Below are 72,089 nucleotides of genomic sequence, written 5' to 3'. Positions count from 1 at the left end.
ACTAGGGGCAGGAGCCGTGGTGGACTCTGTACTGGGTGTGTGTGATTGCCCACTCAGCATGGGAGTAGGTGCAGGCATTGGGGGTAGTGGGATGGGGTCAGGCCTGATCTGAGGTGCATGAACTAGGACCGACACAGTCTTGGCAGGGTGTATGAGAGGTGGGGTGGATTGAGCCACACCCTGGCTACGGGGGCCAGCAGATGACCTATCTGGCATAGATGCGCGTGCCCTGATGACACCAATGTGCACCGGTGCACGTGCAGTGGACCTGCTGACCTGGATGTCAGCGATGGAATCACCCTCGGACAGGTCTGGTGCCACAATGGCCTGGTCCGACATGGGCTGATCAGGGTTGGTATCAGCCACATGACTCTCAACTGGGGGGGGGGGGGGCATGGGTGTCCCTGACTGTTCCTCCAGACTGGGGGGAACAGGGGCGCCCTGCAAGTCACAACCACGTCCCCTGTTGGATCCTCCACGGCCACCACGTGTGGCTCGGCCACCTTTGCCACCCTTACGGCTTGCACGCCTCCCAACCATGGCACTGATGGTATTGTGCGTATGGGAGTGGGTGTGCACAATTGTCCTGGGCAATTGGGTGTCAAAGGGGTTGGGTACCAGATGGTATTCGTACCCTAGTGCAGTGGCAAGGCTATATGACACCCCTGGGGAAAGATGACGGGTCACGCAACGCACAGGCACCCCAAAAAAGTTAAGGAACGTGCACAATACCCCTCCTAGACCACGTGTGCTGATGGAAAACCCTGCACTACGCTGTGGCATCCAGTAACACAATGAACGTATGCGTGTCACACGCGGCCTAGATTGACCTCTGAAGGGGTAGGCTACACACGGGGCAAGCACAGATGTTAGATACGTGCGTGACTCACCGTCTGCCAGGTAAAAGAGCGTGAAAAAATAGCACTTTTGGTTGGCAACACCCCCGCCAAAAGAAGAGGTGTACGCTGTCTGAGGAGACAGGACAACTGTAGAAGGGGACACTGTTTGAGGGAACAGGCCCAGGAAAACCAGTACAAGAGGAAAAAGAGAAAAGAGCTGTCAGAGGTAACAGGGAGTACGAACTGGAAACGCCGTGAAGTAAATCGCGTGTGAAACGACAAGAAGTACCGAATTCACCCACTCGCTCTCCACGAAAAGCACGTACAAGGAAATTGTGTTCAACACTACCTTTTATACAGGCCCACACGTACATCGTCACTTACGGCGTGTACGTGCTTGGCCCATTTTCACCAATCACACGCTTTGGCACTCCTGCGTGTAGCTCTCTTTTCACCAATCACACGCTTTGTCACTCCTGCATGTGGATCCTTTTTCACCAATCACGCGCTTCGACACTCCTGCGTGTAGCTCACTTTTCACCAATCACACGCTTTGTCACTCCTGCATGTGGATCCTTTTTCACCAATCACGCGCTTCGACACTCCTGCGTGTCGCTCACTTTTCACCAATCACACGCTTTGTCACTCCTGCATGTGGATCCTTTTTCACCAATCATGCGCTTCGACACTCCTGCGTGTCGCTCACTTTTCACCAATCACACGCTTTGACACTGCACGTGCAGGTAACTATTGACGCACATATGCTGGTGACGGGTTTTCGCGCGATGAGTGTGGGGTTTTCAGGTGCAAAATCACTCCCTATCAGGCTGTCCACGCGTTCTAACACGAAAGACCACGCTCCTGGCCAGGAGGCCAAATTTAAGTCCCCAAGAAGCCTGAGCACGCTCCCACCTGCCATCGGCTGCTGCCTGACTGCCTGCTGGCCACGTGCCCCACAGTGCTGGTGGGTGGGGGTGGTGGGAGACATGGGTGGGGGCCTGGTGGAGGGTGCCCCTGGTGGATGGGGGTTGGGGGTGGTGGGAGACATGGATGGGGGCCTGATGGCAGGTGCCCCTGCACTGCTGGGGGGTGGGGGTGGTGGGAGACATGGGTGGGGGCCTGGTGGAGGGTGCCCCTGGTGGATGGGGGTGCAGGGGGACATGATCAGGTGTGCAGGGTAGTCCACTGTTTTGTGGGCTGCCTGCAGGGGCCGGGGAGGGTGTACAGGGTACACCTGTGGGGGCCCACCCAGCCTATTCGCATGTGATAATTCCCACGCACCCCTGTGATACACGTACCCTGGCCAATCGCGTGTTGAACTTCCCGCTACCCCTGTAATACACGCACCCTGCCTGTTCGCGTGTGATGATTCCCGCGTACCCCTGTAATACACGTTCCCTGGCCTATCGCGTGTTCTACTTCACGCGTCCCCCTGTAATACACGTTCCCTGGCCCATCGCGTGTTGAACTTCCCGCTACCCCTGTAATACACGCACCCTGGCTGTTCGCGTGTGATAATTCCCGCGTACCCCTGTGATGCACGTTCCCTGGCCTATCGCGTGTTCTACTTCACGCGTCCCCCTGTAATACACGTTCCCTGGCCCATCGCGTGTTGAACTTCCCGCTACCCCTGTAATACACGCACCCTGGCTGTTCGCGTGTGATGATTCCCGCGTACCCCTGTAATACACGTTCCCTGGCCTATCGCGTGTTCTACTTCACGCGTCCCCCTGTAATTCACGTTCCCTGGCCAATCGCGTGTTGAACTTCCCGCTACCCCTGTAATACACGCACCCTGGCTGTTCGCGTGTGATGATTCCCGCGTACCCCTGTGATTCACGTTCCCTGCCTAGTCGCGTGTAGTACTTCCCGCGTACTCCTGATTTGGAGATTGCCCGCTTTGCTTTCCTTGTTTGCCTGCCCTGTGAAGTGGTCCGGGGTTAGCGCAGCCCTTAGCGATGATTTAGCGCTTTTGATGGCTTTTCCGTGCGCGAGGGCGTTCTTGGGGGCGTTACTGGCGCTGCTGCAGGCTCGCTGCGATTCTCTGCGCCACGGCTGTTTTGGGAGCTTGAAATCCATGAATACGCTGTGCGCGGAAATCTGTTTTAGCGCACGTGCCTGGCGCAGACTATCGCAGGCGCACGCTGTGCGCCAGCCGCGTGCGCTACTTGTGCGCTGGATTCTATGAATTACCCTGTTAATGTATTAAAGCATTTACTCATCTGAACAAAACATTATATTGGAGTGTTGCTGTTAATACAGGAACCTACTTATACATACACATAGGTGATGGTTGCAGCATGCACCATAGATGTACAACATGTTTAATATGGTAATTTTGGATAGTAAAATAATGAATGCTACCTTATCAGAGATTTGAGTAATGTTAAACACAGAATAAATAGCTAATAATTCAAGACTTACTACAGACTTGTGTTAGTACAAACAGTACCTATGAAGACCCACAATGCATACACATCAGAGACACATACAGGTAAACTAAAGTAAGGAAGAAAGAAACAACATTACCAGAACATATCAATAACATTAAAGTTCATCTTCATGTATACAAATTAATTGCATGTTTGAGGACTGCTTATTGCCCCCTGTATATGCACCGTGAGCTGAGACCAAACCCTAACGAAAGTACTTTACTGCCATACGACTAGATTAACATCTAGATATATTGCACCTTTTGAATTTCCATATTCTGACTGCCAGTGAACAAAAACAAGTGGCCTAGATATGTGATGTTATCAGTAATGTCATAAACTACTTTTGTGATGTCATCTTTGATGTCCTGGGTGTGAGTCTTAGCAGTGCAGAGTGGTGGCGCGAGATATGGTTGCCTAACTTACCACAACTGGTACATTTCTGGGGTTTTCGGTTTTACTTGCAACCATAACGTCCCTTTGACAAAGTTTTTTCACTGAATATAAATTTGGGTCTGTGCTTGGTGAACAGTTTGAAACTGCATTTCCATCTGATCTAGGAAGTTTGAAACTGAAAATGTACCCTTTCACAGCTCTGACACCTATTTCTACTGATTATCCATTTGCAATCTAGGACACAGCACATGCTTGGAGGAATGTTAGCAGAACTGCTATTTATCTTCAAAAATGGCATCAGCTATTGCCATCACTCCTCCCCAGAAGCCACCACCACCACTGCCACCAGCTAGAGGGACTGGAAATGGAAGAAGTGCAATAATTCAGAAAACAATCAAGAGGACCAGGAAGATGAGGTAGAGGAAATGACTACCTCTAGCACCCAGAGATAATCATGGATGTGGCAGTTCTTTACCACCATTGGGGGTGTTCCAAAGGCTAAAGCTACCAAGGTAAAATGCACTGAGTGTAATGTTTTACTCAGTCACGGACAACATGGTCAGTACTCCTACAGCACCACCTCCATGCGCCGTCACACCAAATCCAACCACTGTGATGCTCTGAGAAATGATGTTCCTTTCTCAGGAAGTAGTAGGCTGTCTTCCTCTACCTCATCTTCCTCAACCAATACTGCCATCACACAGGCTACTCCTGTGGGGCACAAGATCAGCTTGCAAGCTATAAAAGAGGCTGTTGATCCATATCTTTTGAATATAACTGTACTCTGTATATACTGGAACACACCACTCTGCACGGGGGAGCAGTTTCAAAGTGCTTTGGTGGCTGCAATCAAGGAGCATGAGAAACACAGCCCCTACCTTAGATTTAATGCATGCCCAACATCTACCCCTGTTCACCTGCCCCTCCATAGCTGTGTTTGCTGCCCATTTCCTTACTCCCCCCCCTTTACTGCTGGCCTCTCCTGCAAAACGGAACTTCAAAAAAAAAGGTTCCCAGTTAAAAAATTGAAGTACAAACATATAAGCTTATAAACTCCATCTACTTAACATTGTTCTGTAAAGTAGTTAGACTCAATAAGATTCTCCAACATTCCAATTCACATTTTCTACTATGCTAATGGGAATAATGTTTAATAGTATACTGGTGAAAAAGAACAGAACACAGAAACAATTTTATGTCCAAAATAGTTTTCTCGAGTGTGCAATAAGGACTATATTCCATGGCTCTTCGTCACTATCCACAGTCTCTGCAGTGCTCCCTCTAGGCCATGCTTTATTTAAAAACCTGGAATGCATGTGCACACCATCACACAAGACAGCCTTTCTACCCGTTTTACTGTTATGTTTGTACCACTCCTTCAGTGCCTGCTTTCAAACAGACACCCATATAACCACCAATTAGTTAAAAAAAACTCTACAGATAACCCTAACAGCATATAAAACTTCCACACACCAACTGCCACTTAAAAATGTTGTGCAAATCTTTTTCATATGCATTTGCCTGGCTTGTCCGAGACAATTGTACACACTGCTGCTATAAAGGCACATATGGATTTAGCAGTAAAAGAAGGGCATGAATGGAACAAGGAGTAAGGATTACCAAGTGTTCATAGAACCCAGAAGGAAAGTACAGAGACTTGCCGAAGTGGGAGGCCACTAAATACCTGCTAGGGCAAATGAGTCCCAAGGGTGTGGTATACAGCCGCCAGGCGGTACACCCGCAAGGGCAGTGCTGAAGGGTGCAGGAATGCACTGGTGTCGACTAGATATAGGGCCTGGAACCTATGAGGTTTATGAGGGACAAAGCTGCCAGTGTTCATGGTAGTGGTATGAGTTAGCAAGGAAGGGATTAAGTAAAGCAGGAACACAAAAGCACAATTTTAAGAAGTTTTCGGAATTTAAGGAATTCAGCTCAAGAATAAAAGGAACAGGAAGACTGTTCTAAAGAGAGGCACCGGCCGAAGACAGAGCCATGCCTCACGCTCTCTGTTTCTCATTTAACAAGCAGAGTATTGGAGTTACAGGCAGCGGAGCACTCTAGCACTGCAGTATTTAGGGAAAAAAAGTTGGCATATTATAATCTTTGCGATTAGAAGGACCCAATGTAAACAATCTCGGGCTGCCACGCTACCTTCCCTGGGCTTCAAGCCAAGGAGACTTGCAGCCCCATTTTAGATTAGCCAAAGAGGGTATAGACAACACATGGGTAGGTTAAGGAAGAGGCTGTTGCAGTATTCGAGTCTGCACAGTACCAGGGCTCTACAGATGCTGAGCTTCTGGGATAATGTACGGAATGGTACAATGCCTTTAAGGGAGTCAAGTTCAAACCATAGGCTTTCTTTAGAAGCTCCAAAATGTAAGTAGTTAAAGAGAGAAAACATTTAAACATAACCCCAAAGTTTTTGGATGCACAGAATGATAAGAGTGGGCAGCTCAAAGATAGCAGACACAGGGTAGGAGAAACACAAGGCACAGGTGTCATAATAAGAAATATCTCCATCTTGCTAGTATTGAAACAGAGATTCTTAGCCATCCACAATGCCTCGATGGCGGTGAGACAATCAGGGATGAAAGACAAGGGCAACAAATGAGTTCAGGGAAGTTAAAGGAAAGCTGTGTGCTGTTAACAAAACACTGGTAGTGAGAAAATAAGAAAGGCTTCAGGTGAGACAGAGGGAGGAAATAGATCTACAATTGCCACAGTTATAGGACAACACCCTGGGGTACTCAGCAGGTACACAGTGGCGTGGTGGAGTACAAACAACCCAGTTGCAGCAGGGAAGGGTGTTTAGTGAGAAAAACATATCAGCCAGTACAGTGCCCAGTACACAATGCTAACAGGTGTAACCATTTAATAAGGATACAATGGTTCACTGTGTGAAAAGTGGACGAGACATCAAGGAGAACTATCCTCAATTGTTCTACAATCATAGATATCACATACACTATTGAGACAGAGATTGTTAGCGACACACAATGCCTCAATGGTGGTCAGACAATCAAGGTTAAAACACAAAGATAACAAATTATTTCAGGACAGTTTAAGGAAAACTGTGTGTCATTAACATAACACTGGAAATGAGAATAGAAGAAACAGATCAGGTGAGCCAGATGGAGGAAATAGATATGTAATTGCCCCAAGAATAGGATAAAAACCTGGGGTACTCTGCAAGTACACAGTGAGGCAGTGGAGTTCAATCAGCCCAGTTTCCAGTTAAGAAGGGTTGTTAGTGAGGAAAACAGATGAGCCAGTCGAGACCTGGTACACAATGCTAAAGGTATCATATAACCGTTTAATAAGGATACAATGTTTCACCGTATGAAAGGTGGACGAGACATCAAGGAGAACTATCCTCAATTGTAGTACAATCAAAAATGTATATACACATTAATTTTATCATAACACCATATTAGAAATACTGTATGCTCCCTCTGCATTACACATAATTACTATACACATATGACTATACTATGTGTTGCCAGTGGCCAAATTCTTGGGGGCAAAGCCTGTGGCCCAAGAATCTGGCCACTGGCATAACCACCACAGATTTCAACCATATAACACAAGTACATAGAATACACCTTCAAATCACAAAACTCACCCAGAATCCACTGCCATCCATATAATGCCCACGGAAAGTAAGAGGTGACCGCGGACTCGGCGGCACCTGCACACTTCTTTTTCATGTAGAAAGACAGTGCCATATTATCTCCATTCTGCTCCCCTACACTTTCCACGCCCTCTCTTTCAGAAATCAAATAATCCCAAATGCGTTTTCCAAATTGTTCGTTCTCAGCGCCGTCCGCGGACATGCACCCACTTTTTTCACCTAGGAAAACAGCTCCATATCATCTTTGTTCCACCACTTTCCCTCCAGTCCCTCTTTCGACCACCTAATAATCCCAAATGTGTTTTTACAGCCGTTTTCTCCACCGTGCTATCTGCAGACACCGGCAACGGTTTCCAAAAGATATGACGCACCTCACACTTTTCAACATCCAATTGGCGGGTGTGTCCGATGGCCGCGGACATCACACCACACTCTGATTGGTCCATGGGTGTGTCTGCAGACCGAATATGGAAGTGAGTCCATGTAACAAACCGAGATATGACACATTTTTTGTTACCTATTTGATCCCATTTAAAAAAAAAAAACTTCTGGAAAAATGTACACCAAATTTACAAAAGCACGCTTTTGGGAATAAGCTGCAGGTCCTGGTGAACATTTGGTGAAAATCTGTCCAATGTTTTGGGCTGTAGGCATGAGCAAATAATGTTTTCCATTGCATGCATGAGGATGTCCTCAAATTTTGGGACACCCCATAACTTTGCCCCTCCTTGACAAAACCGCACCAAACTTCGCAGAATCATTCCGAGGTGTACCATATACACTTTTTGCAGTTTGGTGAGGATTCAGAAAAAAGTGTTCTTCCTATAGGTTGAGAAACTTAACCATAACTACAGAGCTGCTACTGCAGGCCCTGTAATTAATACATATATTCATAAAGGTGACAATCAACTGATCACAGTCCAAATCAACTGAACTTAGGCAGTTTCCTGCTAGGACTCGTGGACAAACACCGACACGTCTTTGGGCTCGCAATCCTCAATGCTCTTTCCACCACGCCACACTTCAAAGCCGCCGGGTAACCAGCCTGCTGCATTAATGAAGGCGACCAGAAGGCATGAAATGAGCCTCGTATTGATGACTGCTCATGATAACTAATAATTGATTTACAGTATGTGTCTCGCATCTTTAAATTGCTGCAGCGCTCATCGGTCTGCTGTGAATGTGGTGTCGCTCTCAGTAGCCTGCTGGTTTGGCCCTCACACGCACTTGCGCATGCGACGTTGTAAAAGAAACACACACTCCTGCACTGCAGAGAAAGCAAGAATATTAAAACAAATAATAATAATTTGCATTTATAAAGCACTACGAACCCTCAGGCATCTGAACGCTGCTCATTATTACCCACGGTGTGTGGTGCTCATTTATCAACCTTGATCAAAGGCTGAGGTTGGCGCTGTTGGGGCATCGCCAGGCTGTGCAGGAGGTTAAAGCGAGAGCTCTACTCACTGTGCTATCTGACCTCTATAACTATACAACTTAATTTGTCATAGCGGCCTGTATAAATCATAGTTTTACCAATAACACATACCTATTTGCATTTTTAAAGCGCTCATACAGTCCATTGGCATCGAGGCGCTAGTACAGGAAATGTTTGTTTTTTTAGTTGCATAATTGTTTTTTTTTCTTAGTTGCGTATTTATAACGCATAAATACCCAAATGTTTCTAAACACGGACCTGGGGATCGAACCTGTGTTTCTTGTGTCCTCTTGCTCAGCACGTTGCTGCTGAGCTATCTTCCCGGGACAGTAGCATGGAAAACACTATGTGCTAAGCGCTTGGAAAGCAACAGGCCTTTGCAGTGCTCATGCAGAAACATATGCCCAAATGCATAGAAAGGTATATGGAACCGGGAGCATGACAGACACAATAATGGAAGGAGTTGAAGCACACCTGGTCATGATCAACAAATCATCAGTGCAACAATTCCCAGAGGCAGGGCCATATTGATGTAAAGAGAAGCAGTGCATTCTGGAACTTGATACCAAGGCACTGTAGACGTTGTAAGGATAACTGCTTTAAGCTGGAACTTGTAGGCCAAGTGACTAGAGGTGTTGAGAAATGGACTGTAAAAAGAGCCACTGGATTCTGGAACTTTAAGGTCACGTTCCTCGATCCATTAAGAAATTGTGGGCAAACAGGAGTGATGCATGCTGGAACATGAAGGCAAATGTGTAAAGCCACTGTGTCACAAAATGCACAGACAATTAGAGCATGTTGGAACTTAAAATCAAAGGTTGCAGACAATAATATTATACAGATAAACACGCTGGAAACCTTTAGAAAAATGTCACTGTTACATTGGAAATCTGATTACACTGAGAAACACTCCCATGCTGTAAAAGTTAAGACAAGCTCCTTGATATACATGCACAAACTGATTCCGCCGAGAAACACTTCATGATAGAAACCTTTAAACAAAGTTCCCTGTTACATTGAAAAAAACGATTGCAATGAGAAACACTCCACAGTGGAAACCATTTAGACAAAGTTCCCTCATGGACTGAGAAACTTACAGGCCGATTCATGGAATCAACGGGCGCCGAAAAAACGGCGCACGCGTGCGAAAACGTGCGATTTGCAGAGAAACAGCGAAAATCACAGTGCAAGTGCGATTATCGCACAGAAAACATCGCACATCAATTCATGGAAGTCCGTGCACGCGTGAAATGTGGGATGTGCGCTGAAAAAGTGCGCGGCGCACGCTGTCGCACAGGTCAACGAACGCCGTGCGATAAGGCCACAGCGAATTCACACATAGCGCGGCGCACATAACAAAAGTAGGTGTAACACGGGGCGTCACACGCAGAATGGGGAACAACTCGTGAAAATGTGGGCGTCACGGGGGAAGTACAGGAGGTAAGTGCGCAGAACGCCCACACGCTCGCCTATTCGACACGTATTCATGGAATCGAATAGGGAAAAACAGCGCACAGCCAAAGACGCGCACAGGCCCATACATGTCCGCCACACGAAAGCAGGCGGTAGCGTCCCTGCGCAGGAAAAAAATGTGCGCCAAAGTCCAACACGCGCGAGAAGGCCCACACGCGATTGGCCTGGGCGCGTGTATTTCAGGGGTGCGCCAGAAGCTTTGCACACGCGATTGGCCTGGGCGCGTGTATTTCAGGGGCTCGCGGGTGTTTTCAGACACGATCGGGCCTGGGGGAGCGGGGTACGTGTATTCCAGGGGCTCGCGGGTGTTTTCACAAGCGATCGGGCCTGGGGGAGCGTGCCACGTGTATTCCAGGGGTTCGCGTGAAGTTTTTCACGCGATCCGGCCTGGGGGGGAGCGGGGTACCACTCACCGTCTACCTTGCGTGTAGAAGAACGCGTAGTCAACACCCGCTGTGAAGTAATAGCGTGTGAACCCCAACGGATGGAAAACACACGCACCGCACGAAAAGCACGTACAGAGCAGTGTAAAGGCACGCAGGATCTCAAAGCCCTGCCAGGGCAACGCCCGTGCGCGAAACGCCACCGACGCGCTTATGCTGTAAGGGCCTTTGGTCCAATGAAATCGCGTACGCGTGCTGACGCGCTTAAGTGCTAAGGCCCTTTCCTCGAATTTCACGCTGACGTGCAGGATTTTCACGTGCCAAATCACTCCGTATCAAGCTGGCCACGCGAAAACACACGGAAGACCACGCTCCTGCCCAGAAGGCCGAATCACTGCCCCCCAGTGCCCCGAGCAGCCTCCCACGTGCCATCTGCTGCTGCCTGCCTGCCTGCCTGCTGCCACCGTGCCCTGCCATTTGGTGCCTGCACATCAGCCATCTGCAGGGGTCCAGTTGCTGTGTCCACCCCTGCTGGAACAGAAGACTCCCGACTCGGATAACATCGCTCCACAGCCCAGCCCCAGGACCCAGTTGCCCACCCACTCCTGCCCCTGGGGTTGCCATGTCGGGCACATCAACATCTGGCACCAGTGGCAACCCCCGGCCAGAGGGGCACCAGCTTCACTGCCACCGAAGTTGGTGTCCTGGTGGAGCAAGTCCTCGGGCAGTATGATGCCCTTTTGAGATCGTCCCGCGCCAACAAGGAAGGACGGGAGAGGATCTGGGCCGACTGTGTGGTCGCCATCAACGCGGAGGGGGTGGCAACCCGCACCATCCAGAAGGTCAAGAAGCGCTGGGAGGACTTGAGGTTCAGGACCCTCATAAAGGCCCGCCGCCTCGTCGAGGGGGGCCGGGGCCGCATGAGTTCCATCCAGATGAGGGTCCTGGAACGCGTACACCCAGCGCTCCACGCCCAGGTCCTTGAGAGGGAGACCCGTCTTGAGTTGAGCGGTAAGTGGCCAAGCATTGCTGTGTGAGACAGGGCATGTTGCAGTGTGCTGGTTGTCTGATACTTGCCTGCATGTGTGACATAGCCATGTACGCATGTATGTGTGCAGGGACATCATGGCAATGCATGTGCGACCAGTAATGTGTGAACCGCACGGTTGTTGCATGTGTTTAAATGCGACATGGGGAGCCCTATGCAGATTGCACACATGAGAGCATGGCAGTCTCTGTTCCTGGACATGGGTGGGGGTGAGGGATGGATGCTGATGCCAGGTACATATATGGATCCATGTCTGTGTGCCTGACCTGCGTGTCTGTGACTTGTGAATGCCATGGATGCATGACACATGTCTGTGACAATTTACAGATTCACTGATGCAGCCTAGTCATCCTTGTATGCACTGTGATTGGGGTGTACGGGGCCAGATGGATGTGACTGAGGTGAAGTGTGTGCATGTGATAGGCATGACCCATGATGCATGTGAGTACTATTACATTGTATGTTTCAAGAGTCCATTGGACATGTATGGAAATGTCCATGGCATGCACCATGACTGTCACTGTGTGTGTTTTGCCTGGACTGACACATGTGTTGTGGAGTGACATGATGGAAGTGTACTTTGACAGTGGCACTCATCTGCTATGGCTTCCTGTCTAGGGGACCATTGTACAGTACCCTGATGCTTGTGTTCTATGTCTCCCTCTACGCAGCAGCTAGTGAAGAAGAGGGCGGAGACGGCGCTGTGGAGCAAGGCGGTGGGGATGCCCCCATGGCTGCAGCGGTTGGGGTGGGTGAGCCCCCACAGGGGCCTGCTACGGCGGTAGATGGTGAGGAGCCATCCAGGTTGGTGGTTTCCACAGAGGAGGAGGAGGCCGCCACTGAGGCGCACATGGGGCCTGGTGGGGGCATCCCTGCTAGTGCAAGTGGTGCAGTCCAGGGGCAGGAGGCAGCACAGGTCAGCGAGGAGGGGCCTGTGCATGTCGCTGTCCCTGACCCTGTGGGTGCACCACCATGCACCAGCAGGGATGCCCCGTCCCAGGCCCGTCCGCAGGTAGAGGGGATGTCCATGTCATCTGACTCCCCTCCACCTGCGGACGAGGGGACCCCAGGCCGTATGGCGAAGGTCCTGATTGGGGTCGCGATGCGCACGGCTGTGATTCGTGATGCCGTGCGTGCTTCCCAGCAGGAGCACGAACGTCATCACGAAGAGCACCGTGCCGACGTGGCCCAATTGGGATCGTCCATGTTCGGGGGTTTCCTGCATGTGTCGGCCAATCTGGCGGCCCTCTCCTCCTCTGTGGAGACTATACGCCAGTCGTTCTCCTTGCCGTCTTCCGGCCCAGATGCCACCAGGGCCCCCTGTGGACCTGCCCTGACCAATGCAGCCCGCTCGGTGGGGATCCCATCCCTGCCACAGACGGGAGTCAGAGGTCCAGCAGGGGTGGACACCACAGCAACTGGACCCCAGCAGATGGAGGATGTGACGGCATCATCGGGCAGGGCACGTGCACGACGGCGTCGGTGGTTTCCATCAGCCTGGATGCCGTCGTGCTGGCACAGGCAGTTGCGTCGGAGGCAGCAGCAGGCTCAATGTGGGAGGCATCATGGCTCGGGGCCATCAACATCAGGGGTGCAGGCATCGGCCGGAGGGCAGGAGAACCCTGGAATGGGAGTGGCTTCCGTGTGGGAGCGGTTGTGCCAGCAGATAGGTGCGGAGCGGCAGCGGGCAGAGGAGGAACGGCTCACAATGGTCAGGGCGGAGGACTCCATGCGGAGGGCGCTGAGGCGGGCTGAGTGCCTCGAGGGTCTTCGCAGGGAGTTGAATCTGGACACTGCATTATCCCTGCGGGACCTCGGGGCCAGGGAACATGCCCGCCTCCAAGCCATTGAACAGGAGTTCGATGATGCCCTGGCCCATGACAACAACCAGTGAGCCGTCAGACTAGCCCGCTGCCCTTGTAAATAGTTATGTAGTTAGTGTTAGGTTTCCTTTGCTTTTTTATTTATTTTGGACCTTTTGGACAATGGGCCACATTTTTGTATAGTTGTATTTTATTAGGTAGTATTTTTATGTAGGTTTCATTTCTTCAGTTGGGATCATGGACCCTGGTTTGTTTATCTGTATATAGTTGACTGTTTTTCTTTTTTGATTTACCCATGGAGCAATGGTTTTCGGTTTTGGTTTTACCTTGGATTTTCTTTCTTGAACTGTGACTTTGGACACCTTTCCTTTGCATTATGATTTGTCATTTTTCATTATTTTATGGACATGCTGCTTTTGGTTTTTGATTCCCATTGTCATTTGTTTAATTTTTATTCCATTCATGCTGTTTTTAATACATTTTATTCATCTAAATTCAATGTGTAGTATCATCTCATTGGTATCATGCATATCCTGATATGGGTTTTGAGATTCACTGACAAGCATTGGGTGTATGTGAGGGCCATGTGTTAATTTCCAAACTTGCTATTTGAGTTCCATCATGTCATTGCCATTTCTAAGTGGGTGGATGCAGTACTCGAGTGGGTGTTTTGCATTTGGAGGCTGACCATAAGGGCCAGGGATCTAGATTGTGATGACATGTTGGCTGGGGGACATGTGTGGGGGCCTGCTGGCAGGTGCCCCGCAATGCTGGGGGTGCAGGTGCAGGGGGACATGAGTGGGACATGAGTGGGGGCCTGCTGGCAGGTGCCCCGCAATGCGGGGGGTCGGGGTGCAGGGGGACGTGAGTGGGATATGAGTGGGGGCCTGCTGGCAGGTGCCCCGCAATGCTGGGGCTGGAGGTGCAGAGGGACATGAGTGGGACATGAGTGGGGGCCTGCTGGCAGGTGCCCCGCAATGCTGGGGGTGGGGGTGCAAGGGGACATGAGTTGGTGATCAGTAGTGCAAGGAGACATGTGCCTATGCTGGGGGGCATGCCCATGTTGGGTGGGCTGCCTGCAGGGGCCGTGGACGGTGTACAGGGGACACCTGGGAGGACCCACACTGCCAAATCACATGTAGGACTCCCCGGCACCCCTGAAATACACGTACCCTGCTGGAATCGCGTGTGAAAATTCTCGCGCACCCCTGAAATACACGCGCCCAGGCCAATCGCGTGTGGAACTTCTCGCGCACCTCTGAAATACACGCGCCCAGGCCAATCGCGTGTGGAACTTCTCGCGCACCCCTGAAATACACGCACACGCTCCCCCAGGCCTGATCGCGTGTGAAACCACCCGCAAGCCCCTGAAATACACGCGCCCAGGCCAATCGCGTGTGGAACTTCTTGCGCACCCCTGAATTACACGCGCCCAGGCCAATCGCGTGTGGAACTTCTCGCGCACCCCTGTAATACACGCACACGCTCCCCCAGGCCCGATCGCGTGTGAAACCACTCGCGAGCCCCTGAAATACATGCGCCCAGGCCAATCGCGTGCGGAACTTCTCGCGCACCCCTGAAATACACGCACACGCTCCCCCAGGCCTGATCGCGTGTGAAACCACCCGCAAAACCCTGAAATACACGCGCCCAGGCCAATCGAGTGTGGAACTTCTCGCGCACCTCTGAAATACACGCGCCCAGGCCAATCGCGTGTGGAACTTCTCGCGCACCCCTGAATTACACGCGCCCAGGCCAATCGCGTATGGAACTTCTCGCGCACCCCTGTAATGCACGCACACGCACCCCCAGGCCCGATCGCATGTGAAACCACCCGCGAGCCCCTGAAATACACGCGCCCAGGCCAATCGCGTGTGGAACTTCTCGCGCACCCCTGAAATACACGCACACGCTCCCCCAGGCCCGATCGCGTGTGAAACCACCCACGAGCCCCTGAAATACACGCGCCCAGGCCAATCGCGTGTGGAACTTCTCACGCACCTCTGAAATACACGCGCCCAGGCCAATCGCGTGCAGAACTTCTCGCGCACCCCTGAATTACACGCGCCCAGGCCAATCGCGTGTGGAACTTCTCGCGCACCCCTGTAATGCACGCACACGCACCCCCAGGCCCGATCGCGTGTGAAACCACCTGCGAGCCCCTGAAATACACGCGCCCAGGCCAATCGCGTGTGGAACTTCTCGCGCACCCCTGAAATACACGCACACGCTCCCCCAGGCCCGATCGCGTGTGGAACCACCCACAAGCCCCTGAAATACACGCGCCCAGGCCAATCGCGTGTGGAACTTCTCGCGCACCCCTGAATTACACGCGCCCAGGCCAATCGCGTGTGGAACTTCTCGCGGACCCCTGTAATACACGCACACGCTCCCCCATACCCGATCGCGTGTGAAACCACTCGCGAGCCCCTGAAATACACGCGCCCAGGCCAATCGCGTGTGGAACTTCTCGCGCACCCCTGAATTACACACACACGCTCCCCCAGGCCCGATCGCGTGTGGAACCACCCACGAGCCCCTGAAATACACGCGCCCAGGCCAATCGCGTGTGGAACTTCTCGCGCACCCCTGTAATACACGCACATGCTCCCCCAGGCCCGATCGTGTGTGAAACCACCCGCGAGCCCCTGAAATACACGTGCCCAGGCCAATCGCGTGTGGAACTTCTCGCGCACCCCTGAAATACATGCACCCAGGCCAATCGCGTGTGGAACTTCTCGCGCACCTCTGAAATACATGCGCCCAGGGCAATCGCGTGTGGAACTTCTCGCGGACCCCTGTAATACACGCACACGCTCCCCCATACCCGATCGCGTGTGAAACCACTCGCGAGCCCCTGAAATACACGCGCCCAGGCCAATCGCGTGTGGAACTTCTCGCGCACCCCTGAATTACACACACACGCTCCCCCAGGCCCGATCGCGTGTGGAACCACCCGCGAGCCCCTGAAATACAAGCGCCCAGGCCAATCGCGTGTGGAACTTCTCGCGCACCCCTGTAATACACGCACATGCTCCCCCAGGCCCGATCGTGTGTGAAACCACCCACGAGCCCCTGAAATACACGTGCCCAGGCCAATCGTGTGTGGAACTTCTCGCGCACCCCTGAAATACACGCACCCAGGCCAATCGCGTGTGGAACTTCTCGCGCACCCCTGTAATACACGCACACGCTCCCCCAGGCCCGATCGCTTGTGAAACCACCCGCGAGCCCCTGAATTACACGCGCCCAGGCCAATCGCGTGTGGAACTTCTCGCGCACCCCTGAAATACACGCTCCCAGGCCATTCGCGTGTAATACTTCTCGCGCACCCCTGAAATACACGCACACACTCCCCCAGGCCAGGTCACGTGTGAAACTTCGCACTGGTACAGGGTTGGCGCAGCCCTTTGCGATGGTTTTACGATCTTGATGGCTTACCTTGCACGAGGGCGTTCTTGGGAGCGTAACTGGCGCTGCTGCAGGGTCGCTGCGCCACTCTGCGCCACGTCGGCCTTTGGAGGTGGGAATCCATGAATACGCTGTGCGCGGAAATTGATTTTATCACACACGGCTGGCACAGACATTCGCACGGGCACGCTGTGCGCCAGCCGCGTGCACACTTTTGAGAGGAATTACATGAATCGGCCTGTTAATGTACAGAGAAACAGTGTTTGCGGGAAACCTCGAGACAAAGTTTCCTCTCACATATTCGGAAACTGATTCCACAGAGAAACACTTCATGAGAGAAACCTTTAGACAAATGTACCTGTTATATTGAAAAAAACAATTGCACAAAGAAACACTCAATGCTGGAAAAGTTCAGACAAAGTTCCCAGATATACTGAGAAACGGAATGCACAGAGAAACAGTGCATGCTGGAAAACTTGCAACAATTTTCCCCGACACATTCAGAAACTGATTCGACAGAAAAACATTTCATGCTAGAAACATTTAGACAAAGTTCCCAGTTACATTGAAACACTGATTGAACTGAGAAACAACACTCCATGCTGGAAAAGTTTGGACAAAGTTCCCGCAGACACTGAGAAACTGACGTACAGAGAAACAGTGCATGCTGGAAACTTTGAGACACACTTTCCTGACACATTCAAAAACTGATTCCATAAAGAAACACTTCATGCTAAAAACCTTTAGACAAAGTTCCCAGTTACCTTGAAGAACTGATTGCTCTGAGTAACACTACATGCTGGAAACGTTTAGGCAAAGTTTGCTGGTACACTGTGAAACTGAATGTACAGAGAAACAGTGCATGCTGGAAACCTTGAGATAAACATCGCTGACACATTCAGAAACTGATTCCACACAGAAACACTTCATGCTAGTAACATTTAGGCAAAGTTCCCTGTGACATTGAAAAGCGGATTGCTCTGAGGAAACCCCCCATCCTGTAAACGTTTACACAAAGTTTCCTGATACAATTAGAAACTGAATCCACAGAGAAACAGTGCATGCTGAAATCCTTTAGACAAAGGGCATCATCAAAGATTGGGTGGTATCCCAGTTTTAAATTCTTCGGGATACCCCCCCAATGCAATTAGTATTACTGCAACTCAGTCTAGAGGTATTAGTGACGCATCCCAAGTTGTGGTAAGGCTGTAATTAACCATTTTGTTAATAGTCCCTAGGACTCTATGGGGCATTTTGGACAGTATTACCGCCAGCACTAATAGCCCTGTGGTAATAGTGCCGTAAATGGGTGGTGTAAGGAACTCATGGTGGCAACAGTACAGACAGACGCGAGTGATCAAAGTTCAAGGGAGTTTATTAAATTGTATGCAGATTGGAAAAACAATTAATCTAAACCTAAATCCAAGATGGGAGCATGTGTTGAATATCAAATGAAAATAAGGCAATCCTAGTGGCATTGAGTCAAATAAAAAGGGCCTATACAAAGAAACCTATTGCCAAACCTTACGACTGGGAGTTCGGAAAGTGACAATCAGAGGGACGGGATTGGTACGGTTTGTGGGGCAAACAGGAATATCTGGGATCATGAAATAAACAAGGGAGATTGTGGGAACTGTAGCATTTTATCTGAGCAAGTTGAGAGTGCGGGAAATAATAATCAGAGGAACGGGAAGAAGAAGGATTGGGAGTATTTGGATAGGGAACAGGAAAGCAAAGTTTCTCTGAGATGTGGTTTTCGAGTCTAATGGGGTTCATGCTCCTAGGGTATTTACCAGGCACAGGGGGGATGTCAGATTAGGACAGAAAAGACCTAATGGAAGGAAGGGAGGCAGATGTAATACAGCCTATGAAAGTTTCAGGGATTTCGCAGTCTTCTCCTTCTGCGGTACAATACTGCATCTCCCTTGGGTTATTTCCCCAAGTACAACCCTGTGCTTACCCATCCCGTTAAGCCTTTCTCACTCTTTCACTCCTAGAATTGAGATCTGAGCGCATCAGCCCTTCGTTGGACACCTAAATAAGGGTTTCTCAAGGTTCGCTATGTGAGTTACCCTCAGGTATTTCACATACCCTTCCCCTATGCTGGTTGGACAGTGGTCTTTCATCTGGATTACCCATGATGGAACATCCAGGTTGTTGGTCCAAGCTCTCCAGCATATAATTGGGACTGTAGTCTCTGGGATTCTTAACCCTTTCCTGGTTATTTAGGACCTATGTGGGAGATGATTTTAAAAGGTATCTCACTTTGTTTTCTCTCTCTATTTCCCTGCTCCTATCTTGGGTGTTCCTTAACTCCTCCTCTATCATTTCTGGGCAAAAGTTTGCAATATGTCCCCACTCTCCACAAAATAAGTATTGTTCTGCTTGAGAGATTTTTTATTCATCAAGAGATATGGGGCACGTTGACCCTCTTCTTTTCTTATACCGGGGGCTAAAGAATGTTTTGGTCGCATGACTTTTCTCCAGTTTTTGCTCCTCCTGGTCAATCTAGTTTTCATTTTTTTAAAGAAAAAACATTTTTATTGGTTTCAATATTAATCAACATACCGTGCACCCAACAAGGTGCCCAAATAACAATCCCCAAACTTCCCATTCTGCCCTTAGCACTCCTTAGAGCCCCGCAATCCCGCCATTCCCTGTCAGTGATTCGTGGGAGTGCCTCCCCCAGCAGTTCTCGAGGGGCTATCTCCTTCAGAGTCTTCTTGTGTAAATCCCGACAACGAGAAAACTGGACGCGACCATGCTGTAAGTGTACACGCCTCCTCTTCCCCACCTCTAGTCACCGCCTCCCACCACACTACCGTCTCAGCATCTGCCTATTTTAGGAGATCCCTCCACCAGGCCTCTGCATTTGGTCTGTTGCTTGCTTTTCATCCCATTGCTATCCTTCGTTTGGCCAGAATATATGCCAGATCTTTAGGTTTACTCACATGTTTGAGTGGTCTTGGAAACCCGCCCACCATGCACGCCCATGGAGACTCCATGTCGAAGTTTATTCCCTTGCCAGCCAGGAGGAGTGCTGCCTCGCCCCAGAATTTTGCGATTTCGGGACATGCTCAGAACATGTGTACCATCCCTGCCTCCACCTCCCCACATTTCGGCATGTCTGTATCCCGGCATTTTTGAACATGGCAATTTTCTTAGGGGTCTTGTAAGCTCTATGCGTGACATATAATTGTATCTGTTGCAGTCTCACCTTTCTTGACACTTTCTTATGATACTTTTGCATTCTGGCCCATAATCCATCCCCTTTCGTGACTCCCTCTTCCTCCTCCCAGTCTCGCCTCAACTGAACCACCTCCTTCCCGACTTTGGACATCATCAGTTCATAGTTTCAGGAGACCTCATGGCCACCCTCAGACATAGCGGCATCCGGCTGCCAGGTCAGTTCCGTCTCTGACCATGTCTTCCTTATTAGCATTATCAGCCTGACGTATATAATGTATTGTCCACCATGTAATCCTGTATCTTCTCTTAATGTATCGAATTCTATCTTCCCCTCTTCCTGCCATACATCTCCCACAGTAGATATTCCCACTGTCTCCCAGTGATCTCTGATAATCCTTCTCAATTGCGTGTCTACCCCCTTCAACACCACTAATGGTACCTGTGGGGAGCACAGCCGCGGGCTTCCCATCACTTGGCAGGCAATACGCCAGATCATCCTCCCCAAGTATAGTAGCATCGGCGTCCTGTCTCTCGGAGGTTCCGCAAGCCACATCCATTCATTCAGGAAGAACGGTGCACTTTCCTCCCTCAACAATTTAGATTCTGGTGTGGGGTCCTCGGATGACCATCTCACCACGTATTAGAGTTGGCCAGTCAGTTAATACACCTCAAAATTTGGCAGTCTGATCCCGTCTTGTTCGTAGGGGCTCTGCAATTTCCATAGTGTGATCCTAGACCTAGAATTATGCCAGATGAACCCTCTGCATTTACTCTGTACCTGTCACGACCCTCGCCCAAAACATCCTCTGGCAAACACATTGGCCAGGTGGAGTCAGGACTCGGGCTTCTAGAGCCTGGCATCCTCTTCAAAAGATCTCATGGGGCCAGTCCTGGCACCTGTGGCGCCAGGCTCATACACCATGAAAAACAATGTGATGGGGAACTACTTTATTGTATTGTCAGCCAACATGAAGGCATCCACATAGCTTGGTTCCTAAGAACCAAGCTATGCGGTCTAGTGTTTTGGGTGTGGTAGCCTAGGGACTACTTTACCTGGACTATTTTGTTGGGGCTATTTAAACCACACCCGAGCAAGACAATACGCTTCGTGTTACTTTGCAGCTTGCAACGTGACGCTCACCATGTCCAGCGATTTCCTCGAACCTCAGAGAAGCAGAACCTGCAATTAGACAAAAGGAACATCATTAGCAGCAGCATCTTACCTGCAGTCTTCATCTTTAAACACTCGCAGCTACTGAGAACAGCTTCCTCGAATCTGCACGCCTCCCGGACAGAACGACCTGAAAGAGGAAGACAGAGGCAACATTAAAGAAAGCAGTAAAGGCATTTACAAATTACGAACTGCTCAAAAGGCTTACCTGGCTGGTCGCCTCTCGGCTGGCACCAGTCCGGACATTCCACTCGCGGTGAAGAACACCGCGACCTACAAGGAAGGAAAACATAGGTTAGCAAAGGCAAGACTTCACAGCGCTGCACATAGCGCTTACTTACCGCATCATAGCGCTCTTAATGCGCCATCATTTACCAGCGGGGCTCAACCAAGCCAGTTCGCCGCGCTGAAGCTCTGCATACCTAAGGGAGAAAAAAGAGACATTTTACACAAAGAAAGGCATGCAGGATAGCAACAAAACTAAAGAACAGCAATAAGACCTACCTGAACAATATCAAACGGGCCGGCGTCAGTGAAGTAACTGGACCGCACTCGCCCATGAAAGACAACGCGCCCCTGCAAAGAAGGCAGGACGGAGAGCACACCTAATTCTACCACAAGGCAGAACCTTCTGCAGACCACATCAGGGCAAAGCTGAGAAGCCTACCAGCAAGTAACCCGGCCGGTGGTGTCCCTGTGGATACCAGGTGAGCGTAACAGTACCTTAGTGAAGAACCACTTGGGTATCATGTATGGGACATTCTCAAAATAATGTACTAATCTAGGTAGCACTATCATCTTCAACAATGCCACTCTGCCCATTTTAGTAAGTGGTAGCTTGGCCCAGAACACCATACTACGTTCAATATTTCCAACCACCCTCTCTGTATTATGTCAGTGTTTCTCCTCAGTCTTATGATATATGTCCACCCCCAGGTACCTTAAACTGTCAGATGCCCAGCCCATCTGCAACACTGGTAGTTCCCGACATGATAATCCCACATAACTGCCTAGGGGAAATATAACAGACTTTTGAGGGTTAATTGTTATACCCGAGACTATCGCATATCGGTCCATTACCTCTAGAATGTATTGTACATTTTCTTCGGGGTATTGCAGATACAGCCACATATCATCTGCCTACAATGGTATCAGATGTTGTCCCCCTTTCATGCTGATGCTCACCTCGCCGTAGTGGTGCTTTAAATATGCCGGTAAAGGTTCCAGGGCCAGGATAAAGAGCTTCAAGGACCATGGGCACCCTTGCCTGGTGCCTCTGCTTAGGGTCCATCGCTCCGAGATGATCTGTCCTGTACGGACTCGTGCCACCGGCTCACTGTACAGCAACTGGGCCCATTTCAAGTGTGTAGGTCCTATTCTGCATTCTTTTAGAACCGCCATCAGCCACAGCCATTTGACCAAGTCAAAGGCTTTTACCGCATCTAGTGAGACTATCGCCACTTCTAGGGCACTCCCCTCTGTCTGGTCAACCTCCTGAGATTGTCAGAAAAACACCTGCGCGGGACATACCCTGTCTGGTCAAGGTGTATCAATTTATTTATCAATGGCCTTAGTCTGTTCGCCATCACTGCGGTGAGGATCTTGCAATCCTGATTGAGCATCGACAGTGGTCTATAAGATCCGCAATTTGTGCTTATTTTATCCGGCTTCAGGAGCGGGATAATAATTGCTTCCCTAAGGGTCTCTGGTAGCCTACCCTTATCAAATGCCTCATTTAACATGGCCAACATCGGCAGAAGTACCTCAGTCTTATATGCTTTGTAAAACTCGCTCAGGAGCCCATCCAACCCTGGGGCCTTGTTAGTGGTTAGTGTCTGGACCATGTGCTCCAACTCCTCTAGCGTGAGTGGGGCCGCTAGAGTCTCTCATCCACCTCCCCCAGTCTGGACAGAATGATCTCGGCCATTGTGTCCGATATATCCATATCCCCTCCTCCCACATATTTGCATATAGCCTTTGGTAATATTCATGAAAGCAATCATTCACCCCTTCCTGAGTGTCCGTCATCGACCCGTCCCCCCCTTTGCATTTCCCTGATTGCCTGTCTGGGGGTTTCATTCTTACACAACCAGGCTAAGAACCTCCACGGCTTTTCCCCTTCCGCATGTTGCCTCTCAATATATTTCTTGTAGTTCTGGTTGCATAATCTCTCCCGTTGGCCCCTGGGGTAGGGTCCCTTTTCAGCACCATTTTGATGGGGCCCCTAGGGGAACCTCGCGTATGGAAACAAGGCACAATCACCACACGCAAACTGATACGACAGACACGAGGGTCAATTCCCAAAATCTAGGGTTTATTGCAAAGAAAATAGTGTCAGTCGGCCGACTGGGTTTCACGTCCCACAACGTGTGTCACCCAGACCTCGTGGGGCGCAAGAGAGCGAGCATTCTACATCAGCTACATATATACAAAATGATCATCTTATTATCAGTAGTGACACATTCAAAACCGCCCATAATGTATCTTTCTTTGCCATGGTTTCGATGATTGACAATTATGACGAATATGACACCCTTCAGACATATATTCAGCAACACTTTGCAATTTGCAAAGGTGCAGACACCATTCTTTGTTTTAGTGAACATAATGCTCTTGTTCTTACAAGCAAGCTGCATGCAGGGGTTAGACACATTCCAGGCCTCACTATCTTCAAGTTTCTATTCGTGGGCTAGAGGTCAGTTCGATTTACAGGGTCTCAATGAAGGGGGGCCACAGAAGAGAGTATAATTCAGCCTTTAACTGTTCATTTCTACAGTTTCTGTCGTACCAGCGAGACTAGCTGGCACCTGCGTAGTGATTAAATGCCTTGTTGCTTACTTGCAAGGACTTGTGAGGGAGGAGACCGGGGCATTGCTGTCTGGGTTGTATGGGCTGCATTTCAACAAGTAACTTGTGGCTTTGCTCTATGCATGAGCAAGAATGAAATAGAATTCACTTACAACAAAGCAGTTTGAACAGAAAAGCAAGAAAGCAAAAATTACAAAAATGGCGAATTCTATTCCTACAAAATGGACGCTCTCTGGTTAGGCTCATGAGTCGGTACCAATAATGCTGAACATATGATGCGGTTGGTTGTCGGCCAACAAAATATACTGTCTAAGTTATGGGAGGGTAATTTCTAGACTCACCTATCTATCTATCTATCTATCTATCTATCTATCTATCTATCTATCTATCTATCTATCTATCTATCTATCTATCTATCTATCTGTCTGTCTGTCTGTCTGTCTGTCTGTCTGTCTGTCTGTCTGTCTGTCTATCTATCTATCTATCTATCAATCTATCTATCTGTCTAGGTCTCTGTCTAGTAATCTACGCATCTATCTATCTATCTATCTATCTATCTATCTATCTATCTATCTATCTATCTGTCTGTCTGTCTGTCTGTCTGTCTGTCTGTCTGTCTGTCTGTCTGTCTGTCTGTCTGTCTGTCTATCTATCTATCTATCTGTCTAGGTCTCTTTCTAGTAATCTATGCATCTATCTATCTATCTATCTATCTATCTATCTATCTATCTATCTATCTATCTATCTATCTATCTATCTATCTATCTATCTATTTAAAATAAATGTATATAGCACCACTCACCCAAAGGCCTCAGTGTGCTCACAGATGGACAGAGACAAACACATACAACAGAAAGTGTTGCACAGAGCAACAAAAAGCTGGAACACAAGTAGTCCATCCAGGGTTATGTGTAACTAATAACATCAATGTGTTTTTTAAGACACCTGTAGGGACGTTTAGTAATGCCATTTGCAAGTGTTAGAACAGAATTTCATTTTGGGGGTTCTTTTGCCTAAGTTTGAGCCTCTCCCTGCCCTTTTGAAGGATTTTTTTTTTTTTACTCAATTTTTCATGTGCATCCGTCTTCTATGTTGATGGCAATCAGACAGGGAATGGGTATAAAACCAGACACCGCATGAGGGTGTTTTAATGTACAACTATACTTGGGCTTACATACCACTTACATGTTATCTGGAAAGACAGCAAGCAATCCAGCCCAAAAGAAATATGTTCACATTTTTAAATGTTCAAAAAAAGCCTATCAGCAGCATTTTGAACTTGTTGCAGACGTGGAATCCAATTTAGATGCTGTTACCACGTGGAAAGGGGAGTGCAGGAGAGAATGTACAATGTACTTCACCCCTTTGTGCATTGGAGTTACAGCTCAGGAAATCATTTTCTACAGGACGTTACTGTCGGCAATGAAGTCAGTCAGGCAGTAGTAGTCCAAGGAATGGTCTGGAGAATGCGTGTAGCTCCCATAACATTTAACAAAGCAAGTAAAATTAGGCACACACACACATGGTAGTCAATGTGGTGCCTTTATGTCATGCTCAGGCTATGTATTTGAACAATCAAACCCTTCATCCCCCTGCAGGAATTCCAGACCATAGTGCAGGCCCGTGTGGTCTCGGACATCAATGGGGGAAATGCTCTGCTGACAGGGTTCCCAGCTGCTCAAATGATTCCCCTAAAAGCAGTCCGCCACGCTGCAGCACACCTTATTACGGGAGCATGGATACTAGACCGAATCACCTCCATCCTATGAAAAATACATTGGTTTTCACTCCAAGCCAGTGTAGAGGAGCAGCTGCATGCTTCTGCAGGAAACCCTGTCCCCCTTCCTTCCATATGCTGGAGACCTGAGATCATGCCCTTTTTGACACCAGTGGTTGTGCCAATACCACAGCGTGTGTTCGAAGGAAGATACCCATTGAGACAACCCTACAGAATGTATTCCCGAAGTGAGGACAACATAAGGGAGGAACTCTCTGAGGGAATATGAGAAGGAGCAAAGAAAAGATTTAGTGACATCACAAAAGAGTATGTACAACATCCCGAGATACTGGCTGAAGAAGATGTCTAGGTCCTGAAGAGACTAATGACGAAGTAAAGAATCAAGACAACTTTTAAATATGAAAAAGGAGATTACACATGCACAAAGTGCTGCAGAAACTCAACCATTCCATACAATACAGGTGCTGAAACACAAGATAGTCTAAGTCAGTGAATAGAGCGCAGGCTTAGCCACCATTGTATAAAACCTGGACATCAGTATCATGAATTAGTAATCCAAGACGCATGAAGAGGGAAGGGAAAACTGTGTCACAGCGAGAATAAGCAGAATCGTGGAGCTGCATGGCGAGGTTGTCTGGCATGGAGTCAAGACTGAAGCAGCCAAGTTCTGCTATCTATTCTGAAAAGGAGCAAATGTTGAAAGAATGAATCATGCCTTGTTAAGGTGCAAAGATAGAACACCAAAAGTGCCATGTTTAATTCATTTATAGCATTTACAACCTGCAAAATGGACCAAATCGTGGTGTCCTGTTACGTAAGCCAAGGATAAAAATAGAGTTTGAACTTGGAGTCCCATAACACAATAGTGAGTGCTCTCACTCCCATTCGTTCTAAAGCAAGGATACTTTGCAAGGCACAGTTCAAAGATAATCTTCATGGCAGAAGGTATGGCCGATGAGAGATGCTTCGCTAATTGGGCAGGGAGGAAGTGTCATGCCCCATTCCCTTGCACCTGGGTCTGGGCTTACTTGCTGCTAAGTGAACCGAATGTTCCAGACCTGGCACAAGCGTGCCAACTAATTGTAGTAGTTCATATGGCGAAGGATCTTATAGTTTGAAAATCAACAAGAAACTGTGTATCTAATGTTTCTGAAGACGACATGTTTTAGAGGTAGGCATATGTTGTCCACCTGATAGTGGGCAGCCAATCACACTCCTAGTTTCTATAGAAAGTATACTTAGATGTTCCCCTTAAGGCAATCCCGACCTTTGGTAGATTTTTCATTATTGCCACATAGTATGAGCTAATCTCTGACATATTTTTGATATATAAACTATGTTTTGTGTAAAGATCGCTCAGAGAACCTGAGCGTACGTCCTTTGATGTAAGGTGTAACTCCTTGTTTTAGATAATTTCAAATAAAACAGTGCTTTGCCATCTTCCTAAATTGGTTTGGTTATCCCATCCATTACATATGCACGTTCCTAAAGAGTCCTAAGCACACCACGATACTGTTTAAGACTGCATGTAGCATCTATAAAGCAGTCACGAGTAGCACAGCAGCACACCTGGTGGCTTAGATCCACATATCTGTTGGCACATGCTCTTCACACAGAAAATCAACCAATCGGCTTGAATCACAAATCATTTGCAAAGAAAGGACTGGAAAACAATGATTTTCTTGCCACGTGCACATCCTCTGGAACTGGATCCTGGTGTCGGCTCGGAATGCTTCCCATTTGTCCAATTTTGCAAATCTCACAAAACATGGCTCTTTCAACAAACCTCACCAAAGACTAATTCCAACTGACGCACCTATCGACACACAGACCTCAGAGAACTGCGCTACTGTTAAAAAATGCCAGCCCAAATGTCGACTACCCACACTCAGTAAAGCGCTCTGATGCTCTCGAGCTAGCTCAGCACTTTAATCAATAAAATAAACATTGAAGGACATCCTTTAAGATAGAGACCTTCAATGCAATATATGTAGGAAACTGAGACTAGCAAATATGGTTATCGAGACATTGAATAATCATACCCTTAATATTGTATCATTGTTTGGAGAAATTCTGTTTCACACTATGCTGTTGGAGCAATGTTATCGTAGGACACCATCACGCTCAAAACACGTCATTAGTCTTACAGCTTTTCCGAAAATATATGTATGTGTGTATGGTATTTGTAATGCCCAAATTTAAGTGGGGCGAAATGGAGCAATGCACACGATCAAAATGTGCCTATGGACTAGCCTTAGCATGATGGGTTGTGAGGTGGATGTGAGCATGGTCACCTGTTGGCCCCTATGGATCACCATGCTCAGGGATTCTTTCAATCACTAGTCTCAGCTTTTCAGGAACTTGTAGCAGCATTGAAGCCATACGGATATCTGTTGGGATGCAGTTTCACAACCATTACACATAAAAGGATAAAGTTTGAGTCCTGTTTTTTTTTCTCATTCTGCCACTTGTAATATTTCCATTATCCCGATGTTGCTGCTTCTGGAATTGTGCTGGTGACGTGTTCAGCTCGTTAAGGTAGATCACGGTCTGCCAGTGCCTTTTGTGGTTTTAGGTTCTTTGAAAAATAATCGGCAGCCAATGTTGGTCACTGAGAGTTGGGTAGATATGCTGGAACTGCTTGCAGTGCCGAGACATCAGAGTATGGCATACCATTGAGGAATGCATAACCCAACCCAGGTGTCATAAACATTGAAGAGTCGCCCTGAAGTCAAATAGTGGCAGAAATGTTGTTATTGTGATATGGGTGTCAGTAGATGCCAGACCAAGTGGGCCTTCCATTGGCAATATGATGTGAGACGAAGAGGATGCAATCAATGTGATTTGGCGCATGGAGATGATGTTGCAATGGACCACTCTAGAATTGTGTATGACAGCCATCTTGGATAGCTGTGTGACTAGATGGATTGCTGAGGAGAAAGAGCTTAGTTTTGGGTTAAGTTTTAGGTATGTGCTTGGCATCCAAGAATGCACGAAACGCTGCATATTTGCTGTTGACAACCTTTAAATATCCCTGTGATCATCTTTGTATTAATGTGCAGACATGGGTACATGATTGAAGACAGCCCATAAAGCAGGGTTGTCCAACTGCAAGCCTCCAGGCCTTGAGGGCTGGAAACATGTTGTTTTTTAGGATACCCATCATTAATATTCATGAGATAAATGTGCATACATGGATTCTAAATGTATGCACATTTTTTCTCATGAATATTAATGAGGGATATCCTGAAAACCTGTCAGGATTCTGGCCTCAAAACCTGGAGTTGGACAACTCGGCCATAGAGGCTCCTTGTACAATATACATTAATGATGGCTTATGACGGGATGGAGCATTGAAGGATTCTGCTTGACAGTGTTCTAATCCGACTAGTGCTGGCTCAAAACGTAGGACGGAACTCAGTCAAGCAGTGAGTCTGTGAACCTCATGTGTGTAGTAGGTAGTGTCTGTAGAGTTGAATGATATTCATTGTCGAATGCTGCAGAGAGGTTGTGCTGGTCTTGGACCTAAACCCCCTTTGTCTATGACTAGCAATGTGCCCTTTATAGATTGTATTGCTGCTGTTCGATAGTGCATCTGGTTCTGAATCCTAACCCTATTAGACTACTTGAATGCATAGTTGGAATGCGATAGTGTTTGCAACCAAGAGTAGTTTGGTGATTGGACATTAGGTTGTAGGATAATCGTTTGGATGCAGAGTCACTGTTTGACGAGGTTGTAATATTGCGTCTGTTTTGAGAGATAACGGCAAAGTCCCGCATGAGATGATATCCTTTAAAATAATCTCCTCCTTTAGCTCGTTGTTCGTTAGCACGACATGATCTTTTTCTGAACATATAAACCCTGTTTGTGGGAGCCATCATTCAGGATGCCATTTGATAAGCTTCATATGTTTACAATTTGTTCAATTTGGTATCCTCAAAATATTGAGTATTTTAGAAACCCTGACTTACTCCAGGCTCCAGATAAGAAGTATGTCAGGGTTACTCATAGTAGCTTGTTTTGTAATTCCCAACACCCTGCCCAGTAATGAAACAAACGTGCTGATAGTAACTTCTCTGCAGATTGGGCCCAATGTGTTTAAATAAAGTGTACTGAGGCTGCAGTGCCATTAGACATAGGCTTGTTCAATGATACCCCAAGTCTGGAAAACTAGTGCCATCACGTCACGCGCCAGTAAAGATTTGCAAATTATGAATTTAACACAAGCATGGCATGCCACCAAATTTTTGAAAACTACATTACACATTGATATAAAGCTGAGGGTTGTTTTTCTGAAGAAAAAAATAGTGTTACGTTACGGTTTCAGCTTCACAAAGAGCGACAAGGTTGTAAGTGATCCACACGTGGCCCCTCCCATACTGACCGGCACATATCTGAAAAGTTGATACGCACTTGCTCATCAATTGATCCCATGCCACATTCAGAGAGTTGTAATCTTAACTCATTTCAATTGAATGCATTGAACTAATGTACCTAATCACAATGAATGTTAAAATCCCCCGCCCTTAGTGATGGTGTCGCCGGTGGCATGACATCATAAGGCAGATTTAATAGACATAGAAAGCGGCTCTCAAAACACAGCACAATAGGATATCTTCAGCCAGTGTTGCCGACTTTGCTACTTTCTCGCTATATCTAGCAAGAAAGCAGGCTCCCTGGTGACTTTTTTAGAAAAAGCGTCTAGTGAGAAATCTAGCTAGTTCTTTCTGTTGGTCGGGAGAGTTGCGTCATTTACGCAAGTTTCCAAACCAATCGAAAAAAAGTATATGTTTTTCAGGGGTTTCAGGATTTCATAGATGAAAAGTGCTTTCCACATATCAGGTTCACAGCGGAATAGCAGCAGAAAGGGCAACGTCCCTTCGTGAGAAGGAGACGCAGTCAAGCGCGGAATTGCAGATTGTGGACAAAGCTCTCAGCATATGTTGGTATTTTCTAATCCCGACTACCACGACACACCAATGATTCTATACAAAGTGTCTTCAGGCAATTTTGTTTCTCCCAAATTTCGCTTCAGTCGAGGCAGTGAGCATGAAAAATGCAATCGATCTGTGTGGAGCTGCAAAAAAAAAAAAAAAAAAAAACACAGGCAATTGATTCCATGCCCTTTTATCTACTGCATTTGCATGTCCATGTATGCATATGGATGTAATGAGTTTGCAACTGTGCATTCGCGACTTTTATTACAAAAAAGGGGTAGGCTGAATGAGAGGCTATAACAACCGTGCCCTCGGCAATCACCCATCATGCACCTGGCCAGTTATGCAAATTACGCAATGTCGTCACTTAGCTATATCTAGCTACTTTTATGACAGCCAATAGCTACTTTCCTTACTGAGGAGTTGGCAACACTGTCTTTGGCAGATGTACTAGACATAGAAAGCGACTCTCAAAACACAGCATACTGGGATATCTTTGATGTCTTTAACAATCTACCCCCTAATGGTCCCTTTTTTGACATGATTATAGAAGATATTTATGAAGAAACAGGAGTTTTAATGAAACACACTTGTAAAAACAGCATCTCGTCCTCTTCTTCCTGCAGCAAAAGGATGTGGTCAGCAAGCGGGCGGTTTACTTTCTGGCACGTCGCAAGCTCCTTATTTGTTAAGTCCAGTTACTTTCAGCCTGCAAGCTCTGCATTTTCTTATTCTTGCCCAGCGCTATTAACTTTACAGAGCCTGATATATTTATTTCATCCTGAAACGTGTACTGTTGTACCGATAAATATTTAATGGTGCCGGAGCACCGCGATCGCAGGCCGAGGTGATTCTTTTTAAAAGGTGTTTTATGACTTGGTGAGTGCAGTGCAGAGCACCAGAAAGAAAATAAACCTGTTCTCCACCCTGGGACAGCCAGATCCATTACAGCTTAAAGTGGCAGTACCAGTTGTGATATTTTTTTTGTTGCTTTAAATAATTTTAAATTGGTATTAAAAAGTAGGAATAGCTGCTTCTCTGTGAAAGAGCTTCCTGAGGGAACCAGGTAGAGTGGAGGTTACAGACCCCGGCACAAGTCCCTTGTTGGTGCTATCATATTACCATTTCTCAAAAAAGCTTGTTAATTAGGTTGAGCAGCAACAGACTGCTCCTTTGAGGGAAAAGAGGAACAGGCTGCGGTTCACTGGACGGAATTCAACCGGAATACAAACCTGGCCTTGGGGAGGCTTGTGTGCCGCGGCCTCGCCTGTCACAGTTCAAAATAAATAAATATATATATGATAAGTTATTTATTACGCCCTTAATGCCCAGAGGTTTCTAAGCGCGAACCCGGGGATCGAACATGCGTTGTGTTGTCATGTTTCCCAGGCGAGCACATTGCCCATGAGCTATCCCCCCGAGACTGTCCCTATATGTACTCAGTCCCCATATGTAGACTCAGTCAGCTAGTGTACTCAACTACTCCTGACTTGCCTCCCATGACAACACAGATGATATCATAAATGATGCCCTCCATTGAGTAACATACGCCTTAACACATCAGTGCACACTGTGCAACAAACATGTTACTAATCAGATAATACACATATAGACATCTGGCTTGAAAGTTCTGTTTGGTGACCGAGATATGCATATATGTTTTTTGAGTTTTATTTTTATTTTTATACATATGTTTAGTTTTAACACTGTTACTGTGTAGTATTTCCTGGGTCAGGTAATACTTTAATCGTGCCCTTTGTCAGAATTGCATTATGGTTACCTTATGCGCTAAAGCACAGATGTTCTGCATTCGACATTTGTCAGATGGGAACTTCTTGCGAGCTGTAACGAAGCTAGTGGAGTAACTTTGCTGAAAAAGTTGGGTGGGGGGACATGACATCTGAAGAAAAGGTGCCCCAGCCAAATGAATGGGGACAAAACGTTGTGCCATGAAAGTTGGGGGAGACAAACACCCCTGTTCCCCCCTAAAATTACGCCCATGAACCAAGCACCAAGGGCGGTGACGTTTCGGGATTGGTGCTTCTGCTTGATATAGATCTATGAACAATGTGTCGGCACCCAATTCCAGAGCAGCACAGGTTCGATCCCGCGGTCCGCGCTCAGAAAGCATTGGGTATTAAGCGCATTATAAATCACCAAATACATGTGACTTTGCTGTTACATCTTCATATACTTAAAGCATTTAAAGATAGTCAAATAATATTGGTTGACTAAAAACACATCATGTTGGCTGAGTTATGGATTCTGTTTTGTTCTTTTGTGTTGAGATGAAACCAACATCCCTTTAACATTTGTTTTCATAGGATTTTATTAGGCCATCTTTACCGTAATATACCTTAAACAAAGATTTTTTTTTTTAAATTTCACTTTATTTACAATATATCTCTAGTACCCCCGTGCCAATACAAGGTGAGCACTTTAACCTGGGAAAATTGCCTCAACACCACAATGGGCCCGGTGCCATGGCCAGTGACCATTAATATTGCCCACAAATCTCACCTGCAGCCATGCCCAGTGGCATTTATCCCCATTGAGGGTCCGTGCGACATTGGCCAGTAGCCTCTTGCCAGGAAATGCCTATGCCCCACCAAGCCACATCACCCCCATTGTGGGCTTCTTGGCCCTTGGTCATGACATGTGACATTCCCAGTGACTACTTTGATATGATATGATAGGTTATTTTTAACACACTTAATACCAAAGATGGTTTCTAAACACAGACCTGGGGATTGAACCTGTGCCGTCTTGCTTCCAAGGCGAGCAATTTGCCCCTGACCTATCCTCCCGGGGGATGATGGGGGCTTGTCCCGGTCCTATCAATCCAACCTAAGTGGGCACTCGGCCTGCCCGCATGTTTGTGGGCCAGTGGTCATGACTGCAGTGTCTAGTTTGCCTGCCATGCTCCTGCCCCTTCACCTTACTTAGTATCAGGGGCAGCCTAGGCAGCTGAAATATAACCGTATTATTATTATTTATTTCCTTTATTTGTTTAGTTTCAAAGAAACTTTACAAAACTTTACAAAACAAAACACTAAGACAATAAAAGCACAATATATCAAATCCGTTATACCATTAAAACTAACAAAGTATGTCCTACATAAAAACATCAATCATTTGCCAGGGCATCAAATATCCAACTAAAACAAATAACTTTTTTTTATTTTTTATAAAGGACAACAATTTCAATCTGGCAATAAATCAGTTCTTCTTACACTATCTAAACGTTTCTTAATAATTAACCACAGATGACACATAGCACTATGTACTTTCTGGCTATCCGTATTGAGACAATAGGACTATAAATGATCACGCTTTATTCACAGATATGTACAAATGGTCCCAACCAATTCATATATTCTGGACCCAGTATCTTACATTCAGTGAAAATGTGCTTGGCTGTCTCTGGATATAAAGTATTGTGACACAAACAACAATATTTGTCTTTTTTAGGTAGGTCCAGCTGTGGCCCTATTACCGAAAGTATCTTTAACTGATTTATACTGAGCCTTAGCCTAAATGCCTGCATACCCCTACTAGGGCATTGTCTAAGGTAGGCTTGCAGCTGCAGATAACTGTGCACAATATCACTCATGCAGGCATAACTCTGAAGAGACTCTACATGTCTGTAGTTTGCCACCCAATCCCACTGCCTTACCTTTTTTGAAAAAAACCCTGTTCAATGTAGCATAGGGTGTACCCCTGGAATTCCGGATATCACCCTAGGTCATTAAACAGGTCATTCACCAACATACCAAAGTAATCTTTTCCCTGTTCTGGAGAAGCCAGCAGACTGAGCAGTTGACATCTAGGGTTTGAGTGGGTTTTGATGTATAACAAACTACGTCTTCGAAACAGTTCTCCTTTAAGCGAGCTCAAGCCAAATTCAAGTCTAATATACTGTATTGGTGCCGATGGCTTGAGTCTCAGGATTTGCTTCCAAAAACTGCCCTCTAAGGTGTCTAAACGTGTCTAACCATGTAATTCAGCCATGGCCAAGGTTTCCAACCCATAGAGGACTGTTGGACATAAACATTTTGTACAGGGATATAATTCCCTCAAGTGAATACCCCCCGTGTTCCTGGCAAATCTCCAGATAGGGCAAATCATCCTATGGGCAGTGGTCTTTTTTTCTCTCTATAATGCTCCTATAAGATATAGCACTATCAATATCCAACCCCAAGTATGTATTCACAACCACATATTCAATTGTTCCCAGGTCACACTTAAGCATAGGTCTTTTCGCCTTCTTTGATGAAACTGCCAGAATTTCGGACTTGTCCATGTTTATGGTCAAATTATTCAGATCTGCATATTTACAAAGTGTCATAACCATTGCTTTGATTACCGAAAAGGTGTAATTAGAGAGGACAAGATCATCTGCATACAATAGACAGGGCAGGGTGCTACCCTCTACCCTAGGACAGCATCCCACCTCTGTGTACAACCAATCCGGGACATCAGCCATATACAAGTTATACAAGGTCGGTGCCAGTGTACAGCCCTGTTTAACACCTTTCCAGGTTTCTACCAGCTCCCTAATCACTCCATCATCCGTGAGTCTGACCGCCGCCTTGGTAGATAGGTGCAAACCCTGCAGTACACTGATGAGCCAGACAGGGCATCTGCCTTAATAAGTTTCTCCCAAAGTCTGGGCCGATCTACTGTATCAAACACGGTTTTAAAGTCAACAAAAATTACATGTAGTGTCTGTGTACCAGAGTCTAGAGTGCCATGTAAGGAAATCTAATGCCCTCAGATTTTGGTTCGTTCCAGATCCAGCCCGGAAACCCGTTTGGGTGAAATGTAAGATCTTAGATTTCTCAATCCACCGGTTCAAAACCTCAAGAATAAAGGACGAAAAGATCTTCCCCGTCACATCTAATAATGACAGTAATCTATAATTCTCGGGATTCATCCTGTCGCCTTTTTATAAACTGGTAAGAGAACAGCATTATGCCATGAATCAGGAATATGCTGGTTCTGACATACCTTTGCAAATGAAGCACGTAAAACAACAGCCCACTGGTCAGGGTTCCTCTTTAAAACTATATCAGCCAGCCCATCAAGACCAGGGGCTTTTGAATTTTTCATCTTGAGAATTGCTTCTTTTACAGACTCTATAGTGAAGGAAAGTGGCCAACACCCCGCCACAAAAACTGGCATAATATTTTCTATTGGATCCCCACCTCGCTTCCTTAAGTAGGTTTTCCAAATGTGCCCTTGTATTGGGTTTACTGTATTCTCTCTAACATCCCCTTTAGCTTTTGACAATATCGACCATATCAAATGGGTACACTTTCCCCGTAATATTTTAATCATATACTGGCAATCTGCATTCTGGATAGAGTCTTGCCATCGTCTGAGCCACCCCTGGTATGATCTATGGACCTCTTTGCAGTGGTTGGCCGTTTCCTGACATTTACCTCCCTTTACCAATGTCATGCGGATTTTCGTCGATACATGGATCTTTTCTTGTCTCGAATGTTTTTATCATAGCAATTGGGACATTTTTTGCAAACCGCCAAGCCCACTTTTGCCACCTTACCCACTGTACTAGTGAGATATTGAATCAATTTTTCTATCTCACATTTGTTCATACATTCTATATTACTTATCATGGTACTTGCAGATTCACTGAGTATACCATCCAGTTTGATTAAATTGTTTTCAGTCCACCGTATTGTATTCCCAGCTTGGTTTCCTTTCAAATTTGTGACACCACTCTTTTCCCCCTCTTGCATAGAAATGTCCATGTCCAGTATTTACTGGATCGCGATCGCTATATTCCATTCCATATACTGCCAAAGATTGTACACGTTGAAGGCATGCGTTGTTCCCAAATAGGTGATCCGGGGTAGCCACTCTGTTATTAACTCTCTAAGTGTATGCCCCTGGAATATCACTGATCGTTCTGCCATTCGACATCCATATATCATACAAACCCAAAAAGGAAATCCATTTCCTACCTTTGTTATTCGCTGTATTTTGGTGTATGTTACTTTTTGACTGGACAATACATAATATGTTGTCAATACAACGGGCGTTAAAATCTCCTGCCACAACTATCAGGTGCTTCTCATCATTCACCACCTTGTTAAGTAAATCCTCCAAACTGTTATGGATCTCCTCCAGCCCTTCTGGACCTGGAGGGACATAGACGTTAATTACCAACAACTCACAATCAGACATACCCTCTTGATCTACTACCACCGCCATTACATTTCCACCCACAGTAACCAGGGGTAATTGTTCAGAACGGATCCTGTTTCTTACTGCTACAATAAGACCCCCGAAAGGTCCACCGCGTACCCTCTTATTGGCCAGTACCTGATATATATGGAAACCATCTCTTACCAGGGGACAGTATAGCCATGTTTCCTGGAGCATAGAAATGTCAGAGGTTATAAGCCAGGGAAGTGAGCCAGAATTATTCAGCAGATGACTATGCCCCGTGTATGCCAGCTAACTAACCTCAATGGTCAAACAATATTCCTCTTACTTGAATATCTACTTGAATGCATCAATGTCTCCCAGGATAGTGCTGCATAGTTTAAGCCATTCCGAGGGGTACTCAGGCTGGGCTTAGCATATGCCTGTTTACTTCCATGCGTTCCCCCGCCTTAACCAAGGGCACCTGTTCATAGGCACCTTGATCAATCCCTACCTTAGTCTGGCATATCTCTTGAACCACCCCTACCCTGAGACCTAGCTTAAGTGGTTCCAAGGCATTTTCACGCAATATATCGGCTGCAATTATATTTATAAACCTCAATAACCCTATTAAATGCTTTGCCTGTCCAGACATGTTCCGAGACCAAGGTTTGTATTCAAGGACTCCACAAAATCAGCAGCTTTTTTACTGCCCTTTTGGGGGCATTTTGTACCCCCTCTGGCCATCATCATGCACAGTGCTATAGTGGCCCAGGTTCTTGCAGTAAACACCTTTGCAAAGTGTTTGAATTTTGTGCAAGTTTGGGAACCCAAGGAAAAGACTGTACATTTCAGTCCTTTTGAGCGCGCAATGCTCCATTCTACGACTCGTGTCTCTCCTTACACAGATTTGGGGGTAGCCCAGGGTGCTGAAATATGCCCTTTGAAAAGGTTTTGCAGATAAAAGACTTAGGGACACTCAGTGTTTGATTTGCAAGAAAATATGCTGCAGGTCCCAAATAGTATCTCGGATGCCTTTGACAGTGCAGGTGGTCAGTTACCCACCATTGCTGCCTCCACGCCACAGCTGCTCCCCACAGCAGTGACACTTTTGGGGTTAAACTACCACTCGCACCTGCACATTGAGACTGATGGATGCTCTGGCTGTCATTTTTTCCTAATCAATCTGAGTCTTAGACAATAAGTGCCGGGGCTCAGAAATAAGTGCCGGGGCTGAGCCCTGGCAAGCACCCACAGAAATTAAGCACTGGTGGATACTGCAAAGGTTTGTGAACCACAATGGAGGTCGTTTAACATGCTGTTATATGACCCCCAACCAATCAGATTAAGGTTTTTCCAACTACCCTATCTGTTCGTATCAAATGGTCTGAGAATGGTTGGTGGACAAAACCCAGATATTACTAATCCATTTTGTACCACGTTTAGACAATTTGAAATGAAAACACTGGGCAGATTTGGGATCAGATGGCCACACCTCATGCACATCTGTCCAGCTGTTCGGGCTGTGTGCCTAACAGAAAATGTGTCAATGGAACATCACTGGGAAACTTATGTTTTGAGACCCTCTTACAAGGTTGTCCCATTGCTAGAACCACGTGACACTTTCCAAAGGAATTCAGTTGGGGATATATTTTCCTGGAAAGTTTTGGGCAGATTCGGCCAACAGTGTGAAAGTTAGAAGCCTCCCTAAAAGTGTTCGACCCATGGGAAGTATTTTTCTGGAGTTTTTTTTAATAAAAACAATGTTTTTTGGACTTCGATTCCCATCATCCCTCTCCATTGACAATGCTGACTTAGGCTGATGGGAGCTGTAGTCCAATACATCTGTAGAGCCAAAGGCTGCAAACCCCTGTGCTCGTGGTTCCACAATGCATACCTTATGCATGCATGCATTCAAGAATAATATCTTCTTTACACACATGAACAAGGAGAAGATGAGCAGTGATCTATTCTATTGGTTGCCCCCCTCCTCTTGAGTTAGGGAATGTACTGAGGCACTTCTTTCATGCTATTTGAGCTGTTGCTTGCTCTACCGCCATTATACGGTTGAGTCCGCCCTGAGCACGTTTACAAGTGCTCAAATGATATGATAGGTTATTTATAATGTGCTTAATACCCAGCTGTTTCTAAGTGCGGACCCGGGGATTGAATCTATGGTGCTCTGTGTCGTCTTGCTTCCAAGGCGAGCATGTTGCCGCTGAGCTATCCTCCCGAGGCGATTAATACAATATATACAAATACAATGATGTCCACCATCGCCAAACATCATCCACCCTTGTCTTCAAGAATTAAACAAATTGTATCTGGTTTCAAGGCAAAAGAAAATCAGGCAAAATCCATAGAAATGAAGTGATTCCAGAAGAATGTGTGTTTCTCACAAGTGTGGGAGCCCTGTGTGGCCCTCCTGTTTCCGAGTGGGAGAATCTCCTACTGGCCAGAATCCTAAAAGAGAGACACAGGGAAAATAAGCTGTGGAAAGTGTGTCTCCTTCTTTCTTTATGAGTTTGCAACATTCAGAAAGATCATGTAAGAAGACTGGTTAGGCCTGCACATAGCCACACAGCCTTGACGAAGTCACCCTTCTACTATATAGCTCTGCCCCTCAAGGATACAGTGGGAGCACCTCCCTTTTGGCGGTACACCTCCATTGGGATCATGATCAAAGGTAAATGAAGCAAACAAATATTCAACTTAAATGGTTACATAAACAATTCATTGATATGACAGAAGTGAGATCTAGAAAATATTACATAAAAAACAATAACACCAGTTATAAATACATTAAGAAAAAAATCCAACACAGACCAATTGTACAATTATATCTTATTAAAAGCTGGAAAGATTACAGAATACAGACATTATTACTTACAAAATAGCTTAATATTTATCTAGCTACCTATTGAAATCACTGCCATCAGTCCAGGAGGGTGAACTCACAGCCCCACAGATGAGCAAACCTTTAACGTGCTCCAGTGGCCTCAGATAAAAGTATTATTATTAGCACAAGGATAAAAAATAAATGACCCAACATATGCTTGAATGAAGCCACAGCGACTCCTTAAGCCTCAATAGCCAAGCGCGATATGCACATTTGGCTACCAAGCAGCCAATGTCCAAATCCTCCAGTCGTCTACATAAGAGTGTGAATGCCAATCTCTCTTAATATTGGCTTCAGGTAAAGAATGTTCAATGCACTTAGGCGAAGGCAAAAGAATAGTAAATCGCAAGTAGTTTTCTCATTGGAACTGCACAAAGGGCAAATGCCAGAGCTTCCCCAACTCCAGGATTTGTTGAAAGAGGCCAGCGTAAGGGCGCTGTAAGGGCGTGGAAGGAGGAGATTAATAAACAGATGGCATAATTGTTGATAGAGACTTTTATAAAAAACAATATAAGGGTTGGAGAAACACCTTCCTGACCCTAATACTAAGAGGGGTGTCCCTGCCTCCAAATATTATTCTACTGAGTTTTTTCTAGGATAGTCAAAATAAACAGGTCTACCGTCATGTGCAAAATTGCTATTTCCAATGCTCTCACTTATAATTTAAACTAACGTGATAAGGGGAGTTTCTTTAGTCTCAAAGTTCTGCTCTACTGACAAGAACAACGTTCCAAAAGGGTGCAACAAATAAACTCTAAAAAGAAGGACAACTTTACTCCCAGGTTGCCGTGCCCTCTGAATGTTCAGCGAGAGTCCTTCCTCTTTCAGTGTTTCAAGACAACCTTACACCCAGATTGTCGTGCCCTCTGAATTTTGAATAAGGGTCTTTCCTCTTCCAATGTTCTAAGACAACCTTTTCCCCAGATTTTCATATCATCCGATGTTCAATAAATGTTTTTCATCTTTCAGTGACTCAAGACAAACTCTTACCCAGATTGTTGTGCCCTCTGAATGTTCAATTAGGGTCTTTAGTATTCAAGGATGCGTTTTCTGTGTATTTTCCGACTGTGTTCTTCTTTGCTTAAACCGCTACTGCTTTTCTGGTCAGAGCCACCCTGGTAGACTCTCCTGCAAGGTACTGTGCACATGAAGATTGCCTTGGCTCTCTCTTCATGCAGGTGTAAATCCTAGACTTGCCTTGTAGTTGTGGTCTTCTTGTTTTGTTTATACCAATAATGCTACTCTGTCTTTGGTCACAGCCAACCTGGTGCACTCGCCTGCAAGGTACTGTGCACATGATGATTGGTTTGGCTCCTTCTTCACATGGGTGCAAATACCAGACTTGCCTTTGAATTGTAATCTTTCTGTTTTGTCTACACTATTACTACTACTACTACTACCCCTTCTTGGTGACGGCCCCCCTGGGACACTATCCTGCCATGTGCTGTGCATGTGAAGATTGCTTTGGCTTGCTCTTCACCTGGGTATGTTCTTCTTGTTTTACTACTACTACTACTACTACTACTACTACTACTACTACTATTACTACTACTACTCCATTGGTCACAGCCAACCTGATGTACTCTCCTGCCAGGTACTTAGGCTTGGCATGGAATCTATGAATCAGTAAATGGCTGTGGGTTCCAGACTTGCACTTCTGATCCTGACATCTTCTAGCCTTCCCTTCAACCATCCTCATCTAGAAGACCTCTCTGGAGAGCTTACCGGCTCTTCTCTATTGCTCGCAGATGATTACGGCTTCAACAACATCTCTTTGCTGCTTCCCCCACTAGGCTTTGCCAGCTCGCAGACATTTGTCTGTGACAGAGCCTCTACGGATGCCTTCAACAGCGGCTAAGCATCACATTTTCGGTGCTCTCGGCATCATGTCTCCTGCACAGCTTCTAGAGTTCGAATCTCCTGCTTCCTCATGGGAGGACCTCCCCATTTTCATAGTGCTTCTTCCCTTTATATTAGACGAATTGCATTAACCAGTGTATGGCATGCAGTCTGTGCGTCTAACTTCTGCGTTACCTGCCATTTGGAGCCATCCCCCTTCATCGCCCCAGTTATGAGGTCTTCACGACTCATTAGGTAATTGTTGCTCTTCCTCGTCCCCGTATTTCTTGGGGAAGTGCCCTTGTCTACTCTATAGACAAACATGGCATTGCGTGGGATTTTGTCTTGTGTGGGTGACATGGTGAGGGAGGTTGGGGCTGTAGGGGAATAATACTGTGTATCTTCCAAGATGGTGTTCCTCCTCTGATAGGGGGTTTCCTTCCCCATGAGATACATCCATGGAGTACCACCCGCAGGAGACTATCGGGTAGTGGCATCACCTCCCCTGCCTCATTGGAAGGGGCTTCGCCAACCAGAGAAGCAGTGACAACATCCTGGGATTCGTCAGAGTGCCCATCCCAAAATCAAGGTAGGAAGAGTGTGCTTATTGGGGTTGAAGAATATCAAGGTACTTTTTAATCCCAAACTACAGTCTATTCACAAGGTAGCTCAGGCTAACTTCAGGCTCAGCCAAGCTTCTTCTATGGTCTTCCTGTTATGAGCTATTATTGCTTTTTAACTCTGCTAGCAGCAGCTTTATTGCTGTTCACAGGACATAACCATAGGTCATGCTCATTTAAAACAAACATGTTTTTTCTGACGTGTGTGACCCATAGTAGGTCATTTCCACCTTCTAAACTTAACAGATGGGCAAAGGCATTGTGATAAAATTCAAGGCCGGGAGGATAGCTCAAGGCCAACACACTAGTCTTGGAAGCAAGATGATAGCAAGATGAAGCAATACAGGTTTGATCCCCTGTTCAGCACTTAGAAACCTCTGGGTATTAAGCATGTTATAAATAATCAATTACATTTACACCAGAGCCGTATCCAGTAAAAGAAACTGGCTTCATGGAGATCTCAACACCAATAACCTCCATATGAATAAGGGCATTCGGTGATCCCAGGGTTAGCATGAGTAGATTCTTCAGGAATTTGTTTCTACTCTAGTCAAGTCAGATACAGTTGCATGGCCCCACAGTTCCATCCCATATGAAGAGGAGGTGACAGCTTGTTTCCTATATAGTTATAGACCTGGTTTAACAGCAACACTTCCATGCCTGTTCAAAAAGCCCCATACTGCACCATTATATTTTTCCAAAGTGGCACAGGCTATAGCCATTTGGGCAGACCAAATTCAATTTTCATGGAATCGTATCAATAGATAGTTGTAAAACATGACCTGCTTAAGTCTCTTGCACCTACTTTGATATCAATACTCTTTCTTTTTCGAGAGATTGTTTATAGCAGTGGTCTTCTTTCTTTCCCTTGGTAATATGCTATTTTTAAACTCTCGTGTTACTTTCTTTATCAGTTTACATATTTCTCCCAAGATTTTGGGGCTCATTATGACTTTGGGTAAACCCACTAGGATACCGGCAAATGGTAATATGTTACCAGCACTTGGTCCAGCGGTAATACCGCTGGATTACAAATGTGGACAATGGCTGTAAATTGCCATTCCATGGAGCCTCATTGGATTTCATAGTGGTATTTGCTAGTAAGGCACCTGACTTACCTCCAGCTCCAAGCTGGAGGTAAGTCACGTGCCTCGCCGGCTAACTTGTAGTCGGCCAGTGCAGAAACATGCTCGTATACGTTAATACTGGCCCCTAATTCTGCATCAACCAACTCATTATGAGCCCCATTGTTGTTTTTTCTCTCTTCTTTAAAGATATGTTCTTTAAACTTTGTTGAACCTTTGTAACTGGGTTAATGGACTTTGAGTAACCTTGGAATGTATCCCTGTGTGGGTCTTTCTCTCTAGACAAGTATAGTACAGCTCTTGCCAGCCTGGTCTCTTTTGCATAGTAATTATCTTAGGGGGTTCTTTGTCTTTCAGGTCACAATGTATTCTCTCTGTTATACTCTACCCTGTCTGTGTCATACAAAGGGATAGTATCCCCCCTTGCCAAGGTAGTGGTCCCAAAGCACTATTGTATTTTGTGGTGGGACATAAGGAAGAGGAAAACTTCAAAATGTAATTTCCAAGATGTTTATTATTTGACATAAAAGGCCTTTACTTTCCCTACAGTATAGGTTTCACAACCTATCAAAACTAACCAGGGTGCTCATCGTCAATTTGTGACATCCAAAAGTAAATTCTGTCCTCAGTCCAAGCTAAACTATGCTGACCCTACCACTAAGACAAAACAACTATAGTCCAGGAGAATTAATCCCTCTCCTGGGGCGGCTTTCCAAGCCTTGCTTATTATGAAGCCAACTAAAGATGAGGAGAATGACTCCCTCTCCTGGGGTGGCTTTCCAAGCCTTGCTTATTATGAACCCAACTATAGTCCAAGAGAATGACTCCCTCTCCTGGGGTGGTTTTCCAAGCCATGCTTATTATGAACCCAACTATAGTCCAGGAGAATGACTCCCTCTCCTGGGGCGGTTTTCCAAGCCTTGCTTATTATGAACCCAACTAAAGTTCAGGAGAATGGCTCGCTCTCCTGGGGCGGATTTCCAAGCCTTGCTTATTATGAACCTTACTGAAGTCCAGGAGAATGACTCCCTCTCCTGGGGCGGCTTTCTCAGCTCAGTTCCTTTTTACTAACAAATCTTCAGATTTTTCATAGTTATCTTTTGCACAAATTTGTTTGTGTGTATTTTGCCAGTCCTCTGGTTTCATCTTGCCCTGGTGTTGAAAGAAACATTTGATCAAAGTTCCCTGTCTTTGTCTTCGATTCTCTTGGTTTTTCTTAGATGCAAACAAAGGTCCCTCTTTCTCTGGTTGACTCTCACTCTATTGATCACTTCCTTTCGCACTAATTTAATGATGATATCCTGAGTAATGATTCTAACTCTCCTGGTTATTGTCTTTCTCACTCACTATTGGAACCTTCCCTGAAGACATCTCCATGGCCTTGTCTAATAACTTAAAAAAACACTTCTCAAACTTTAGTGCTAGGCGATTTTAATTTAGGCTATAATGATACCAAGGATATCCAATCTACTGCCATCGCTAACACCTTGAAAGAACTAGGCTTTACCCAGAAAGTTAAATTACCCACACATGACAAAGGACACATTCTCAACTGGATTGCAGAGCACAACTGTAATTTCACTATCACGACCATTGCTCCTCAAATTTGGACTGACCATTATCTTCTGTCATATAAATTGGCATCTAAATCGGCCACAGCTCAGACTACCACGCTAGCCCCACCAACTTTCACGAGGAATAAAAAAAAAGGGACAGTTGACAAACTACTTCCTTACATACTACCTAACCTTAACTCCCTACCTGATAACCTGGAATCTAACTCCCTAGTTGAACAATACAACAATGTCATGAATACTGCCTTTGATAACATTGCACCTCTTAAACTAAGGAAGAGTAAACCTAAAAATCACCTCAACACTTGGTTCACCCCTCACTTACAGAATCTAAGATTAATCAAAAGAAAATGTGAAACTGCCTGGAGACTGTCACCCTCAGCAGAAAATAAAATAAACCTAACCAATATCTTAACCCATATATAAGAAAGACATCATTCTAGCCAAACAGGAGACATACAACAACAGAATATTACAGTCTAAATCTAGTACCAAAGAACTGTTCTCAATTCTAAAAGAATTAGAAACACACATCTCTCCGCAAGAAAACTGTACTAAAGACAAAATGTGGTGTTCCAGGATTCAGCACGCGCTACCCAACAAAGTCTCTAACCTACAAACTAAAATTGCCCATAAGAAAGCCTGACTAGCACCTCAATCCACTCTTAGCACAATACCGCTGACACACCACAAACAAGAAACACGTTCAGCTTCTCTAAAGTCTCAGTCATTGTGGTGGAGAAGGTCACACTTCGACTTAAACCATCCAACTGTAAGGGTGACCAATGCTCTGCACAACTTATTAAGGACGCTGCTAGAGAACTTGGTACCGTCCCCAATAACCTGAAAGAAGCTTGGGAACTACCATTCCTTAAAAAGCAAACCCTTGGCCCAACCATTCCCACAAACTACAGACCTATCACAACTGTGCCATTTCTCTTAAAAATTCTAGATCAAGTGGCTTACATTCAAACTAGAACTTCCTGGAGTCTAACCTCTTACTAGGATCTCGCCAATCTGGTTTCTGTTCCCAACATGGTACAGAAACAGCCCTAATTGATCTCAAGGCCCAAATAGATGAACTTAGAGACAAAGGCCAATCAGCCCTACTTCTCCTCCTCGACCTTTTGGCTGCATGCGACTTGGTTGACCATAAAGTCCTATGCAGCCACCTAGACACCACATTTCTCTAAGGAAGCCATAATATGGCTCGAGTCATTCCTGAGCAACAGGACTATAAGAGTCTTCTCACCTTCAGCATCAGCAGACCCGATCCCTTTAACCTGTGGTGTACCCCAGGGATCCTGTGTGTCACTGACTCTCTATAATGTATTCACCAAACCCCTCTTTGATGAAATGGACCATCAAGCGAGGGCCTGAGATTGGGCTGGCCTTATATAGGCTGTCTCCGGCCCCTCCCTTTAGCAACTCCTTGTGGCTCCACCTTGACTTGCCCAAGGATTCCTGCACATGCTTCCCAATGCAGTCCTATGGGCACACCGGTCCCGAGGCGCGTGCCTTAGGCACAGAGTGTTCCAAGCACATATTTTCATAAGCCTGGTGCCAAAAGACGCCAGGACTGGGTCTAAGTGGGCCTTGTGGGTGATGGAGGCCTGGGCCCTTGCCCTATGGCCATGACAGCACTCCCCTGCAAGGTCCCTCTCACAGGTGTCTTCCTCCCTGATCTGGGTTTGGCAGGATTGTCATGGTGGAATTGCTTGATCAATCGTGGTGCATGGACAAATTCCTCGGGTTCCCAAGTTTGATCTTGAGGTCCATAGCCTTCCCAATCAATCAGTTAGTACAGCTGCCCTCGCACCATCTTTGAGACCATAATGTCTTTGACCTCATATTCAGGTTCCCCTTCGATAATGTCTGGCTCTGGAGGCTTTTTGATTCTGGTTTCGGGTTTTACCAGTTTTAAGAGTGAAATGTAAAACACAGGATGAATTCGTATATTGGGGGGTAGGTCCAGTTTTATTGCGGCCGGGTTGATAATAGCCTTGATGGGATAGAGTCCGAGATATTTGGGCCGGAAGGCTTGAGGCCCTTTTAGAGGTACATTCCGGGCAGCCAACCATACTCTATCCCCAATACGGTACTGTGGGGCTTCCCTCCTATATCTGTCAGCAAATTTCTTCTGTTTTTCCTTGGCTTTGGTTAAATTCGTGGTTGTTTCTTTCAGAGTTTGAGTAATAGTTTTGTGTAGGGAGGTAATTGCTGGCATTTCTAGCTCATCAGGCGGGCCAAATGATGATGTCCGGGGATGCCGACCATTCATAATATAGAAGGGAGTCTGACAGTACTGGTGTGGACGGAGTTATTATAGGCAAACTCAGTCAACCAGATAACGTCCTTCCAAGGCTTTTCGGTTTGTTGTAGCATACATCGCAGGTATTGTTCCAGTGTCTGGTTAGTCCTTTCCGTTCGACCATCGGTCTGGGGATGGTGACTAGTGGAGAGGGGAAGGTCATTCTGCGCCAACTTGCAACAACTCCTCCAAAATGCTGAGACAAATTGCGTTCCTCGGTCTGAAATCATTGCCGAAGGAAAACCATGTAGCTTGACTATTTGCTCTAGGAATACAGTTGCCAAAGCTCCTGCGGTCGGAAGTCCTTTAAGTGGAATAAAGTGTGCCATCTTAAAGAACAAATCTACCACTACTAAGATTGTGTTGAAACCGTCGCAGGGCTCTAGGTCCATGTATAATGTGTGCCACGGAGCCGGTGGTATGGAGAGTGGATGCAATAAACCTCCAGGGTGTAGCTTTTGGGATTTTTGTTGGGCACATACTCCGCAGGTACTGACAAATTGGGCCAAATCCTTCTCCAGGTTGGCCACCAGTACCTTTTCATGATCTTGGCTCGGTTTTAGTAATTACGTGGTGTCCTTCCACAAATGATTTGTGGTAGTTTGCGATAATCTTGTTTTGAGTTTCTTTGTCGTTAATGTACAGCAACCATTGGAAATAGGGTAAGTGGTCTTTAATGTAGTACTGATCCCCCTTGCGTAACCATTCTTTTTGGGTGGTTTGATCCATTTGAGTCTGAAGATCGATCTTTAAGTCTTCCAAACAGGCATTTACAGCGACTTGATGTTGAATCCGTTCTTCCAGAATGATTGGGACTGGGTCTGATGGCATAAAGGCGTCCTTCTCTTCTCCCATGCGTGACAAAGCATCAGCCTTTCTGTTACACACTCCTGGCTGATATGTGATCACAAAATCATACTCCGTGAAGAAGAGGGCCCAACGAAGCTGACGGGAAGATTGGGCTTTGGCAGTTTTCAAATATTGTAGATTACGGTGATCTGTAATGATGGTACAGTATGCCTGGCTCCTAGAAGTTAGTGTCTCCAAGTTTTGAGAGCCCCTTTGAGCACCATTAATTCTTTGTCGGTTATGGCATAGTTCTTTTCCGGTGCTGTAAACTTGCAAGGCAAAAATGCTATGGGGTGCAGCTATGCCGTGTCAGGATCCTTTTGCATTAGTACTGCCCCCATGGCAACACTGGAGGTATCAGTCTCAACGAAATAGGGTAGGTCAGGTCGAGGATGCCGAAGGATGGGTGCTGAGGTGAAAGCCGCCTTTAGTTCCAGGAAGTCTTTTTCTGTCTCGGGAGACCAATTAAACTTTTTTTTTAATAAAGAGGTAATATGGTGCACAATTAGGGAAAAACCTGGAATGAATCGCCGGTAGAAATTGGCAAATCCGAGTACACTTCGTACCCCCTTAACTAATGTCGGGGATGGTTACTGAAGAACAGCCTCTACCTTACGAGTGTCCATGTGCACCCCTCGTGGGGTCAGCATGAAGCCCAGGAACTCAACTTCTGTGACGTGGAAGGAGCATTTTTCCAGTTTGGCAAATAGTCTGTGTTGACGGAGTTTCCCCAGAATGGCTCTCAAATGTTCCACGTGTTCTTCTTTGGTTTTTGAGTATATGAGGATGTCGTAGATGTAAACTAAAACACAGATATCCAATAATTCATGGAGAACATTGTTCATAAAGAACTGAAATGCTGCTGGTGCGTTGCAAAGCCCAAAGGGCATAACCTGGTACTCAAAAAGCCTGTACTTGGTCCTGAATGCAGTTTTCCATTTGTCGCCTTTTTTCACTCTTACCAAATGGTAGACCGAGTTTTGTATAGATTTGTGCATTCTCTACCTGGTCAAGCAGTTCGGGAATCAGCAGTAGAGGGTACCTATTCTTCACCGTTATTTGGTTTAACGCTCTGTACTGTAATCTATACAAGTCCAGAGGTCCCCTTCCTTCTTTGGCATGAAGAAGAGTGTGGAAGAGGCTGGAGACTTGGATGGGCGAATGAACCCATTAGCTAAATACTGGTCTAGATACGTTCTCAGGTGTTGATTTTCTTGCTTAGTCAGAGTGTAAATTCTGCTGCAGGGGACTTGCGCTCCGGGGACCAGGTCGATCTGACAATCGTAAGTTCTGTGGGGCGGTAGGGTATTGGCTTGTTCCTTTTGAAATACGTTCTGGAAGTCTTGATATTCAGAAGGTAGAGAAACAACAATTCCCAGAATGGATTTCCCTTGGGGCTGCACTTTTCTCCCTTCCCTAGAGTAACAGCGTCTCGCACATTCCTGCAGCAAGGTCATCTTCCTGGTACGCCAGTCAATCCGTGGGTTATGGGTCTCCAGCCACGGCATCCTGAGGATCATTTTGAACTGGGGGGCCTCTACAAGGTCAAACGAAATGTTTTCCTGATGACAATCCCGACATGTCAGAATTACTATGTCGGTGTGTTGAGTTACTGGACCCGAAGACTGCTGTGAGCCATCCACAGCAGTGACATTATCCGAGTGTGGATTTTGCTGAAGTGGAAGGCCTGTCCCTGTGGCCAAATCTTGATCGACATGGTTCCCCACCGCACCACTATCAATGAAGGCTTCCAGGGCATGGACCTTTGACGGCTGTTGGTGGTGGGTTAGAAGCACCGGGATGACTAGGTGGGAGGTCTGTTCAGCTTTCTTGATTCCGCTCGACAAGTGGACCTCTACACTTGTCAGACATCTGAGTTTTCCGACTCTTGTTCCTTGACTTTGGTTTCAGTGTCCACGACCCCTACCACTTTCTTGGGGGGCTTAACAGGGCAATCGCGCAAGAAATGTCCAGCCTTGCCACAATAAAGACAGAGTTGCTGTTGTCTCCTCCTTTCCATCTCAGCTTTGGAAATGGGAGCTCATACCCCCCCACCCCCGATTTGCATGGGTTCGGTAGCTTCATGAGGCTTGATTTAATTGTTTCGTGGACGCAAATAAACTGACCTCCCTTCTGACCGTGTGCGATCCATTCTTCGGTCTTGAAGACGATGCTCCAATTGTATGGTTAGGTTAATATATTCTGCACAAGTCTCGGGAGGATTGACCACTTGAGCCAGCACATCTTTCAACTCACCCCGCAGTCCTCGGTGAAATAGTGTAGTCCTTTTCTCTTTGGGCCAATTAGTTTGTGAAATGAGGCGGTTGAAGGTGGCAATGTAACTTAATAGGTCATGATTCCCTTGTCTAAGAGATAGCAACTCATTGTCTAAGGCTTGTCCCTGGGTGTGCCTGGCAAACAGTTTTTCCAATTCCTGTTGAAATTCCCCAAAGTTCTGAAGTATGGGATCATCCTGGGTTACTAATGGGATGGACCAGTCAGCTGCACAGCCTCCCAGATATGAAAGTACAAAAGCCACCCTTGCACTGTCATTGGGGAAGGCTCCTGGTCGACATAAGAAGTGGAGGTGACACTGGTTCATGAAGACAGCATATTTGTTCGGGTCGCCGAAGAAGCGTTCGGGTGGAGCCAAAGGAACAGCCCCCGGCAGAACCACCTGTACTGGAGGTGATGGTTGGGGCACCTGGGTCGGCGTGATTCCGAGTAACGGAGTTTGTCCTACATGTGCTTGAAGCATCTGCCTTGCCAGATCATCCGTCTGCTCACGAGCAACTATAAGGTCTGTTCTCAAGGAATTAGTCACTTGTCTAGAGGCGTGAACTTCAGCCTGCAGTTCCCCCAGGAGTTGGGCAAATTGGTCTGTTTCAGAGGTTTCCATTGCGCCCAGGCAGAGATTCAGGGAGGCTTTGCGTTCTGTTATGCTCACTTGGTCTCTGCGGGGGTGTTGGGGCATGGTTGGAGCCCTCCCTCAACTTGGCTCCCTGGTGTCGGTTGTCTATCGCAGCTGCCTCGAAGGATAGGGTTCTGGATACTGGTGTTGCACCTGTTCTTTTGAGATGTTGGGCTCTCCGTCCTGCTTTCTTCAGCATGGGTGCATAGAGACGGCCTAGTTGCTTCACTGGCCCGTGATGTGGCGATCCAGACCAGCTGTGACCAACCCACTTGAAGGTAAGTCTTTGGGTTTCTAATAATGTCGTTAGCGATGAGTATTGAGGAAATGATAAGCAGTAATGATTTCCTGCTATGTCGCTGCTCTTCCCAAATAGGTGTGAAGATGAAGGTCGAGAGCGTGGAACGGCTCTTGGGATTCCCCTGAGAAAGATGGGCTCTCGAGGACAACAGGTACACAGATCGGTATGATGGAAGTCAAGACTCAGGTAAGACGCAGCCCAAAGTTCATGATTGTTAGATTTCTAACCTGTTGTGTTCTTTTCCCCTTGCAGGAGCGGTCCGATGACGTGGAGCAGAGTCCAGAGACTTGGAGGTGGTTCGATGATTCCGGAGGAAGATTCTGCGAAGAAGCGGAGAAGAAGCGAGATACTCCTGAGTCGTTGGCAGTCCGAATCAGAAGAGAAGAGGCCCCGACTCCGGCGAAATGCAGGTAGGATGCACACACAGCAATGGAGAGGCTGGAGTCAGGTAAGCGCCTTCAGCGATGGAGTGGCTGGAATCAGGTGGGTGCGCCTTCAGCGATAGAGCGGCTGGAATCAGGTTGGTGCTCCTTCAGCGATGGAGCGGCTGGAATCAGGTAAGCGCCTTCAACGATGGAGCAGCTGGAATCAGGTAAGCGCCTTCAGCGATGGAGCGGCTGGAATCAGGTAAGTGCCTTCAGCGATGGAGCGCCTGGAATCAGGTAAGCGCCTTCAGCGATGGAGCGCCTGGAATCAGGTAAGCACAGAGGTCTTTGGAACTGGAGTGCCAGAATCAAGGTGAGATACAGCAGTAACGCAAAGCGAGGGCCTGAGATTGGGCTTGCCTTATATAGGCTGTCTCCGGCCCCTCCCTTTAGCCACGCCTTGTGGCTCCACCTTGCCTTGCCCAAGGATTCCAGCACGTGCCTCCCAATGCAGTCCTATGGCCACGCCTGGTCCCGGGGCACGTGCCTTAGGCACAGAGTGTTCCAAGCACATATTTTCATAAGCCTGGCGCCAAAGGCCAAAGGTGCCAGGACTGGGTCCAAGTGGCCCTTGTGGGTGATGGAGACCTGGGCCCTTGCCCTATGGCCATGGCAGCTTCTACCTAGATGTCACCCTTAACTTTACTAAACAAGTCAACTCCTTAATCAGAGCAAGCAAACAATTTATCTCCACTAACAGCTGCCTAATTCTCTCTAGAGCCATCATACTCTCTAAATTGGACTGTTGTAATGCCCTTTATATTGGTGCAAATAGACGTATTATCCAAAAAATACAGGTGCTCCAGAATAACGCCTGGAGAGCAGCACTCAAGATCAACAGAAAGGAACACATTTCCTCCACTAGGAGAAAATACAAATGGCTATCTACCTTAGACAAAATTCGACTCAAAATTGCCACCCTGACCTATAAATGTCTAATTAATAAAGCACCACCATATCTAACAGATAGGATTATCAGAAAAACATCCCACAGACAAACCAGATCAGCCAACTCTAATTGCCTCTTAGTACCACGCTTCAAACTATCCACCATTGGGGGACACAACTTCCCAGTTAAGGCAGCTCAACTGTGGAACTCCCTGCCTCCTTGCCTTAGAGAATATCAATCTTTCGCCAAATTTAGACAGAACATGACTGTCTGGCTGAAAGAAAACAACAAGTAAATTGCCATGCCATAGCCATAGCATAACTGCTTCTACTACGTAGATGCTAGTCTTAGTGTTTGCTAACCAGTTACTTGACTGTTAATACTCCTCACACTGTACATGCTTCTGTATATTGATTCATTTTTCTGTGTTTTAGTCCTCATTGGACACCTACTCTGTATTTTTTACCCTTATTACTTGGTATTTAGTCTCTCATGTAAATTATACTGCCTCTGATGTACTTCACCTACCTATGTAACTAAGCTTAACATATTCTTATGTCTTGCGCCCTGATGCCCCAAGGTCTGGTGCGCAATATAAATAAATAAACTAAACTAAACTAACTGAACGTGTTTATTAGCCTTCTCACTGGGATGAATATGACACCCACAGTAATTATTGTCACACTTCTTGTTACTGGGATGAGTATGATTAGCCCAGTATTTATTCTCAAGCTACTTGTTTCTGAGATGAGTATGATAAGTCCAGTAGTTATTCTCACACTCCTTGTTACTGGGAAAAGTGGGATTTGCCCAATAGTTATTCTCACTCTCTTTGTTACTGGGATGAGTAGGATTAATCCAGTAGTTATTCTCACTCTCCTTGTTATTGGGATGAATAGGATTAGCCCAGTAGTTATTCTCTCTCTCTCCTCTTTACTGAGACGAGTAGGATTACTTGAATCATTATATTCGGTTTTGGTACTGTGCTGATTTAGATTATACCAATTGTTATCACTGCTTCTCCCCCGTTATCTTCTGTGGATAGGGGCTCTGTGACTGGGTTGGTGTCCTCCGTCCATGCTTCTCTGACACTTGTCAGGATGGCTCTCGTGCTTGCCTCCTCTCCTTCTCTGGATACTCTTTAGCGTGTTTCTCGTTCTGTGGTATCTGCACTCAGAGAAGTTCCCTTTCTTCTCGGCCACCAGGGTTCAGGTCGTGCAACGTCATTTGCACCATTCCCTTTTTTCGGGCACGCTCTGGTGTGCTTTCTGCCAAGTGTTATTGGCTCAAAGAGGGGTTTTGTTGCTTCCCTCTTCTCGGCTAACACCTCTCAGTGATGTGTGTTAGGGAGAATTCTCTGTTTAGGCTGAATTTCCTAACCTAGTGAGTCCCCCAGCAGCTTTGCTGGATTGCTGGAGTTTGTTTTTGTCCATCCTGCCAAGAGTGAGACTCTTTTCTCCCACTCTTGGACATGAATGTGGTTAATTCCTGTGAATGTCAATGTGTTCTATGGGCTATGGGGTCTTTTACTCCATAGGGTCTCATGTGTTTTGCTATGGGTGTTACACCGCACCCTCCGTGCCGTAACACTGAGGCGTCCTAGAGGATCCCCACCATGGACTCCATACCCTGGGACTGACTACTGTCTCCCAGGGCATGTAAAGTCACCATTGGCTTTACTAGACCTAAATTTACTAACAGAACTAGTGCAAACCATCCTATTGTGGACGTACTAGTAGGAGTAATTTGATTACCCCTGGGTCTGTTATTCGAGGGGGCACAGTCCCGTCCCCCCTCGTCGAGTTTTGGCTGGTGGCAGTGGAAACTACTTGTTATATTCGACCCCGAATATAACTCTATGGGATTCTTCCCATTGTTGGAGGCTAATACTTTTTCCCGGTAGTCTCTAACATACCGCCGGTTTATTTGTCTTAAATAAATCTACCGGTCGGTATTTTCTGCCAGAACTCGGTTTTTAAAATGGCGTCTGTGTTCACCTTTGTAACTCCGAACCAACGGTTGAGCCCTTTGTTCCACTTTTGGCGGGCTTCTACACAGAAGCCTTCCAGAGTGGTGCCATTCTGTCTGGGTACCACAGGGGGTGTAGGAGGGGGTTTAGGCACCCTGGTCTGAGTTGCCTTGTCAACTCAAGTCGCACTCTGGTGTGATTGGCCCGAGTGGTGAGCCACCCCACTCACCACTTAGCGTGTTTTGAGTGACAGCTAGGCTGAATGAATGGGGGTTTGCTGCATAAAAGCAGGGCTTTTGGGACTGGATCTTCAGAAGTCGCCACAGGACCTAAGAATCCGACGAGGGTAAAGCTGAGCCGACCTGCAATGACGACACCTCCGGTGGAGCCCTGCTGAACCGTCTCACCACTTCCCAACGACAGAGGAGATCTCCCGGCTGGAGAGTCTTCTTCCCCTGACTGGTGGGAACAACCAGTCCCTTTGCTTTTTCTTCGCTTCAAGGGCGTAGTGGTCGAATTGCCCGTGCTGAGCACCCCGGCAACCAGATAGCCACTAGCCCATACCACGACCAAAAGGTGGTGCCTTGTGAGGGAGCATTCCGCGGCTGGTCTCTTCCCTGGTGGTGCAACGATCTTCAACTTTCCTTCGACGACGAGATCATCTCATCTCTTGGCAAAGCCCCGACTTGCACCCACCACCAGGAACAACTGCCCCCGCCGGAGCTGTCTCTCCACATACAAGGTACAGTGTCCACCTGGCTTCCCTGGTGACGGTTAGCGTGAGGTGTCTTAATCCTTGCCTACCCATCGGATCGCCTCCAGACCTTCTTAACTTTGTGTTCTAAACTGGTCCAACCTTCTGTGACAATTTGCTACAAAGACTCGAAGTGCATTTCTACTGTGATACTTTTTGGGGCATATCACCTTGCCTCTCTCCGAGTGGGCCTGGCCTATGAACTTTGTGATCCACAGTAGACCCTGCCTTACTTGCCTTGCATTTGCTTCGTAAAAGAGTTGGTACCGAGTTGGTTTCATACCCTGCCTTTTCTCTCCCGTTCTAACGAATATTAGAGTGCCATCTAGGTTAAAGCATTCACCTCTGTCTGCAAATAAGTGGTGCCATTGAACCTAGACTTGTCGAACTATTGTTAGAGGAGTGATATACTTATAGTAATTGTAATTGAAGTTGTTTGCCGTATTAGTGCCAGTGTGTTTTTCATAGATGTGTTTTTTATAAATAAAGAACTATATATCTTTACACCCAAGCTCTGTTCCGTGTCTGCTTATTCTACTGTGTAAATTGCTCTATTTTGTATACTCCACATACTGCCTAACTCTTCTTGAGGGAAGTCTGACTGCTCAGCCACAGCTACCAAGTGAATCTGTGTGGTACAGACTGCTACCAAGTGGGTTTACTGCCAAACACCTGTAGGCCTAAATCTTTTGCAGTGGTCCCAGAGGGAACTGCAGAGGTTTCTGCTTAACAGTGTGTCCCTCCTGTGTCTGAACTTCACCTCACAGCCTCGCGTTAGGCACTCCGGGGAACAGTGCTTGCTGGGACCTGTTCCTCTATGAGTCTCACTTCTCTGGATGTCAGCATTCTATCCAGCTGCCCAGTATTTCTCCTGGAGCTGGTTTGAAACTCCTGGGTGTCACTCGCTGTCATGCTTTCTCCTCCCACTTTTATGATGATATTCTGAGGCTTCCCCATCATCTTTGTGAGCCCTGTCTCAGTGCCTGAGCCATACTCTCTATGACTCCCTTGAGCTTCCTTGTGTCAGTACCTTGCAGGTACTTGTTTTCTATAACTCGCTGGATCTACTTTGCTATAGTACACAACGGGTACTTGTTTTGTTCTGAAAAACCACAGTAACAAATGGAGGTAGATTTTTCTTGTTCTCTCCCAACTCAATAGGCATGGTTGGGTTGGAAAGGGAGTTTCTCATCTGAATGGGAGTCCTTATCCCCATGGAGAGAGTCTCTCCCGGTGAGATCCCGCTTGCCTATACCCCTAGGGAGGGTATTGCATAATGGACTCACATCCCTAGCCTCACTAGGAAAGGCTTCCCCCCTGGGGAGAAGTGCCTGGATCCTTCATTTCACCACAATTCCCTCTCAATGTCTTTTGTGATTCTCTTTCTCACAATAATACAGTTTAGGTTTGTTAGATTTTGTTTCAAGTGTTTGTCACTTTGTTGGGATGAGTATCTCTGATTACATATCGAGTCCCCTTTGGTCTCTTAGATTTCCCATTCTCCTTGTCACCTTCACTGCTCCAGGGGAACATCTTTCAGGCCCATTTTAGCTTGAGACCTTCTCTTTCGTTTCTCTGCACGGTCGTTTTGGTTTTAAAGCCGTACTCTTATTGCAGTTTACTTTCTCCATCACAGGGTCTCAGCCCCTCCATGGGTAACCGGACTGTTTGCTGCTGTTTGTGCTTGGTGGTGTTGGCACAGTTGGATGGGTATTCTACCCACCATGTACTTCTCGTGGTCATGCCACCTCAGAGGTTTGGGCTCCCGTCACCTCTGTTTCTCCCTTCTCACACACGCTGGACTTCCAGCGTCTTGTTTCTCTCTTCTCGCACATGCTGGGCTTCCTGAATATCCATCTGCCATTCGGAGCCGGCTTGCTCATCGCTGGTTCCGCCTCTCTCTTTTGCTCTGCCTCTGTCAGGTGTTACGCATCCAGGGGGCCTCCCCTGCCTGATATGTGTTCCGCTCGCCTTTGTTCGGCTTGTCCTCGTTCTTTAATGTAATCGTCCCAGTAAATTGGAGGTTCTCATGTGATGCTGCAAATTCTTTTTCTTCCTTATAATGGTGTAAATTAGTTTTCTCTTCAGTCAAGTCTTGGGACTTGAAACCATTTGGCATATTACAGAGTCCCATATATGCCATCACGTGACCTGGTCTAGGAAGTTTCTCCTGGGAATGGGAGTCCCTGTCCCCTAAGGGGGAGTCTCTCCCAGTGAGGTGCCACTTGCCTCTACCGCTAGGGAGGGCATTATGGAAGTGCCTCACCTCCTTAGCCTCACAGGGAGCCCCCCCCATTAAGGAGAAGGGACAAATTCCCATGATTCCTCGCAGATCATAGTTTCCCTTCAGTTCTAGAATGAGTGGCGAGTAATACTTCAGGTCTGTTTTAGGAAATCCTGATTTAATTGTACATTATTCTCTAAAGCATGGATCTGGGACCTATGAAATCCCATATATTTGGATTACGACTGCCATTAGCCACAGACCACATTTTTAATGAATGAGGGTCTTTGGAGTCTCGGGAGGATAGCTCAGGGGCAACATGCTCACCTTGGAAGCAACAAGACTTGGAGGACCACAGTTTCAATCCAAGGGTCCACGCTTAGAAACCTCTGGGTATTAAGCGTGTTATAAATAACCAATCTGTCAATCAATCAAATCGAAATCCTCTCTAGATCCAGTGGTTGTAGACCCCTGCACTACACTTAAAATAATATGTCTAACCATGCACATTTCACATGGGTGTGCTTGGAGAGTCCTTACAATTATTTGGAATAATATACACATATACAGGCATACCTACCAACCCAAGTATGGAAGTACCTCCCTAATTAAACATAGGTTTCCGAACCACTGTAAAAAATATGCCTGCCCATTACATTTTCTTGCCAGAAAGGAGGATGCTTTGCTGGTAATAGTAGAGCCTGGGGAGCAGATCATTTCTACTCACAAACACACCCCTCATGAATTATATATATATTGAATGCTATTTCAATTAGCTCTGGTACACTTACTCTCCCTGACTCACTCACACAGTATCCTAAAATGGTGATTTTCTGCCAGGACGGGAAATGGATAAGCATGAGACTGGCTGATCCAAAATAACTTTTTATTGAAACGCTTTTCCTTGGCTGACTGCAAGGGATTTTCAATTGTAGACATTAATATACAGAAGTGTGGGAGCTCAGTTAGCATTCACGTCTGCATTCTCCCTCCATGTCCCTGCAGAATACCAATGAAGCTGTACAAACCTATGTCTGATGCTTGAGCAAAAAGAAAACTGGAGGACGGCCTCAACCATAAGGAAACAAGTGTATTTCAGTGAATTTATTTTTAAAGCGCTCACACAGCCCGGGGTCATCAAGGCGCTGTTACAGAATGTTTTGTTGTTGTCTTGGTTGCATATTTGTAACACACTTAGATACCCAGAGGTTCCTAAGCGCGGACTCGGGGACAGAACCTGTGTTACTTTGTTTTATCTTGCTTCCAAGGCAAGCACGGTGCCACTGAGCTATCCTGCTGGGACTTAGACGTTATAAAAAAAAAAATGGAAATAGATGAGTTGGCATTCAACAATGGCCTTTGGAACCATATCAAATTGCTCTTAGCTTGAGACCAGTAGGCAAGGTTGCGTCGCTCACTCATGGTGACGCGTCGAGACTTAGGCTAATAAAAAAAAAATGTGCTTGAAAGGTTTTAAAAACTTTTCAGATGCGAAATCAGTGAATTGGTTTGGATTGCATATACTGCTATAGCAGCAACTTTGTGAATTTGCAATGAACCGCGTGCCAGGTCTGGAGAAAGTGCAATGAGTGTTGCGGCCCTCAAGGTGTGGTGTTTGTGCATGAGTGTGAGAAAGGGGAGGAGGGAGGCTCAGAAAAAGGGGAAGAATTTACGGAGTGTTGACGTGGCAAGCACAAGTATGTGAGTTGTGTTTTTAGAGGCAGATTCAAATTAAACGACTGAGGGAATCATTCAAGATAAAAAGAGAGAAACATGATATCTAGACATACACGCAGTGGCCAAGCCAACAGTTTGGGCTTCTGTTTATGCATGGTATGTTATGTTATGTTGACTTATACCGCACATCACTACCACCCAGGGGAAGACTCCAGGTGCTCTGTTAAAGGCATTTGACAGGCACTGCTATATTTTACTGCCTGGTCAGAAGAAAGCAAGAGCTTGAAAATGCGGGGCCTGGAAAAACCTGGAAAAACCTTTACCCATTCCAAAACTGTTGGGTTGGACAGTACTTTTTCTTTTTTTTTTTAACACAACTTTAGAGCAAGTAACAAATGTGAAGACACACAGACGGAGTACAAATCAAGTGCATGATGGCACACTTGTTTGGACAGTTCATTAAACCATTTGCACACATACAGCTGGAATAAAGTTATTAACTCGCAGAGGAGACCGACAAATAACACTAGCAGACCCTATAGAGCATACAATTTGATGTTACTGCTTCAAAGAGCTAGATCAAACGCATTCCATGGAGGACCTGTTTTGTGTATAGAGGGGTACCCATGCAAGTCACGTTCAGTCGGCAACTGCTTTGTCCTCTCCCACTCGCTTACTGACACTCCTCCTTGTCACTTACCCCATCTCACCATCCCCCACTCTGCCGCTCTGCTTTCACTGTCCCCAACCTCTTTTTTCTCTTTCTTTATGTTTTATCTCAAGCTTCCAGCGCCACTCTCCATGATCCTTCAAGGCAAGTCCATTCATCCTCTCTAATGGTGTGCTCAATCTTTGTTGGTGCCACTGAGTGCCTGCACTTTAATTGGGCACATCCCCATTAACTCACCCCTCTTTTTTAACGAAATAACGGGGGACATTTTCTTGGACTGGTCTTCTTTTTTCCCGTCTATAACATGTTAACCCTTTCTTTCAGCCACCCTGCCTTACCTGCTGCCACACAAACCTCTCCTGATGTGTTGATGCAGAAACCAGAGTGTTGCAGACAAACCTGCAGCTACATGAGCTGGTACCAACCAAGCAACACTCCCATGCCATGTGTCCTTCCACACAACTCCCTTCTACCTACACTCCAATGCGATTGATAGTTTTGGCTTCTAGGTGACACTCAAGTGACACCTAATAGGCAAAACTATAAAGGGAAAGCTAACAGGCAGAAACACAAAAGGGGTGGTCTGCTTGGCAGTTTTAAAGTTAAGCAAACTGTTCCCCCAAGATGAAAGTGATCAGAGCACACTGCAAAGGCACCTGTTCAGCACTCACAAACTGGTCTTGAATGGGGCTTGAGCACATTGTGCCTTCCCATCTGGCGCTGCCTATTGGGTAAAGGTTCTGGAACTGTCCAAGACTGGATCACTGTATTCAGGGGTGCGGCCCTCCAAAAAACATTATGCATCGCGGCAGCAATGCATGGTTTGATGATTCTGCTGGACATCACTGACAAAGTAACAATGCCAAAGGGATTGGTTTCTGGATGCTACAAATGCACTTGAGTCAGGTTGACCCAGAAGAGAGAGATGCTTGATTTCATGTTCCGTTCTGGGTTTATATTTATCACAGGTGCCCAGTGGGTTGGGTCTTTTTGACCTAAAACATTCGACCTAACCACATTTGATCAAATATATTTGACCTTTTTTTTCAGTCTAAAATGTGGGGGGGAGACCCCCACAACTCCCTCACTTCCCCTCAACCTAATCTATACCCTTACACGCCCCCATATACATATTTAATTAAATTTGACAGGAAAAAGGTCCAAGAAATTCTATCAAATATTTGAGGTCAAATGCTTTTAGGTCAATTATGCTAATATCTGCCACCCAGGGTCTATGTGGTGGTGAATTACCTTGATGTGGCATCAAAAAGAGTAGCTCTTTGCTTTATAGCGTGGCCTCGGCACATGCACAGTTGGTGCTTTTGATAGACTGACTCAGAAAAAGAGGATTTAGGTCAAGTCTCAACTCAAGGTCCCAAATAGGTTTAGGCAGGAGACGCAGCAAGGGTCCGGCACACAGTGGGAGATGGCCTCACACATGATTTTCTAACTAGAGCTAATCAAGAGTGGAAGCTATCGAAAACCTAGTGGGAAGATAACAGGTGTGAAGGTGAAAAGCAAATAATTGCCTAGGTCAAAAAAGGAATGACAATCCAAATTGAAGAATTTCAATCCTTAAAACAAGGTAACACATGTTAAGGGAATGGGTGATTCACACAGATAAAACATGCCCGAAAGTAGATCGAAGGGTATCGGTCACAACAGTGGAGGCCCATTATAATTTGATGATATACAATTGCTTGGGCACTTACTTTGTGTAGGGGTGGGGGATAATGCCCTGAAATGCTCACTTGCGCCCTGACTGCAATCCTATCTTAGTGCTGCGACCTGCAGTCCCATGGAGCTAGGCTGAAGAGCTGGCTGGCAGAATGAGATGCACACATGCCTTTTTTCATGCCCCACACCTTTACCATAGGATTGGTGGGAGCTGCGAGTAAGGTGACCAGTGAGGCCACTAGGGTGGCTATGGCCCTGGGTATTTTGGTTGTAGCACTGGGTAGAAGCTTAGCAGCTACAACCAAAAGTTTAGCTAGCCCCGAGTCTCGACAGTGCCAACATTAGCGTAGCCCCAGTTCTTTTCCAGACCTAGCAAAACCCCTGAAGGTGACTAGGCCCAAGCTGTGTCAGAGCTGATAATGAAAGTGGAGATCACTTTCATTGGGCATCTTTTGAGAATGGCAATGCTTACAAGCATTGTTACACAGTGTCATTGTGAAATACTTGTGAAAATCCATGAACTAGACCAAGCATTACTAGTCAATGTGTGCCCGACTCATGAAATACTGCCTAACTCATTGCCCATGTCATGGTGTATCACAAATCCTTGAAAGGTGGCAGGGACCACCCTTTGGATGTATGCTGAGACAGGCTTGAGAATGTAGGTTTTGGGCACAACCGCAGCTCTGCATTTCACGACTGTGATGGGGTTCTTTTTTTGGGAATCTGGTATATTGTCATAAAATATCCCTAATACACTGTCTTCCTTTTGGGCACTGATGAGGACCTGCTCTGGTGGATTGAGGTTCCACTGAACAGTGCACAGGTCACCTCCCACTCATGATTTGGACAGCATTAGCAAGTTCACCTGTATCTCTCCAAGTATGTGTTCTATGGGGGTCACTTCACCAATTGCAGCCCACCAGTTCAGCTTTGTCATTCTCTTTCTTATCCCCTTAGCGCCTATTAATTTTCTTCCAATAAATGGTAACCTCAAATTCTACAAAATGATTTTCAGCAGCCCGGGTACATTTTCAGTGCTTTAGGTATTTTTTTAATTTTTTTATTTTTTTTTTAGGCATGCCATGATCCATACATTTTCCACCCTGGGACATATTCCACAAATTGTTTTCTTGAGTAACGAGCCAATAATATTCACCAATTCCTTTAACTGAATATCCACTGCTGTGGAGATTGCCTTTCAGAAGGCAGTGTTTTGAGTGATGAGTATGGGTTGGAAACAACAACATGATTTTGTTGCTATAAAATTTTATTAACAAAAGCAAGGTTGGAACAGTCAGGATGTCAAAGTAAAAAGTCATCTGTTTTATGTCCAGATCTCTAATCTGACCCTCACACTTTAAATATAACACAACTTGATAGGGATAACCTTCTTTAGCCACCCTCTTAAGTCTTTGTCCTACTCGATCAAACGCAAAGTTACACACGTGATAAAACAAAGTATAAATACTCAACAGTTCCCAGAGCAATATGAAGGAAGGACTTTTCCCTTCCCCTAGAATATTACACTATGTTCCAGTGCTCAAGCTTTCTAACAATACAAGTTGCTTATTAAGTTCAACTTCCTTTCAATAAATGTGGTGTACCCTCCAACCAGGAATCCCAATTATCTTTAAACATTTACAGGTTCCTTTCCAATGCCTGGTATACTCTCATGCCAGGATTCCCAATTCATTATTATACAATGAACAATCTTCAGTTTTCTTTGGAATACCTGGTGAACTCCCCTGCAAGGATTCACAGTTCCTTATTAAACAATAAACAATCTTCAGTTTCCTTTGGATTACCTGGTGTACTCTCCTGACAGAATTACTGGTATTTCATTAAACAATTTCACTTTCCCAAGACCTTGTATACTTGCCACCAGGTTTTTTTTTTAACAGTTCTCAATGTGCCTGGTATACTCTCCTACCAGGACTTGCACAGACCATAGTTTTTCCTTTCTCCAGTATGGGTTCATTGACCCTCCCCTCTTGATGCTTGACAAGATTATTCCAGGTTCCTTCTCTGCTCTTCTCAGGGTTTTACACCTTTCAATGGATTCCCAAATGTCTTTGGTCAATGCTTGTTCAACTCCTTGATTCATCTTGCCTGAGTTTTCAGTATTATAACCTTTGGTTTATACAATGCTGATTCATATGCTTGCCTTCCATATACTTCAAAGTCATTACTTTTGGCTTTTATTCACCTAGTTTCCTTTTTGTGGACCTTTACCTTTAAGTCTCTACTATTGACTTTTGACAATGATTGCTCATTCACTCGGTTTCCTCTCTTCAAACCTTCAATGTCATCACTATTGGCTTTTGACAATGTTTGATCATTCACTCTGTTTCCTTTCTTTAAACCTTCAAAGTCAACACTATTGGCTCTTGACAATGTTTGCTCATTCACTTGGTTTCCTTTCTTTAAACCTTCAATGTCATCACTATTGGCTTTTGACAATGTTTCTGTTTCCTTTCTTTAGACTTTCAATGTCCTTACTATTGACTTTTGACAATGCTTGTTCATTCATCTGTTTACTTATCTCCGTCATGTGGAGTATCGCTTCTACAGCTGGTTCGCAGTACATGCACTGAAGCACCCTTGTGCCTTTTTTTGCTTTCTCCAGGCTCACTGCACCTTCTTTGCGACTTCTGCGTCCTCGGCTGTGTGAGAGCAGTGGCTTGAACCTCCTCCTTCTCGCAGTGATTGTTCCAGCCCTTTTTGGTCCACTCACTGCTTCGGCCTTCACTGTGGAGCATCTGCTGCTCCCAGCCTTGTGACTATGGCCTCTCTGACTTAGACTCTTCGCTGAAGAGTTTCTCTGTTTCTCTTCCATCTGCCTCCCCACTGCACCGTTGCTGCTTCCCGAACCTCGTCGGGATCCAAGAGACTCCATCCTCTCGGTTCTCTTGCATTTTTAAGGTTCCCGGTATTAATCACATAAAGAAAACAACTAATACATGTCAGTGGTTTCTCTGAAGGAGTAATCATCATTGCTTTGTTGTTCTTCTTCGTCACAGTAAATGTTTCCTGACACATAATCACAATGAAGAGTTTCCTCTGCATCTTCTTTCATACAATATGACATCCACACACAGGCTAGTGTAAAGTTTCAGTTGTTATTCTGACCTAGTGGGGAAATGTGTATTTTATTTCCTAATAAGTAACTCTCCTTTTCCTGGAGTCGGTCTCATCCCTGGTGGTCTTCCCACAGATAGCCATCCCCAGTTTTGGTGTCAGTTAACTTCAGTCTTTGCCTGACCACCTGGGAAGTGAGTTATGTTACCTTCAGGTTCATCACAGCAGCCACTTCAGCTATCTGTCTACGCCTGAGACCTATCTTACAGTCCGCTACAAGAATCTCGTTATTTCTGGCCATTAAATTTCTTATACATGCAATCAATTCTTTGTCGGGATCATAATTAAAATTAATGCACATCATCAACCTAGAGGGTTGGCAAGTTTCGACACTTTTCTCCCTTGAATGATTTCATGTGGTGATTGATCATGCTTAGCCAGCCAAAATCTGTTTGATTTATGGGTTTTGGAGGCTTCCATGCATGCACAACTATGCATCTCCCCTAGCTCCTTGGCCATAAGGCTCTTTGTTCTGTCTCAGGGGGATAGCTCAGGGGCAACATGCTCGCCTTCGAACTTGACACCTTTCTGGGCCCAGCAGCACTTCCAAACTATCATTCAAGGTGAGTGGGTTATCATTGAAGCTGCACATCAATCGTTACAATTCCCACAGAAAAAAACATATTCAGGCAGGGCATGTTTTCCAATCACGGAAAACCTTGTGGGTGGTAGCATTACAGGACTTCCCCGTAGAGGTGAGGTATGTATGATATGATAGGTTATTTATAATGTGCTTAATACCCAGAGGTTTTTAAGCGTGGACCCAGGGTATCGAACCTGTGTTGCTCCGTGTCGTCTTGCTTCCAAGTGCGGCAAACTATTTAAGAGCAGCCCGTGACATAGGTCGTAAATCAGGTGAGCCTCTGGAAAGTAAGTCGGACGAGATGCATTAGTTTATGGGACATGCAAGTTTTCTGACCTTCGTAATTAATGGGGAGAGGGGGATTGTTTGAACCGTCTCTCTTCTATTACACATGGCGGGTGTTTTTCACTCAAAATAGGCATGCTATCGTCGTGACATCTAGCTTCATTGGGCTGCTAAACGGCTGTCCATTGTGTCCCATAGCATTTTAAAGGCAGCGGTTAGGGCCGCCACTCGGAATGACGCTGCATTAATTGCAGACGCCAAGGAAGAGAAGGACAACGCCATATTAACGGAGACGCTTAGTCCAACAGAACGCTAAGGAGCAGTTGCTGTATTTCACACGCGTAAGTTGTATTTTTGGGTACGCTCGGTTGCCGAATGCACAAATAGCCGCCATGTGGTGTAGGCAGCCTTTTAATCTAATAGGCGTGTCCTGCCCTAGCACCCCGTGCGGCTTACTTGCCTCGAGATAACTATGTTTAAACAAAGTCTAGGTAGCCAGTGTAACCGCTGGTCCGAGAATTTCCCTCGTAGGTAGTTTGTCTGTTTCTTATAAAATCAAGGGGCAGCAAGGTACTGTATGCCTTTATTGAGATAGGGACATGATATTACACTTGGTTGAGCCATGATTATATGGCACGAGCCCAGTATGCAACAACCAGTTAGGGTTAGGTTTGTACTAGACGTACGTGGCGCACTGAGGTGTACCACCGTTGTTAATCTACTTGTTTTTTGCAGAGTTGTGACAGTGGGGTTTTCGACTGCGTGTGACGGTTATGTTCACAGAGGGCTGTCTTACCAGGACGACGCGCCTTCTACGCCGTGGACAGCATTATTCATTATAGCTACAACGGTAAACCTACCATAAGAGACTTGCAGCTCTGTAGTTGAGTAGTGATAGTTTTAGCAACAGCAATAATCTTGGCTGTTTTTTATGCTGTTCCTTGTACGGCCACAGAAGAACATTATCACCACGACAAATGAAAGAGAAAGAAATTGTACATGTTGAATGTGTTTTCTCCCATGAAGAAGTTCTAAGACTACTGTAATTGTATATTGTAGAACAAAACATGTTAGGCAAAGCTGTTGTCATTTTTTTAGGCACCTTTGTTGAGTAGATTAGTAAATTAAAAAGAACCTTGAGTATCTAGGATTCGCTTAGCTAGGACACTTAGGGTTGTGAGAGAGTACCTCGAATTGTTATGGGCACTTTGTATTGTTATATTTGACAGGTGTTCCAATGAATGGTGATTGGAGTTTGAGTCAGGTAGTGAATGAATGATGTGTGGTGTGTAAGAAAGCACTTTTTGCACTTTGTATGTGTTACTGAATTGATAATTGCAGGCTATTAGTAGCCTGCTTGTATGTCTTTTTATTGATAATGATTTAATACATTTTTAATATATATGGTCTTAATAAAGAAAACATTTTTTGTAATACACAAGCTAAAAGTGGAAATAGACTATCATTATTTGTTAATGTCTAAGTGGGTTTGATACCAGTCGTGTTCTTTGCTTGTCCTCTATGTTTCACTATAGAGGCCATGAGTTTCTTAAGTCAAGTAGCCTCCGCTGGTTGTTTAGGGGGGAAGAATCTCGTGGCCGGTAAACAATTCCCCTCAGTCTTTTAATTGTAGACGTGTGTCCTTCAAGACCCTCCTTATTTTTCTTCTGTAGGTTCAAGCCACCAACAGGGATCCCTTGTGTCCTAAGACATTTGCTCTCATCTTGCAGAACTCGGCCTTCTCTAGTGAGTCCTTCACTCCAGGCCTTTGTAACCAAGTTAGCGGTTCTATGTGGTTTCATCAACCACAGTTACATCAACTAACTTTAGTTTGACTCCTGTTGGTGTTGGACATGCATTTTTTTTTTTTAATGGTAGTGTTCCCCCCAATACCTTCCTCTCCCCCACCCCACCCACTCCATACCCCCTAAAACATAAACTTACATATGCACATATGTTGGGGACATGATCAATAGGAGTTTAACTAAAGGTAGTCGACATAAGTGTGGTTGATGAAACCGTAGATCTCCTGAGTGATCATTTGCCTAATGTCATGGTAATGTGGCTTTATCTCCTCACACTTATGCAGGATGTCTATTACATATATAATATTGCCACTATCAGCTGCATCAAGCATTGCTTTCTGTAGAAGGACTACAAACTTAATTTCACTATTATCACACCCAAGGAGGAGCATCTTCCAACGCAAATTGTGCTCCTTGAAAGTTGAATGCAAACCAATGCCAGATGACCTGTGCCAAAGGTATGCACCAGTAGCCTGCCAACAAACATTAGGTGGTGAAGACCTTTGACCCTTGAATGTGTGCAAGGTTCTTGTCAATAAAAGGTAGCTGCCATATTCAAATGGGAACTCTCTTATTGTGCACCCTCAGGTCTTTGCACAATCTCCACAGACCACTGGGTTCCAGTACCACCAATAAAGGGGTAATCACATTTTTGTGTATGATTCTGATTAACTCTGTTTTCACTATATTATTGTTGGTATCGGCTAATGATTTAAAGATAGCTAATGGTAGCCTGCATCTCAGGCAAACATGTCTTTAAAGCCTCAAAACATTTTCCCCAACTGCTCTCTCTCTCCCTCTCTAAATCATTTGAATATGCATCTGCTGCACAGATCCGCTCCTTCCTCAGCTTGGAATATTTTTGTACGTCTATCACAGGGAAATGTCTATACTTTCCTCCAGTTGATTATATGTTTTTTTTAATTTTTTTATTACAGTCACCTATAGGTATCTCATCATTTTAGCCATTGCCTACTGCAGGTGACATTCCCTGACTGTCCTCATCCAATTGGAACAGGATGCAGCCTTCTTGCTGAGGACACACCACATATTTATGTTCATAGGGATACAAGGACTGAACCCTGAAAACACCTTCTGATTTAGATTGAATGGTTTTGAGCTGACTTGCCTCCTTAGGGACATATGCACCCGGCTTGTTGACAACAATAGGGTTGCTGAAATCTGTGGGATAGTGTACATCCTGAATTCCCATCCCTGTCAGTGTACCCTACTTTAGCTTAACATGTTAGCAGCCCTTGCAGTCTATCAGTATTCGATTGGGACTTCCCCATCTTGAATAGATGGTGTGACAAATTGAGGGAATTAGCCCCTTCTCCCTAAGGGGAGTCCCTTCTTGTGTGGCTGTAGAGGTGAGCATGCGCCTCAACAACTCCCTAGGTGTTGAGGCAAGTAGACCGTCACCTGGAGGGACTTCCTCTTAGGGGAATAGGACTCCTGTTCCCATGAGGAACTCCCTACAGTGACACACACTATTGCCCACATGACAAACTCCACAATATCAAAGGCCTTTTTATACCAAAACCGGGACCAAGAAACTTCAGAGAAATACCATCATCTTATTGGAAATCAACATGCCCCCTTAAATCTAAATATGCAAAACATTGAGACAAGTACATTAAATAACGTACCCTGGAGAGAGGAACACGTAGAATGGGCCCCACGCTGCGTATGATTAGGAGGAGCTGGAGAATGCAGCAGAGAGGAGAACCGCAAGTTTGAAAGTCACCCGGTATGAGAGACTAACACACCAAAGTCACTGTCCTGTTCCGAGATGAGAGCGCACCAGGGTAGGAGCCCAGTACGAGAGTCTGACATGCCAAGGGCCCAGCGCAGCACTGAGACAAGAGAGCACCATAGCAGGACTCCTGTACGAGAGGCTGACATGCCAAAGTCAGGACCCAGACTCGACAGGAAAGAGTATCAGGGCAGCAACCCAAAAGGAGAGGATGAGACACCAAGGCACTGATGCAGCCCCATCATGAGAAAGCCACAGGGCAGGAGCCCAAGAAGAGAAGCTGGGACAGCAGGACAGACACAGCATCCCAGCTACACCAAAAAAGGCAAAGTGAACCTGTTCCACCACTTAAGAAGCGGTCGACAAGGAAGAAGACTCCCGGAGACATCCCCCCATCTAAGAGAAGGTAGCGAGAGAACAGGGATATAGTGAGACCAAATAGAGATCATTATATGGTGGAGGTCACTTGTCCCAGTAGAAAATGTGAGAGAAACGTATCCATGAACCCTCTGAACCTACATTGGTGGAAGAGAGAAAGAGACAAAGCAGATTCTGAAGTCCCTGAATGTAAATTTTCAGGAAGACAGAAACTGAGAAAACCAGGAATAACAATACCCTGGGAGAAGGGGAAGCTCTTAAAATATTTCATGTCAGAAAAAGAGGATGTCAGAAGGAATGGGCATCGTGAATCAGAAAAGATACCGGATAGCCAAAAAATAAGCCAGTGGCCAGAGAAACTTGAGTTCTATTTCACCCAGAGAAAAAGACCAACTGAATAATAGCATCCTTCTAGGATACGCCAGAAGTAGTAACAGAGAATGTATTTCTTGGAAAAGAAGCCCACATGGGGAAACCAAGAGAAAGGAATGATAAAGAACATAGTGGAAGAGTTACAGAGACTAATAAAAGAAGCCACAAGATACTATATGAGAATTTCATATCAGTAAACAAGTCTACAAATTGGTAATAAACTCTCTCCAAGGAGAAGGGAGCCAGTCTCTGAACATATGTTAGTTTTTCTAGTCGTAGGGTCAGTTAGGATACTTTTGGACTGCAGATTATTTCTTTTGGACATTCGCGACTGACTGACAAGCACCTTGGTTAGAAATGTGGGCAGGGACACCCATAGTGATAGGGAAAGATATGCTTTTTTTTCTGTATTTAATACCGATTTGTCAATCATGTCCGCACATCCATGTCCTTCTTCTGATTCGCCACAAAGGCTAAATTCACAACCTCTTCCATGTTGTCAAGGTTTTCATTGAGATGCACATATTTGCCATTTTTTGTCAACTTTCTGTCCTCTCCCAATTTTAAAGTCACAGTAAACGGCCCAGGGAACGCTGGAATACACACATCCCACTTTACCCAAAGCTCTAATGCATGTACCATTATTTGGGTGTCATTAAATGCCTGTTTCTTGCCTTCAAACAATCATGGATTGCTGCCCAACCTGGACCAAAACATTTGGTGCAGCAAATCCAGAACCAGGCTCATCCTGTGTATAATGTAATTTACTCATATTGTCACGTGATATAATGCAGCACCAGCAAATCAGGAACCTCTTCTCTTGCAAATGAGGGTAGCGCACGATAAAACACTTTTATTATTACACAGAATTATTTTTGAGGATGCCTCCAACCCGTCTCGCACCCAAACTCCACCAGCACCCCTTTTCACAATAGACCAAGAACCAGGCTGGTTTGTTGTCAATGAATAATTTATTAATGTAATATTTTAATAGCCAATCAGAAGGAAACGATGACAACAGCCACTAATGTTGTGCCACACAAATGCACAGACTTCTAGAAATTAACCAGTTTAAGAGATACGGTACTGCCACACCACTTTTGTGTTATGAAAAGCAATGCCAAATAATTTCACTGAAATGATTGCAGGAAGGTTAAGCACTCCCTCCTGCGACAATGGAAAAATTGGTTTTCAATGATTTGATACTACTGCTATAGGACAGCACACGCGAGTCCTTCTGGCTGCTTACACAGGAGGACAAATAGGGCTTCAAAACAGATTAGCTAGCACACATAGGAAATCCTATTTTAACACAGACAACACATGAGCAAGAAAAATAAAACAAATAAAAGGGAATATAATTGAAATCCGTGATCACGGTATGATAAGGGAAGAAAGATAGAGTAGGGAAAATGATTTTTCAAAGCTGTAAAGAAAAATTTAGAAAAACAAAAATGCAAATCCCACAAAATTTTGCTGGATTTGGGAATGACAGGGAAGCTCTAAGCCATAAATAAACAAAGGAAAGGCAATACAGAATCCAAGCTCAGAGCATAACAGGGGAAGTGGAGTACTCTGGGAAAAATACATTTTAAAGTATGAAAGTAAATTGTAAATCACATAAATTTTGCTGTGGCTGAAAATGACACACTTTCAACAATGAGAAAGGCTCATATGAACCACGGTTTTCAGTGAAAATGACAGGGGCGACTCACAGGTAGGCTTTGGTCAATGAGAACACTCACATTGGGAACACCGGTTTGGGTGGAATATGACAGATGCAAATGGGAATTTGTTTTTAAACACACAATTGTTCCTTATGGGGCACTCTAGGGTAGTGCTTAAAAGATAGGACTTGTTTAATCTATAGCTGGGAAGGTCTATACTTACAGGAGAAAAAGGCTTTATGTTCATCAAGGGCACCAGGGCTTCACTGCAGGGACCATCAAGGGGGTCAGTCAAGGCCTCTCCCTGTCCTCCAAATCAGCTACTCCAGCTCCCTGCTTCACTCCAAGACTAGGCCCAATGTCTGCAAGGAAAGCTCCAGATTTTAGTCAGCTGCACACCTCAGATTTTGTAGAGAGCCTCAATTGAAGAGGAGTAACCCATTTATAAGACAAATGACATCACTGATGTATCATCCTTCTCACACAACTGATAGGGAAGTGGTTAAGGGTTCCCTCCCCCTAGGCAAACTGGTAGGTCC

Source organism: Ambystoma mexicanum, chromosome 14, assembly GCF_040938575.1.
Source record: "Ambystoma mexicanum isolate Mex_15411 chromosome 14, UKY_AmexF1_1, whole genome shotgun sequence".
Lineage (NCBI taxonomy): Eukaryota > Metazoa > Chordata > Amphibia > Caudata > Ambystomatidae > Ambystoma > Ambystoma mexicanum.
Note: the sequence above shows the minus strand (reverse complement) of the source record.